Below are 52,757 nucleotides of genomic sequence, written 5' to 3'. Positions count from 1 at the left end.
AGGAGGAAAGGGAAAATATTTCAGTCTCTCGATGTGCAAAACTGATAGAGACATACCCCAAGCGACTTACAGCTGTAATCGCAGCAAAAGGTGGCGCTACAAAGTATTAACTTAAGGGGGCTGAATAATTTTGCACGCCCAATTTTTCAGTTTTTGATTTGTTAAAAAAGTTTGAAATATCCAATAAATGTCGTTCCACTTCATGATTGTGTCCCACTTGTTGTTGATTCTTCACAAAAAAATACAGTTTATATCTTCATGTTTGAAGCCTGAAATGTGGCAAAAGGTCGCAATGTTCAAAGGGGCCGAATACTTTCGCAAGCCACTGTAAGTTGGGGGCAGGTATGTTAGCCTCATGTTCTGGCTGCAAGTCATCTATCTGGTGACTGAGGTGGTGTGTTTCCTGATAGGTAGATCTGCATTGCAACTGTTCTCTATAAAGTCTGTCTTCTATTCCGTTGGTTACATTTCCATTGCCATCTCTTGTTTCTTTGTTCTCGCTTTGTAAGCTCAGAGATAGATTTCACTTCTCCCTTCTCTTTTTTCTTCCAGTATCTCTCCTTATCTTTTTGCAGATGTTCCTGGTATCGTATAGGATCAGTTTTCATTTTGTTTCTATATGTCTGTGACCTCTGTGCTGTTTTATGTGGCATCTTCTAAAAATAAACACAAATACTACTTCATTTTCAACTTGTGCACACCTTGGAGCATTTTCTAGATTCAATTAATTTAAAACATGATTAAATAAGCCTAAAGTAAAAAATAAATAAAAAAGTAAAGTAAAAACGAATAAGATAATGGGTTTGTGTCATTTCCACCACACTTAAGTTTGTGATGGAAATGACATTTCTACAGTTTCTGGAGAAAATTGACAGACAGCTTAGCATGCTTTGATTAGTATTACAGCAAGCATATTGTTTACACTAAATACATAAAATACAAAAAAATGATAAAGTTCTACCACAAATGAAAGAAATTATAACACGTTTCAAAATGAGTGACAATTAATATATTCTCTATACAAGCAACATTTACCTCGATTTTTCTTCAACTTCTGGACATCACATCTGGAACTGTCCACTGCAGCCATGTGCTTCAGTGTCACAATATGTTTCCATGGTAACTAAATTAACATTCTATTGAAAAAACTTTATTAATGAGGAATTTGTCCTCAGTGTTGGAAGGTATATTTTGTGTAAAAAAACATTATAAAGGTCATACTCACAATAAATATTGATATAGATTTTATTTAATTGACTCTTTCTGTTGTACATAACATTATATAATGTGTAATTTTTAGTAATCTTGATACTACCCATCCCGGATCCGGGAGCGTAATCATCGCCTGAAACTAATTAGCATAACACAGTGGACATAAATATCCCTAGAAAATGTTTCTATTCATGAAAATCACAAGTGAAATATATTGAGACACAGCTTAGCCTTTTGTTAATCACACTATCATCTCAGATTTTCAAAATATGCTTTACAGCCAACACTAGACATGCATTTGTGTAAGTTTATCATAGCCTAGCATAGCATTATGCCCTGCTAGCAGCAGGCAACATGTTCACGAAAATAAGAAAAGCAATCAAATTAAATCATTTACCTTTGAAGAACTTCAGATGTTTTCACTCACGAGACTCCCAGTTAGATAGTAAATGTTCCTTTTTTCCCAAAAATATTATTTTTGTAGGTGAAATAGCTCCGTTTGTTCTTCACGTTTGGCTGAGAAATCGACCGGAAAATGCGGTCACTACAAAGCCAAACTTTTTTTCAAAATTAGCTCCATAATAACGACAGAAACATGGCAAACGTTGTTTAGAATCAATCCTCAAGGTGTTTTTCACATATCTATTCAATAATATATCCATCGGGACAATTGGTTTCTCATTAGAAGCGATTGGAATAATGGCTACCTCTATACTTTACACAAGATTTTCTGCGGTAGCCATCATGTGACCACTTGCTCAATGTGGTCCCTTACAGCTATTCATCAACATAAATGCGTAAAAATACGTCACAATGCTGTAGACACCTTGGGGAATACGTAGAAAGCGTAAGCTCATTTGTAGCCCATTCACAGCCATATAAGGAGTCATTGGCATGCAGCGCTTTCAAAATATGGGGCACTTCCTGTTTGGATTTTTATCTGGGTTTCACCTGTAACATCAGTTCTGTTGCACTCACAGACAATATCTGTGCAGTTTTGGAAGAGTGTTAGAGTGTTTTCTATCCAAAGCTGTCAATTATATGCATAGTCGAGCATCTTGTCATGACAAATCAAAATATGGGGCACTTCCTGATTGGATTTTTATCTGGGTTTCACCTGTAACATCAGTTCTGTTGCACTCACAGACAATATCTTTGCAGTTTTGGAAGAGTGTTAGAGTGTTTTCTATCCAAAGCTGTCAATTATATGCATAGTCGAGCATCTTGTCATGACAAAATATCCTGTTTAAAACGGGAACGTTTTTTATCCAAAAATGAAATACCGCCCCCAGAGTTTCATAGAAAAACATGGTCGAAGCTTAAAAGTCAGGAACAAGGGCAAAATAGTGAAATTGAGGTATAAAATGCATCTGAACGTAGGTACAATATTTGATAGAGAGGTATTTAAAAAAGTATGGGGTGATTCCAGTGTGAACTTAACATACAAATATTTGTATTTGTTTTATTTTTTATAAAATCCCCAAAATTAATCCGAGGACACGGAAGTGCCCATAGTTGCAGACTCACTTTATAAAGTCAATCATCAAGGGCCGATTCAGACTCAGGAAATGTACACATATTCATTGCCTTTTCAACACAAATTGGTACTCACAAAACACACTCTGATCTTGTATATCATTTAAGGTTAGAAAAGTATTCATAAATAATAATTTAAAAAATGGTTTGGAGAGCTTTTACACACAAAATATATTGGTAAATAAACAATACAGTAATTTGATTAATACTGAAAGTTGCCATATTCAATAGTTCAATCCATAAAATATTGGAATGGGAGAAAGGTTTACAATCAGAATAGAACAGTAGTCCTATAAATCTACCCTAATAATCCTCACTAATCATAGAACTGTGATGATAACGGTCCAGTTGTGGTGAACCGTGCTCCAGGTTTAAACTGCTACTGTATGGTCTGCGTCCCATAATGATTCAAATAGGCTACATGTCCCAAATTATTGCCCAATTTGTAATACGTTAGCCAAATATGATCCACTATTGCTAGCAATGCTCAGGAACAACCACACAAACATGACAAAGTAAAGAAAGGTAAACTAACAATGTCATGGAATGATGCAAAATGTAAGGAAATGAACACCAAAGTCACTGTTATAAATGTCTGTGGTAGGTGACAGTGGCTACCGTGATATGTTGATATGCTTCAGCTTGCCTTCATATGACTAGTTTCACATTTGTCTCCAAGGTAAAATAGATTGTCATTTATACTTACAATTCCCTTATCCAACGGATTAGTTGTTTACCTAGCTCTTATCAATAGCTCTTGTCAGCTCAACGAGTAACCTGACTCTGGGGAATGAAATAAGGGCCTAATAAAGGGTATCCATGATGATAATCACCCCTCTCCTCCAAATCACACTGTCATCAGGAAGCACGCTGGTCCGGAAGATGAGCGTGGACAACCTGCAGTCTGAGAAGGGGACGTTCGAGAGCACTATGTCCTACTCCCAGAACAAAGTAAGAATATGGAGCGTCTTTACTACCCACTCATCACCCATGGTGCTGGAGATCAGAGGTGAGAGAAAGGCAGGTTGAGGTTGCCAGGATCAGAGTAGTGTAGAAGGTGTTGTTTGCTGAGGCAGTGAAGAGAGTAGTAGAGGAAGATGGGTCCAGGGTGATGGATCGTAAGAGGAGGTCAAGGTCAATAGAGAGCTATAGGAATAACGTACGGTAGGTTTTTTGGCGTTCATGGCCATGGTTGTCAGTTGTACCGCAGGAATGGAACATAAATCACAGAGGATAGATTTTGTAGTGGCAGCTGCAGAGAAGTACTTGGGGTATGAGATTTTACTGCAGAAGTTGCAAAGTGTTTTGAATGATAGTGCCCGTACTCCCAGGCTGTAGGCCTGGTGTAGGATCAGATAGGGCCAAAGTAGTGGAATAGGGAGGAGGTTTTGATGGGTGTAGGGTGAGTCGGTAGGGCAATTTGTTCATAAAGTGTAATTCATTTATTCAACAGAATAGAAGGCTAATACACAGCCAGTACAGTAGGTGGCGGCATGCACCTATAACTTTTGTTTGCAGACCGCCATTTTACCAAAGAAAAAGAAATTCCCAAACAATTAAATGTAAACTGATCAAAAGAATGAAAGCAACATGTAAAGTGTTGGTCCAATGTTTCTTGAGCTGAAATATAAGATCCCAGAAATTTTCCATATGCACCTCAAGCTTATTTCTCTCAAATATTTTGCACAAATTTGTTTACATCTCTGTAAGTGAGCATTTCTCCTTTGGGGTTATAGCTGTATGCTCGCCCACACAGCTATAACCCCATGGTGGGGTTCTGGTATAGGCAGACATAAGCTACGGACAATGAACGCAATTGCATTTTATCTATGATAATTTGAATGCACAGAGATACCGTGACGAGATCCTGAGGCCTATTGTCGTGCCATTGATTCGCTGCCATCACGTTATGTTTAGCTTTATAATGCACGGCCCCATGTCGCAAGGATCTGTACACCATTCCTGGAAGCTGAACATTTCCCAGTTCTTCCATGGCCTGCAAACTTTCCAGACATATCACCCATTGAGCATGTTTGGGATGATCTGGATTGATGTGTATGACAGCGTGTTCCAGTTCCCGCCAATATCCAGCAACTTAACACAGCAATTGAAGAGTAGTGGGAAAGCATTCCACAGGCCACAATCAACAGCCTGATCAACTATACGCAAAGGAGATATGTTGTGGTCACACCAGATACTGACTGGTTTTCTGATCCATGCCCCCTACCTTTTTTTAAAGGTATCTGTGACCAACAGTTGCATATCTGTGTTCCCAGTCTGTGAAATCCATAGATTAGGGCTTAATGAATTTATTCATATTCCTTATATGAACTGTAATTCAGTAAAATCTTTGAAATTGTTTTATGTGGCGCCATTTTTTTGTTCAGTGTATATAGAGGACAGATCAGAGTGGCAGCATGTTTCAAACCTTTAATGGTTGAGTGGCTAGCCATGTCCTTTCGATCTATTTCACCCTGTAGTCATTGCCAGTTTAGAAGCCTTTGTTGAGGCCTCTAAAAGTGCAAGTGAAATAAAATAGAAAAATATATGCTGTAATATACAAATACCTAGCAGCCAACCTGCTTGCACTAATTCCATGTAATTATAGTAAAATACCAATAGTAGCATATCCTTTCTTACAGTATAGTACAGTATAGTACGCTAATTTTACAGTATTGTAGTGTCATTACTCCACATTTTCCTGTAAATTATAGGAAGCTACTGGTAAGTTACTGTGAAAATTACAGTAATGCACTTTGCAGTAGCCAGAGATGGGTAAAGACACATCCACAAGTTATCTTGTTACAAATAGAGGATATTTTGAAGACCAATGTATCCTTAACTACACCAACATTCCCAGTAATAGTTACAGAAATGGTTTACTTGCTATGACTGTGATATAACTGTAACATAACAAAATGTGGAAAACGTCAAAGGGTCTGAATACTTTCCAAAGGCACAGTACATGTCCGTACCAATAGAGCAAATACTGGCACCCAGTGTAATTTTGAGCAAGCGTTTACCTTAGAACTTTTATTTGACATTGTACCTTCTGTTTTAGAACGTGCTCTTGGTGCATACTTTAGATTGATTGATGAAGAAATCATGTTTTACTAGATTCAGCAGTGTATACATTTTTACTGCATTTCAACAAAGGTCTTCATCAGAGTTTAACAATGGCCCATGTCCAAAAGGTACTGCTTGCTACATTGTGATTACAACTATTTTGAACTATAGAATATTTTGTAGGTACATAAAGATAAAGTTGAAGTCGGAAGTTTACATACACTTAAGTTGGAGTCATTAAAACTCATTTTTCAACCTCTCCACAAATTTCTAGTTTTAGCAAGTCAGTTGGGACATCTACTTTGTGCATGACACAAGTCATTTTTCCAACAATTGTTTACAGACATTATTTCATTATAATTCACTATCACAATTCCAGTGGGTCAGAAGTTAACAAACACTGTGCCTTTAAACAGCTTGGAAAATTCCAGAAAATTATGTCATGGCTTTAGAAGCTACTGATAGGCTAATTGACATTATTTGAGTCAATTGGAGGTGTACCTGTGGATGTATTTCAAGGCCAATGTTCAAGCTCAGTGCCTCTTTGCTTGACATCATGGGGAAATCTAAAGAAATCAGGCAAGACCTCAGGAAAATATTGTAGACCTCCACAAGTCTGGTTCATCATTGGGAGCAATTTCCAAACTCCTGAAGGTACCACATTCATCTGTACCAACAATAGTACGCAAGTATAAACACCATAGGACCACGCAGCTGTCATACCGCTCAGGAAGGAGACGCGTTCTGTCTCTTAGAGATAAAAGTATTTTGGTGCGAAAAGTGCAAATCAATCCCAGAACAACAGCAAAGGACCTTGTGAACATGCTGGAGGAAACTGGTACAAAATTAGCTATATCCACGGTAAAACGAGTCCTACATCGACATAACCTGAAAGGCCAGTCAGCAAGGAAGAAGCCACTGCTCCAAAACAGCCATAAAAAAGCCAGACTACGGTTTGCAACTGTACATGGGGACAAAGGTCGTACTTTTTGGAGAAATGTCTTCTGGTCTGATGAAACAAAAATGGAACTGCTTGGCCATAATGACCATCGTTATGTTGGGAAGAAAAAGGGGGAGACTTGCAAGCCGAAGAACATCATCCCAACCGTGAAGCAGCGGGTGGCAGCATCATGTTGTGGGGATGCTTTTCTGCAGGAGCGAGTGGTGCACTTCACAACAGATGGCATCATGAGGGGGAATATTATGTGGATATATTGAAGCAACATCTCAAGACATCAGTCAGGAAGTTAAAGCAAATGGGTTTTCCAAATGGACATTGACCCCAAGCATACTTCCAAAGTTGTGGCAAAATGGCTTAAGGACAACGAAGTCAAGGTATTGGAGTGGCCATCACAAAGCCCTGACGTCAATCCTATAGAAAATTTGGGGGCAGAACTGAAAATGCATGTGCAAACAAGGAGTCCTACAAACCTGACTCAGTTACAACAGCTCTGTCAGGAGGAATGGGCCAAAATTCACCCAACTTATTGTAGGAAGCTTGTGGAAGGCTACCCTAAACGTTTGACCCAAGTTACACAATTTAAAGGCAATGCTACCAAATACTAATTGAGTGTATGTAAATGTCTGACCCAGTGGGAATGTGATGAAAGAAATAAAAGCTGAAATAAATCATTCTCTCTACTATTATTCTGACATTTCACATTCCTAAAATAAAGTGGTGATCCTAAATGACCTAATACAGGGAATTTGTACTAGGATGAAATGTCAGGAATTGTGAAAAACTGAGTTTAAATGTATTTGGCTAATGTTTTTGTAAACTTTCGACTTCAACTGTACATGTCGACTATTTTTGTGTGTTGACACGTTTTATGGGGTTTAGCAGATTTTGAATTAACAAATTAGTTTAACATACTTTCACTTCATTTATTCAGTTCAACAATCTGTCAATTAAGTCAAACTGTTACCAGAAAAGTGTGAAATTGGTCAAGTGTCATGGAAATTCTCCACTAAGGACTCAAACTCAATGAATAAATCTGTATTATTACGGCTGAAGAGGTTCAAACTAAATCTTGATGAAAACTCTGAAAAGGGTGTTCCCTCTCAGTCCTTTTATACTGCGATACAAACAAGTCATATAAGCATTATTTACATCGTTCATTGTCAACGTTGGTTCCTGCATGTGACTGACGAGGCGAGGCGTCTTCTCTCAAAGCTGAGACCTTGAAACTGAGATAGTCCTTTGTGTTCACATAACAATGTTCTGGGTGTACTGCCAATTGGTCTGAGGAAGAGGTCAGTCACCTGCAGGAAACAAGATAGAGTGAGAGGAGATGCTGTGTACAATTCAATGCTATCTCTTCAGACAACAAAATGTTCCCTCACAGGTACACAAATAAAGCCAAGGGTAATTACAAATATCTCAATGTACACTCAAACCTAGCACATCTGGTGCAATAACAAAGGCACTCTATAGATAATAAAGGCACCGCACATGTTTCAATTACCATGTTTACATGCACACAGTATTCTGGATACTAGCTCATATCTTGAAGATCTTATTCGGGATATGCACCTTTGATATCCTGCTCAAGAGTATCCCTGTACCCATAATTGACCCCCATTTATCTTCAGAGTTTGTACTGTTAGGTGACATAAACTGGCGTATGCTTAACACCCCGGCCATCCTACAATCTAAACTAGATGCCCTCAATCTCACACAAATGATCATGGAACCTACCAGGTACAACATTACATTAATCGGTATAGGCTTTTTTTGGTCCTCCAACACGTGCACCCTCATAGATATCATCCTGACCAACCTGCCCTCTAAATTAGATGTCGACTTATTATGATTTTTCAACGCCGATAACGATTATTGGAGGACCAAAAAAAGCCTATACCGATTAATTGCACGATTTTTATATATATATATTTGTAATATTACAATTACAACAATACTGAATGAACACTTTTATTTTAACTTAATATAATACATAAATAAAATCAATATATAAATAATGAATAATATTATTTATAAATAAATAATGAAACATGTTCAATTTGGTTTAAATCATTCAAAAACACAGTGTTGGAGAAGAAAGTAAAAGTGCAATATGCGGCATGTAAAAAAGCTAACGTTTAAGTTCCTTACTCAGAACATGAGAACATATGAAAGCTGGCGGTTCCTTCAAAATTCCCCAGTTAAGACGTTTTAGGTTGTAGTTATTATAGGAATTATAGGACTATTTCTCTCTATACCATTTGTATTTCATATACCTTTGACTATTGGATGTTCTTATAGCAACTTTAGTATGGCCAGCCTAATCTCGGGAGTTGATAGGCTTGAAGTCATAAACAGCGTTGTGCTTCAAGCATTGCAAAAAGCTGCTGGCAAACGCAGGAAAGTGCTGTTTGAATGAATACATACGAGCCTGCTGCTACCTAACACCACTCAGTCAGACTGCTCTATCAAATATCAAATCATAGACTTAATTATAATATAATAAACATACAGAAGTACGAGCCTTAGGTCATTAATATGGTCAAATCCGGAAACTATAATTTCGGAAACAAAATGTTTATTCTTTCAGTGAAATACGGAACCGTTTCGTATATATTGCTGTTACATTGCACAACCTTCAATGTTATGTCATAATTATGTAAAATTCTGGCAAATTAATTACGGTCTTTGTTAGGAAGAAATGGTCTTCACACAATTCGAAATGAGCCAGTCTGCCCAAACTGCTGCATATACCCTGACTCTGCTTGCAATGAACGCAATAGAAGTGACACAATTTCCCTAGTTAATATTGCCTGCTCACATGAATTTCTTTAAACTAAATATGCAGGTTTCAGAATATATACTTGTGTATTGATTTTAAGAAAGGCATTGATGTTTATGGTTAGGTTCATTGGTGCAAAGATTGTGCTTTTTTCGCAAATATGCTTTTGTTAAATCATCACCCGTTTGGCGAAGTAGGCTGTGATTCGATGATAAATTAACAGGTACCGCATTGATTATATGCAACGCAGGACAAGCAAGTTAAACTAGTAATATCATCAATCATGTGTGGTTAACTAGTGATTATATTAAGATTGATTGTTTTTTATAAGATATGTTTAATGCTAGCTAGCAACTTACCTTGGCTCCTTGCTATACTCGCGTAACAGGTGGTCATTCTGCCACGCAGCCTCCTTGGCCATAATCGGCATCCAAAAATGCTGATTCCCGATTGTTATCGGCCATGCCGATTAATTGGTCAACCTCTACTCTAAATAAACCTCTGCTGTCTTCAAACAGGATCTCAGCAATCACTGCCTCATTACCTGCATCCGTAATGGGTCTGTGGTCAAACGACCAACCGTCATCACTGTTACAGACCTTTAACTATCCTACCGTGCCTTTCTAAGGTCTTCAAAAGCCAAGTTAACCAACAGATCACCGACCATTTCGAATCCCACCGTACCTTCTCAGCTTTGCAATCTGGTTTCCGAGCGGGTCATGGGTGCACCTCAGCCACGCTCAAGGTCCTAAACGATATCATAACCGCCATTGATAAAAGACAATAATCTGCAGCTGTATTCATTGACCTGGCCAAGGCTTTCGACTCTGTCAATCACCGTATTCTTATCGGCAGACTCAACAGCCTTGGTTTCTCAAATGACTGCCTCGCCTGGTTCACCAACTACTTCTCAGACAGAGTTCAGTGTGTCAAATTGGAGAGCCTGTTGTCCGGACCTCTGGCAGTCTCTATGGGGGTACCACAGGGTTAAATTCCCGGGCCGACTCTTTTCTCTGTATACATCAATGATGTAGCTCTTGCTGCTGGTGATTCTCTGATCCACCTCGACGCAGACGACACCATTCTGTATACTTCTGGCCCTTCTTTGGACACTGTGTTAACACACCTCCAGACGAGCTTCAATGCCATACAACTCTCCTTCCATGTCCTCCAACTGCTTTTAAATGCAAGTAAAACTAAATACATGCTCTTCAAACGATTGCTGCCCGCACCTGCCTGCCCGTCTAGCATCACTACTCTGGACAGTTTTGACTTAGAATATGTGGACAACTACAAATACCTAGGTTTCTAGTTAGACTGTAAACTCTCCTTCCAGACTCACATTTAGCATCTCTAATCCAACATTAAACCTAGAATCCACTTCCTATTTAACAACAAAGCATCCTACATTCCTGCTGCCAAACATACTATTCTACCGATCCTTGACTTCAGTGATGTAATTTACAAAATAGCCTCCAACACTCTACTCAGCAAATTGGATTCAGTCTATCTCAGTGCCATCCGTTTTGTCATCAAAGCCCCATATACTACCCACCACTGTGACCTGTATGCTCTCGTTGGTTGCCCTCGCTTTATATTCGTCGCCCAAACCACTGGCTCCAGGTCATCTATGTCTTTGCTAGGTAAAGCCCCGCCTTATCTCAGCTCACTGGTAACCATAGCAGCACCCACCCGTAGCACGCGCTCCAGCAGGTATATTTCACTGGTAACCCCCAAAGCTATCTCCTCCTTTGGCCGCGTTTCCTTCCAATTCTCTGGTGCCAATGACTGTAACAAATTGCAAAAATCACTGAAGCTGGAGACTCATATCTCCCTCACTAACTTTAGGCATCAGCTGTCAAAGCAGCTTACAGATCATTGCACCTGTACATAGCCCATCTGTAAATAGCCCACCCAACTACCTCATGCCCATATTGTTATTTGTATTTTTTTGCTCCTTTGCACCCCAGTGTCTCTACTTGCACATTAATCTTCAACACATCTATCACTCCAGTGTGTAATTGCTCAATTGTAATTATTTCTCCACTACGGCCTATTTATTGCCTTACCTTCCTAATCTTACTTCATTTGCACACACTGTATATAGACTTTTGTATTTTGTTATTGACTGTATGTTTGTTTATTCCATGTGCAACTCCGTGTTGTTTGTGTAGCACTGCTTTGCTTTATCTTAGCCAGGTTGCAGTTGTAAATGAGAGTTTGTTCTCAACTGGCCTACCTGGTTAAATAAAGGTTAAAAAATAAAAAATTAATTAATTAATAAACAGAATATTCCTCATTTAAATTCATATGGGTTAAATGGAATAGTAACTGAAAATCTGGACACTGACTCTAGGCCTATACCACTCACATGTAGTGTAATATAATATTAACACCTACTGAATTATACATTTCTTGCAGTAAAATTATACAATAAATGTTAGTTTTGTCTTGGGAACAGGTGGGGAGAAATATTTATTTCAGCATCTCTTGAGAAAATTTGAATGTGTTGTTCTGACATTGTTCTGCAACCAGACAGTATTTCAAACACATAAACACATAAATACAAACACCAATAGTTCCACTGTTTTGGAGTTATTGCGTTTTCTCCCTGGTTCCTAAACCAAACAGACAACTATACCGGTGTTAACTACATTAATTATGCATTCATGCTATCTATGTAAGACATTATGGTGAGCACTACAATATTTAGTCATGACAGACGAGAAGCTGCATGGATCTAACTATAGTTGACAAACAAATGGCCAACCAAATCTCAGAAATTATAGGCACAAACTTGTCTAAATTAGGGGTGAAAGTAGCTAGTAGGCTATACGGTCCGGTACGGAGTATCAGCAAAATAAACTATCATGGTGGATTGAATTGCACTGGTAGCCTACTTTTTAAAGTGATTTCTTTGACAATCAGATGAAAACATCATCACACAGCACCAATGACATGTGATATTGAGCCTGTGCAGACCGTGGAAAACAGTAAACGGAAGAGGATGTTTACATGCCACAGATTACCGTCTAAGATCAGCATATCCCAGGCATCTTATACGGGATTCTCATAACCGGGATACAAACTTTTTCAGGTTATTGTAAAGGGAATATGACTTTTATATGCATCAACTCAAAAACAGAATACTTGAGTATCTCGAATAATAACAGGATATTGGTGTGCATGTAAATGTCGTCAGTGTTAAAAAGACGTAGGCCTATTTGGTAATCGTAAAACAACTGAAAAACATTTTGAAGAGTGCTTTCTAAAAGTTCTACTTCATTATGATTAGGCATGCTAGTTACTTATTCAAATGACGTACAAAAAAACTAACATCAAATAAAACCTTGACTGAATGCTTAACTTAAATCCATGAATCAACGATCAATAAATACAGATTCAATCAATCCACGTCTATAAAAATAATAGCTCGTCATCCTCCTCGGGAACCTACATCAGAACCACTTAGACAGCCATTTCACAGCCATTCCTCCTACTTTGGGAAGTATTCCTGGAAGGAACAAGGCAGCTGCAGTACCAACAGTATCCAGAGCTGTGCTCATAAATGAGGGTTTTTTCTCTTCCTCTTGTGCCTTCGCACCCTTAAGGGCATCTATCTCTCTTTGCATTTGGTGAGCTCTGTCATCAAACCCTTGCTGGAGAAGGTCATTCTGCTCCTGAAATTACAAGGTTTGTTTTTACACATCACGGACTGTGTCATTAAAACAAAACACATACACACAGTTAATCTTACCGCAAGAGTTACTGTAGTTTTAAAGTGTACTTCTCAATGTTTGTGTTTTTTTTATTCCTACCTTGAGTCTGGCCTGTAGAACTCTATCGTGCTCTGCTATGGCATTTCTGCTGTCTCTCTCCATCCTCTCCATCAGCTGGTTCACATTCTCCTCATACGTCCTTTGCTGGTCCGCTCTCAACCTCTCCTGGACAACCAGCTGCTCCTCCATGGCTCGATTCTCCCGCTCAGATGCCTCCCTTTTCACTTGCTCCACTGCAGAGAAAGGTAGACAGGGTATGTGTGAGAGAGTGAGTGAGATAAATATCAAAGAGAACGAGAGGTAAGCCTCCATTTGGAAGTCATTAGAATGTTGTTGCCAGGTCATGGAGAGCATATTCATGGTGACCTATATCACCTTCTGCTCTCTGCTCAGCTTCAGTGAGGGACTGGTCTGCTGACAGGATGGCCTCACCAATGCTGGCCTTCCTTCCCAAGTACTCATTCAGTACCTCTTCAGCCTGGAACCACCACACATAATAATTAGCTTTCAAGATCACATCAGTGCATTCATAACTCCTTTGACCAGAATCCACAAAATATAATAATTACATAATATCCTAAAATAGCACCACCTCCCCAACATACCTTCACTCCTCTGCCTCCCTCAGATCTGTATTCGCTGGTGGCCAGTTTCAGGTCGTTGCAGTACTCTTTGTATCCTCCAGACATCATGTAGGAGCCATCCCTTATTTTCTCCTCCAGGGGAGCAAAGATGCATTGGATTTTGGACTCGCATGACTTCTGGGACTCCTTGTAGTTTCTCTCACAGATCTTCTCATACTCCTCTTGAAGCACTTTCTATTTTTGTGTTTGAGAGGTTGGTTCAGAATGTACCAGAACAAACCAGAATGTTTTGGTTCAGTTGAGGTAATAAATGGTGAATAATCTGTCAATGTGCCCTTGAGTAAGGCACTTAACCCTAATTGCTGCTGTAAGTTGCTCTGGATAAGTGTGTCTGCTAAAGGACTAAAATGTACATGTAAATGTAGCATAAAGGGGTAGCTTACCCAAATGACAGATTATCCTCATCTTGTAAATCCATACATCACTGAATTGAATATTGAATATAGAATCTACATTCCAATACCATGAGCTCCAACTGGTACTTCTGGTCCTCGTCTTTGAAGGAGTTGTTGATGAATATGGCCACAGCCTCCTTCTCCATGACAGCATGCACTTCAGAAAGCTCCTCTTGGGTCTCTGTGGGGAAGGCCACCCAGTCAGCCATGCCCTTCTGGTAGTGGGCCCTGGCCCTCTCGATGGCACTGGAGTTCTCAATTTGGGCCAGCGCCAACACAGCATTGTCCAGGCAGGGGATCTGCCCACTCCGGATGGCAGACACATATGTCTCTGCCAGGTTCCCCAGCACTGCAGGAGAGGGCAGGAAATCAGCATATCTGGTAGATGTGGTAGTGATGGTGGTAGTACTGTGGTGGTAAGTGGTGCTTGTATAGAAGTAAAGTAAGTAGTAGAATTAGTAGTAATTTAAGTACTGATGGTGTTGTTAGTTGTACTGGTCATGGTACTTGTAGTAATCGTAATTATAATAATAGAGGAAGTGGTAATAGTAGCAGCAGTAGTTTAGTTGTAACATCAAACATCATGACCCACTTTCATAACTGCTTTCCATCCTCAATATCAGTGTTGTAATACTCACGTCTGCCGGTAACTTTCAGGCCCTGTTTCAGGGTCTTGGTCTTGGCCTCATTGAAGACGTGGTCACAGAACTCCTTGGCTTGCTCCACAAAGGCAGGCTCCAGGTCAGCGTCGGTCAGCTCCTCCATACGTCTCATTTTGTCTCTGCTGGCTGGCCTCTCAAACACAAAGCACCAGCGAGGAGAGAAGTAGTTCCGCAGGCAGCTACGTGGCAGATTATATGCCTGATCTTTCTTACTATGACCTTTGTAAATGAAAGGAAAAGTACATCAATCATTAATTAACTAATTAAATGTTTAACCGTGACATTTTTTGTGGAAGAAAAGCATTTCATATTTTTATATCCAATGTGTCTTTTGTAAAAGTATTGTCAACATTGGTAAAGTCAATCTAACCATAGTTTATATTCAGAGATTAAGTTAGCTGTGCTAGTTGGAGTTCCCTTCACCTGTTCTCAGTTTAAGAGCGTTCTCCAGGTACTCATTGGCTGTGATGGGTCTCCCATCAACCTCCAAGGTCAGGGTGAAATCTCTGACTGTCCACACAAAGGAAGGAAAGTAACGCAGGTACTCTGAAGATTCCTCCCCGTCTCGCTGGTTGGACTTCACCTTGATGTGCTCTGTCAGTTCTGTCACATAGCTATAGCAGGCGGTGTTGAGGACAAAAGGAACCCATATTTAATAACATACAATATAGTGCTGAGCGATTAGTGCTTTTTGAGGTCAGTTCGGTTGTTGGGGATGAAATGAACCCAGACATACAACACTACACTATATTTCTTTATAGCCCTGCTGAAGGATACTGTAGTTTCTCCAGGGCGTTGTTGTCGATGGTTCCCAGGCTGTTGTACACCAGAGTACTGCTGAGCAGGACAGCCAGGGAAAAGATCCAGTTGTCATTCTTCTCATCACCCTGCAGACACAACAGAAGGAACACATTGGTACTCTGTTCATACCAGAGTGAAATTAAGTCAGTAACTAAATGTCTACTCCATACGCCGTTTTATGGGCTCCCTACCTAAATAAAGGTCAAAGCTGGAATATTTAATTGAAACAATAACAAAGCTGCACCCTAACTCGGTTTTGGTAAAAAAAATACAAATAAATTAGGGACGGGCCTGGAGAAATGTAACCACTCAAATTCATAGAGCTATGGGTGCAATGACTCACTATCTGTGACGTCATAATTGTAGTTAACGATGTAGTTAATTACATTTACAAACATTGTAGTAAAACAAGCTTATAACTAAGCTCATGGGCCATTATTTATTTGTTATACTCTTTAGAATCAATTGGTATATATCATATATTTATAAGTCAGACATTATATACAGATGATGACATCAGCTATCAGTACTAGACACAGTTCATTGAGATAACATGGGATTTTACCCATATCAATGTTATATTCTGTCATCTAAACAATCTGAGCCATAAAAGGTTTTTGACAGAGAGTGAACTTTGACCTCTCACCTTCTCCACATCCCCCAGCCCCTCTGTATCCAGCAGCACCAGGGTGTGGTCTCTTTTTTCAGGGTGAGGCACACACCACATCCAGATGCCCTTAGTTTTGGACTGGATGGTGGCTCCCAGGGCAAAACCTTGAGGACAGAGGATAAAAACGGTTCTTAGGATGGAATCTGTAAAGAGGCAGCAGGATGTAAAGTGTTAACTCAAGGCTGCTGGTTTTCAGATGACTTTGTTTGTCTAGTTACACTGTATATCATACTGACAGACTGAAAGTGAAACTAACAGCCAGTGCAAAACGGCACCCTGATCTACACAACCCACCTAGAACAAATGTGGTCGGAACAAAATGTTTTTTTGATGTTTGCTCTGCTGTCTGGTTGTACGTTATGGTGTAAAACAAAGAGAAACTGTAGTTTCCACAATGCAATAACAGGATGTTTCGAATTTCCAATTTTGGAGAGAAAAAAACATCAAAGCATAATGTGTTCAGAACAGGACAAATCTGTACTTTGGTGCAGCATATCTGTCTCTAACTCTGAATGACAAATGCAGTACATAAGTTAACACTTTCTGTTTCACATTTCTATTACCCTATCTTTATGAGAAATAATGATCTTATACATAATCATTCCTTATCCATATAACAGTGTTGAGGTCATGCATATTGTTATGTACATTGAACAAAAATACATTAAACAATTTCAAAGATTTTACTGAGTTACAGTCCAAAGAAGGAAATCAGAAAATATAACATAAAAAATAGGGGGGTGGATCAGAAAACCAGTCAGTATCTGGTGTGACCATCATTTGCCTCATGCAACGTGACATATCTCCTTCGTATAGACTTGATCAGGCTGTTGATTGTGGTCTGAGGAATGTTGTCCCACTCCTCTTCAATGGCTGTGCGAAGTTAATGGATATTGGTGGGAACTGGAACATGATGTCGAACACGTCGATCCAGAGCATCGCAAAAATTCTCAATGAGTGACATGTCTGGTGACTATGCAGAACTGGGACATTTTCAGGAATTGTGTACAGATCCTTGAGTATGCAGAACTGGGACATTTCCAGGAGTTGTCTACAGATCCTTGAGTATGCAGAACTGGGACATTTCCAGGAGTTGTCTACAGATCCTTGAGTATGCAGAACTGGGACATATCCAGGAGTTGTCTACAGATCCTTGAGTATGCAGAACTGGGACATATCCAGGAGTTGTCTACAGATCCTTGAGTATGCAGAACTGGGACATATCCAGGAGTTGTCTACAGATCCTTGAGTATGCAGAACTGGGACATATCCAGGAGTTGTCTACAGATCCTTGAGTATGCAGAACTGGGACATATCCAGGAGTTGTCTACAGATCCTTGAGTATGCAGAACTGGGACATATCCAGGAGTTGTCTACAGATCCTTGAGTATGCAGAACTGGGACATTTCCAGGAGTTGTCTACAGATCCTTGTGACATGGGGCCCTGCATTATAATGTGGAAACATGAGGTGATGGTGGCGGATGAATGGCACTACAATGGACCTCAGGATCTCGTCACGGTATCGTTGTCAGTAGCTTATGCCTGGCCATACCGTAACGCCATTGAAGGTGAGCATTTGCCCACTGTCGTCGGTTAAGACATCAAACTGCAGTCAGGACAAGATCATGGCGAGGACGACGAGCACGCAGATGAGCTTCCTTGAGACGGTTTCTGACTAACAGGGATACTCACTAACAGGGATGTAAGCAAATTTGTGCACAGCATTTCAGAGAAATAAGCTTTTTGTGTATGTTGAAATTGTCTAGGATCTTTTATTGTAGGCTCATGAAACGTGATCGGAACATAGATCAAAAAAATGCTTTAGTGGATGTGCTTACCTTTCCTCTCCCCAGCCAGCTTGTTCATGAGGTAGGACTTGCCAGTGCGGTACAGACCGACCACCGACACCACTACCACATGCTGGTCAATCTGGTCCAGGATGCCCAGTGCACTGCGGACCACACGCAGCTTCCCATCATTGTCGTTCTCTATCAGACATACTGGTTCCTTCATGGATACTGTCTGGCCTGCCATGATGCTGTCCTATAGAAACACTGGCAAGGACACGTATAATCACTTTTGATTGAGTAGGACACTGTGTGCGTGTGCGTGTGTGTGTGTGTGTGTGTGTGTGTGTGTATGTGTGTGTGTGTGTGTGTGTGTGTGTGTGTGTGATTGTGTGTTTGTGTACAGTACCAGTCAAAGGTTTGGACATACCTACTCATTCAAGGGTTTTTCTTTATTTTTCCTATTTTCTACATTGTATTTAAAATAGTGAAGACATCAACACTTTGAAATAACACACATGGAATCATGAAGTAACCAAAAAAGTGTTAAACAATTTATTTATTTTATATTTGAGATTCTTCAAAGTAGCCACACTGCCTTGATGACAGCTTTGCACACTCTTGGCATTCTCTCAACCAGCTTAAACTGAAAGGACGGAATCTATACTGTTACACCTATAAGAACATCCAATAGTCAAAGGTTAATGAAATACAAATGGTATAGAGGGAAATAGTCCTATAATTCCTATAATAACTACAACCTAAAACTTCTTAACTGGGAATATTGAAGACTCATGTTAAAAGGAACCACCAGCTTTCATATGTTCTCATGTTCTGAGCAAGGAACTGAAACGTTAGCTTTCTTACATAGCACATATTGCACTTTTACTTTCTTCTCCAATACTTTGTTCTTGCATTATTTAAACCAAATTGAACATGTTTAATTATTTACTTGAGGTTAAATTGGTTTTATTGATGTATTATATTAAGTTAAAATAAGTGTTTATTCAGTATTGTTGTAATTGTTATTATTACAAACAAAAAAATAATCGGTATCGGCTTTTTTGGTCCTCCAATAATCGGTATTGGTGTTGAAAAATCATAATCGGCCGACCTCTAGTAGAGAGGTGAACATTCAATTCCCAACATCCACTAGAGCATTGGGGTCGTAACCAAAAGGTTGCTGGACTGAGCTGACAAGGTAAAAATCTGTTGTTCTGCCCCTGAACAAGGCAGTTAACCCACTGTTCCCCGGTAGGCCATCATTGTAAATGAGAACGTGTTCTTAACTGACTTGCCCAGTTAAATAAAGGTTACATTTAAACATATACACTGCTCAAAAAAATAAAGGGAACACTTAAACAACACAATGTAACTCCAAGTCAATCACACTTCTGTGAAATCAAACTGTCCACTTCGGTAGCAACACTGATTGACAATAAATTTCACATGCTGTTGTGCAAATGGAATAGACAACAGGTGGACATTATAGGCAATTAGCAAGACACCCCCAATAAAGGAGTGGTTCTGCAGGTGGTGACCACAGACCACTTCTCAGTTCCTATGCTTCCTGGCTGATGTTTTGGTCACTTTTGAATGCTGGCGGTGCTTTCACTCTAGTAGTAGCATGAGACAGAGTCTACAACCCACACAAGTGGCTCAGCTAGTGCAACTCATCCAGGATGGCACATCAATGCGAGCTGTGGCAAGGTTTGCTGTGTCTGTCACCGTAGTGTCCAGAGCATGGAGGCACTACCAGGAGACAGGCCAGTACATCAGGAGACGTGGAGGAGGCCGTAGGAGGGCAACAACCCAGCAGCAGGACCGCTACCTCCACCTTTGTGCAAGGAGGAGCAGGAGGAGCACTGCCCGAGCCCTGTAAAGTGACCTCCAGCAGGCCACAAATGTGCATGTGCCTGCTCAAACAGTCAGAAACAGACTCCACGAGGGTGGTATGAGGGCCCGACGTCCACAGGTGGGGGTTGTGCTTACAGCCCAACACCGTGCAGGACGTTTGGCATTTGCCAGAGAACACCAAGATTGGAAAATTTGCCACTGGCGCCCTGTGCTCTTCACAGATGAAAGCAGGTTCACACTGAGCACACGTGACAGACGTGACAGAGTCTGGAGACGCCGTGGAGAACGTTGTGCTGCCTGCAACATCCTCCAGCATGACCGGTTTGGCGGTGAGTCAGTCATGGTTTGGTGTGGCATCTCTTTTGGGGGCCGCACAGCCCTCCATGTGCTCGCCAGAGGTAGCCTGACTGCCATTAGGTACCGAGATGAGATCCTCAGACCCCTTGTGAGAGCATATGCTGGTGCGGTTGGCCCTGGGTTCCTCCTAATGCAAGACAATGCTAGACCTCATGTGGCTGGAGTGTGTCAGCAGTTCCTGCAAGAGGAAGGCATTGATGCTATGGACTGGCCCGCCCGTTCCCCAGACCTGAATCCAATTGAGCACATCTGGGACATCATGTCTCGCTCCATCCACCAATGCCACGTTGCACCACAGACTGTCCAGGAGTTGGCAGATGCTTTAGTCCAGGTCTGGGAGGAGATCCCTTAGGAGACCATCCGCCACCTCATCAGGAGCATTCCCAGGCGTTGTAGGGAGGTCATACAGGCACGTGGAGGCCACACACACTACTGAGCCTCATTTTGACTTGTTTTAAGGACATTACATCAAAGTTGGATCAGCCTGTAGTGTGCTTTTCCACTTTAATTTAAGGTGTGACTCCAAATCCAGACCTCCATGGGTTGTTAAATTTGATTTCCATTGATAATTTTTGTGTGATTTTGTTGTCAGCACATTCAACTATGTAAAGAAAAACGTTTTTAATAAGAATATTCCATTCATTCAGATCTAGGATGTGTTATTTTAGCGTTCCCTTTATTTGAGTGGCATCACAAAATATACAAAATATATATTTATATATTTTTTAAATACACCGTCTGAAGGTGTGATGGGTCATTGTCCTGTTAGAAAACAAATTATTGCTAGTCCCGCTAAGTGCAAAGCAGATGGGATGGTGTATCGCTACAGAATGCTGTGGTAGCCATGCTGGTTATTGTGCCTTGGAATTCTAAATAAATCACTGACAGTGTTACCAGCAAAGCACCCCCACACCATCACACCTCCTGCTCCAAGCTTCACGGTGGGACCTACACATGCAGAGATTGTCTGTTCACCTACTCTGCGTCTCACAAAGACACGGCGGTTGGAACAAAAAATCTCACATTTGGACTCATCAGACCAAATTACAGATTTCCACCAGTCTAATGTCCATTGCTCGTGTTTTTTGGCTCAAGCAAGTCTCTTCTTCTTATTGGTGTCCTTTAGTAGTGGTTTCTTTGCAGCAATTCGACCATGAAGCCCCAATTCACGCAGTCTCTTCTGAACAGTTGATGTTGAGATGTGTCTGTCACTTGATTTCTGTGAAACATTTATTTAGTCTACAATTTCAGAGGCTGGTAACTCCAATGAATGTATCATCTTTTGCAGAGGTAACTCTGGGTCTTCCTTTCCTGTGGCGGTCCTCATGAGAGCCAGTTTCATCATAGCGCTTGATGGTTTTTGAGACTGCACTTGAAGAAAATGTAAAAGTTCTTGAAATTTTCCATACTGACTGACCTTTATGTCTTAACGTAATGATGGACCGTCATTTCTCTTTTCTTATTTGAGCTGTTCTTGCCATAATATGGAATTTGTCTTTTTACCAAATAGTGCTATATTCTGCATACCACCCCAACCTTGTCACAACACAACTGATTGGCTCAAATGCATTAAGGAAAGAAATTCCACAAATTAACTTTTAACAAGGCACACCTGTTTATTGAAATGCATTCCAGGTGACTACCTCATGAAGCTGGTTGAGAGAATGCCAAGAGTGCAAAGCTGTCGTCAAGGCAAAGGGTGGCTACTTTGAAGAATCTCAAATATAAAATATATTTAGATTTGTTTAACACTTTTTTGGTTACTACATGATTTCATATGTGTTATTTTATAGTTTTGATGTCTTCACTATTATTCTACCATGTAGAAAATAGTCAAATTAAAGAAAAACCTTGGAATGAGTAGGTGTGTCCAAACTCTTAACTGGTACTGTATGTGTGTCATAAAAATAATAACAGCAGACAACATGAAAAGTACGTTCAAATTCAAAGACATGAGAGGAGTCTTCCACTCTCTGATTCGTTGAGGCTACTCCATGAATAGTTTCGAATGTGCTTGGATGTACAGGCGTGGTTATCCAATCAATTAATTGACCGCAAATGTTTTGTTGTAAAAAATATTTTTTTCACCAGCCAACATTAAATAAGTCATTTTGCAAATCAATAGCTATATATCACATAGTAAAAAAGCCCACATTTAGAAGTGAAAGAGAGTTTAGGCTTACCTCGGCAACACTGTACCGTACAGTGAGGTTGTTGTTCAGTCTGTTGTCCGCGTTTGCACGGCAAAAGAGATCGGTTGTGATATTGAAACTGAAACTCTTAACTCTTACGTTAACAGTTAAGCTTCTGGGAAAGAACGAAGTCCAGAAGTCTTTCACTTTCTGTATCTGCAGACAAATAGGTACCACTAGTTACTACAGCCACAACGTCGTAGACCTAGCCTATTTCTACTAATTTCCCTTCTTAAAATGTGATTTTAAACCTAACCTTGACACTGCTAACATTATGTCTACCTCTAACCTTAAATTAAGACCAAAAAGCTATTTGTTTTGTTTTCATTCATTTTTATGATTACAGACCATTTTTACTTTGTGGCTGTGGTAACTAGTTGAAACCCCCTTGAAATCGATCCTCGAGATTGCGACATCCTCTGCAATTTTACAGTTGGTTTGGAGCAGGCTTTTGGAGAGGTCGTTTATGTGAGTAGGCTAGTATCGACTAATGCTTTTCCATAGCATGAAAACAGTTACATGTTTGAAGACAAATTTTGTAATGCAATTGAAGCTAAAATTGGACAATATTTTAACTTCACTTTTAATTTTGTATGCATATGGCTCAGCTGTTCAATTATGCAGATCTTAATAATATTTTTTACATAACCTTCACAGTAGTCCTAGTCTATATAATATTCACACAATTAATCTGAACTATATTTAATTCATAATTGTATTATAGATTGACTATTTCTGGGAGCTGTTGGCTAATCATCCTGTGAAGCCACTTGACCATGGATTCCCCAATGTGCCTGGTCGAAAACGCCGACGGCGAGCTTCATGTAGTTCCTGGTGCCATCAAGTACCTGATGGGACTGAACCAGCAAGTCGTAGTGGTGGCGGTTGTCGGGCTGTACCGCACCGGCAAGTCCTACCTCATGAACAAGCTGGCTGGAAAGAGACAAGGTGAGACAGAGACTGACTGATGCTGAGAGACATATCTGAATTCACAAACTGGTTTGGGTTTAATCTGTGCTTCAATAGACAATTCCTATTTTTTTGCATCTGTACATTTATTTCAGAAGAAAAAGTCTATTAAATTTTTTCATCTGAAAACGGTCTTTGAGATATTGATTTAGGTTTTGCCCTGGGAGCCACCATCCAGTCCAAAACTAAGGGAATCTGGATGTGGTGTGTGCCTCACCCTGAAAAAAGACACCACACCCTGGTGCTACTGGATACAGAGGGGCTGGGGGACGTGGAGAAGGTGAGAGGTCAAAGTTCAGTCTCTTTACAATTCACATTAGTAATCCCACACAGTGAACAAATATCGAAACACATAAGCACTACATGACCAAAAGTATGTAGCCACCTGTTCGCCTAACATCTCATTCCAAAATCATGGACAAACTGGACCTTCCCCAAACTGTTACCACAAAGTTGGAAGCACAGAATTGTTTAGATTGTCACTGTATGCTGTAGCGTTAAGATTTCCCTTCACTGGAATTAAGGGGCCTAGCCCAAACGATAAAATACAGCACCAGACCATTCCTACACCTCCACCAAACTCTACAGTTGGCACAATGCATTTGGGCAGGTAGCGTTCTCCTGGCATCCACCAAACCCAGATTCGTCCGTCGGACTGCCAGATGGTAAAACGTGACACATTCCTCCAGAGAATGTGTTTCCAATGCTGCAGAGTCCAATCTTTACACCCCTCCAGCCGACGCTTGGCATTGCACATGGTGATCTTAGGCTTTTGTGCTACTGCTTGGCCATGGAAACCCATTTCATGAAGCTCCCAATGAACAGTACTTGTGCTGACGTTGCTTCCAGAGGCAGTTTGGAACTCGGTAGTGAGTTCATTTCCACTCCACAATAACAGCACTAACAGTTCACCGGAGCAGCCCTAGCAGGGCAGAAATTAGATGAACTGACTTGTTGGAAAGGTGGCATCCTATGATGGTGCCACATTGAAAGTCGCTGAGCTTTTCAGTAAGGCCATTCTCTTGCCAATGTTTGTCTATGGAGATTGCATGGCTTGGTGCTCGATGTTATACACCTGTCAGCAACAGGTTTGATTAAATAGCCGAACCCACTAATTTGAAGGGGTGTCCACATACTTTTGTATATATAGTGTATTTGAAATTATTTAATTTCATTTAGCCGTATCACCAGTAGGCATGTTGCTGTTGTCATACTTGTTTCAGGGAGATTCTAAGAATGATGCCTGGATCTTCTCCTTGGCCATTCTGTTAAGCAGTACTCTGGTCTACAATAGTCGAGGGACCATTGACAATCAAGCCGTGGAGAACCTCCAGTATCCTTTAAACCAATATCTATTTCCCCATGGCAAACCTCCCCTGTTTCCTCTCCTGTTGACTTTAACAGGTGTACATATCACATGGTTAGGGGATATTTCCCCCAACCGGGCCATTTCTTGGAAGTCCCTTTCATATTGAAAGTGAAAGTGCTGTACATTTGTATATCTATTGGATGCTGAACAAAATGTCCTTATTGACCCGGAGCATTATATTGTGTTACTGATAGCGTTAATTACGTGTTTGCAGAATGTTCAACACACTATACTTTGTTGGATCAATTCCCTTAGGGGTTACTCAGTGCATGCAGACACAGTCCATTCAATAAAGACCTGAAACAGCTCATATGCTGTATCTGTTTTATAGCAAGCCCTTGTACAACTGTAGCAGGCACATGTCAATGCAGACGCACATGATTTTTCAAACTTTGGTAGCTTTTATCAGCCAATCCTCAACTGGCCTTATAGATATGTGAGTGAGCTGACAGAGCGGATCAAGGTGAATTCTTCCAGTGCAGCTTCATCCTCTCACGATGACGAGGAAGGAGGGGACACCCAGTTTGTGCAGTTCTTTCCGAATTTTGTGTGGGCCGTCAGAGATTTCACTCTACTACTCGAGATCGACGGCAGAAACGTCACTGAAGATGAGTATCTGGAGCATTCCCTGGAACTCAGAAAAGGTGACATTAGCACTAGCCACCACCCCAATGATCAACTGTGCACAATGTCTCTACATAGAATAGTGCACCATTAACAATTATACAGCTGGAATAATCATTATCTCACAAAGAGCATAGGGGTTGTGAAACAAGATGATTGATATTGGCTCTGCCTGTCAAAATGACCTATTATAAAATCATTCCTATGAAAATGTAATGTAGGATTACACTCATAATCAAACAGACGCATACACCAAATGATTTTATCCAGTTGTTTTATTGGACATAAGGTATTCTGCCTCATGTTAATTTAAGCATATCTCTGTATATGCTTGTCTGTTAATGACTGTGTGTTTCGATGGTGAACTCTAAGGGCCGGAACCAGAGACACAGATTAGGCCTCTAGACGAGATTCTCCACTGAACACACGTTTGTGTGCAGGACAAGGCCTAGTCTGTGTCTGGGAAACCAGCCCAAAAAATAGATTAATGTCAACTGTAATGGTGAATGCTGACTATCATTCAGGTGGGGGTAAAAAGAACCTGATGTACAACCTACCACGAGAGTGCATCCGGAACTACTTCCCCTCGCGCAAGTGCTTTGTTTTCCCCACTCCTACAACTCCTGCCAACATGCCCCATCTGGATTCCATGGACGAGGCTGACCTCTGTGGAAGCTTCCAAAAGGTTGCAGACACTTTCTGCCGCTTTATTTTCCAGGAGAGCCGCACAAAAACTGTCAAAGGGGGACACAAAGTAACCGGGAGAAGTAAGTCAAAAATCAGCAGATTTTGCACATATGCATTGAATGTAGCCTATGTTATTGTACCACCAAATGTATACACTTATATTTTTCTTCCCGCCTCTATCTGATTGCAGTGCTCGGTCACTTGGTTAAAACCTATGTGGAGACCATAGCCAAAGGCTCTGTGCCCTGTCTGGAGAATGCGGTGCTGGCCATGGCTCAAATTGAGAACCAGGCTGCTGTGGATGAGGGCCAGGCGGTATACCAGAGCGGCATGGAGGAGGTGAAGGCCTTATTCCCTGTGGCCATGGGTCAGATTTCAGCTCATCACCTCCGCTCAGACCACCAGGCCACGCAGGCTTTCATGAAACGATCCTTCAAAGACGAAAATGGGGATTTCTTGAAAGCGTTGGCGGTAAGGGTCATCATTTCAGATCTGTGCCTGATACAAACACTGCCTTAGTTCTTAACTCTGTCAAGGACCACTTTTTACAAATGCTTCCCTAAAACAGTCTTGACTCCTGCAGGTGGCCATTGCAAAGCACTACGCTGACCTTCTCATCCAGAACGAGGATGCCTCAGAGAAGAAGTGTGCGGCTCTTCTGGAGAAGCTGTCTGTTCCGATGGCCCAGAAGATTAAGGAGGGGATCTATGCCACACCTGGAGGATATGAGCTTTACTGCAGTCACCATGACAACATGGTGGCACAGTACCGGGCCGAGCCTGATAAAGGAGTTAGGGTAAGAATCCTTGCTCGGGCTGAAACATTCATCAAAAAATCCATATTAAACACTGGAGCTGTTCTCATCTTTCAGGCCGATCCACTTAGTTTCAATTCCGTAGATGGATTGCTGTTTCTATCAACTTCTTATGATTAGCTTCCATGTTAGCTTCCATCTGCAGCGTCATACCAGAAACAGATTGCCATCAACCAATGATAAAACATGTAGCCTTTGGGGGTGTTTTCTACAGGCTGAGGAGATTCTTGAGCAGTTCCTGAGGGAGAAGAGTCTAGAGAAGAATTCCATCCTGCAAGCTGACAAGAAATTGACCGAAAATGAGAAAAAGATCCACGGTAAGTCCAAAATATAGCATCGGGATGTTATTATCTGGTTGCATTCAGTTTTCTGGTTGGAGTGACTTCTCACAATAAATTGGTGATAATCTTGCACGAAGTCAACATAGATCTGGGATGTTTGAAAGAGTAATCTAAAAGTTATGGCCTACTCCAGAACATGGAAAAGATCAGGGGCTGTCTGTTGACTCCATATGAGAGAGAACATAAGTAGTCCAGAAGCTAGAGTGTTTTCCTACCTCAACTCTTCCTTTGGACCATGCAGAGGAGAAGGAGAGATCAGCTGTGCTGGAGCAAGAGAAGAAGGCTGCTGAAGAGAAACGGTTGGAGATGGAGCACACCATGGAGGACGATCGCAGAAGCAAAGATGAGAAGTTGAAGCAGATGGAAGAGAAGATGAAGGAGGAGATGAAGCAACAGGAACGGGACTTCCACAGGGCCTTGGAGTGCAAGATGCAGGAGCAGAAGGATCTGCTGGAGAAGGGCCACAAGGAGAAGGCTGACTTAATGAGACAGGAGATAGAGGAGTTCAAGAAGAGCAACAAACCTGAGAAGGAAGGAGGTGGTTTCCTTGTGTCTACAGTCATGCCTGTTCTTCGACTTGGATTGGACGCTGCCAACATTTTATTTCAATATAAGCTCATGAAGGTAGCTTTTATGAAGTAAAAACCTTGTGTATTACTTGAGCAGGTACACAGAGAGACACATTTCTTAATTTTCCCCCTTCCACTTTCCTCTTCCATGTTAGCGGTAGTGCTGCAATTAGTTGGTTGTAGTTTTGGGTAGGGCAGACATTTCCATATGTTTTTGTTAGCTGCATGTGTGACATAACTCCACTAGTCTTATTTATGATATCTTTTGCGAAGATGATACTTTTTTATTTTTGATCAATTAGTATATTTGAGGGTAACCACAATTTGTTGTATTATTTGTTCTGTCTTTTCTGGTGGATTAAATATACATTGCAACCAACTTTCTATGGCTTGTTTTAAAAATAGTTATATTTGGGAGATGATCTCCTTTTCAAATAACTGAAAGTGAGAGGTTGTAATCTGAATAAAGGAAAGAAGGCCATTCTTGAACATAGGGTGAGACATTCTTCCTAATATGCAATATAAATAGGCCCGTTTAATTTTGTCTGGCTTGCGGTTCCAAATAAAATATAATATTTTTTTCTGAAATAATAAAAAATACTTTTCGCTAGGTGTAGACAAGACCCTAAGCAAATAGGTAAACTGGGACCATATCTACAGTTGCTTTATTTTTTATAATATATACACTTGATCTTTCTTGAATAAGTTCCTCCATTTCTTTTTGTTTTTCCTCTACATCATTCTGAGCCTCCATTGTAGAGTTTTTATCCTTTTGTTCTGTTAGACCTTTCTGGTGGTTAATTTCTGTATTATCAAATGAGGGGCGACAAACTTATCACACAAGTCAGAGTTATAGTTAAACTTTTTATAGCCAAGATACACCCCTTTCAACCTTCATGACGAACAACAGATATGTATAATGGATCACAAGGTTAAGATTTGTATGAAAGATACCTATAATACACAGCAGACAATATCTGCTGTGTTAACAGTTTTCATTGCATAGAGACCAGTGCCTGGCCCTCCGACTCCAAACTGGAACCATCTCTCCCTGGTACCATATATAATAGAAACATTAACTCATGCTCTTTAGGTTTTTTCACCCAAAATACATAATAAATCTCTCCTTTCAGTGTTATCTCCCAGAGGCCCATCCTCAGTAGAACACACACACAATAGTTAACAGAATACTCTATTCTGTTGTATAAAACAACCATTTGATGTGATAAAATTATTATTATAACATAATCTTGCAATACCTTCTATTTCCTTTGTTAGTATGGGCTCTTTTGACCTAAATTGCTTTTGTTTTAGAGATGAGTACTGAATTTCATGGCCTCTAAAGGCCGCACATTTAAAATTGTCCCATACAATAAGGGGATTTGCTGTGCCTGTGTTATGTCTGAAAATTTTTGTTATAAATTCCTCTGTCCTAGTTTTTTTAAAAGTTAGCATCCAATAGGTTTTGATTAAATGTTAAATATCCTCGTCCATGTGGAAATTCAGTAAGAGTAATGTATATGCCAATTATCTGATGGTCCGACCGCATTCTATCCCCTATCAACACTTTTTAAACTTTTGGTGCCAATGAGAAAGACATAAGAAAAAGTCGAGACGACTATCTTGATTAAGCCTCCGCCATGTCCTCTACAGTTGAAGTCGGAAGTTTACATACACCTCAGCCAAATACATTTAAACTCAGTTTTTCACAATTCCTGACATTTAATCCTAGTAAACATTCCCTGTCTTAGGTCAGTTAGGATCACCATCTTATTTTAAGAATGTGAAATGTCACAATAATAGTAGAGAGAATTATTTATTTCAGCTTTTATTTCTTTCATCACATTCCCAGTTGGCCAGAAGTTTACATACACTCAATTAGTATTTGGTAGCATTCCCTTTAAATTGTTTAACTTGGGTCAAACGTTTCCGGTAGCCTTCCACAAGCTTCCCACAGTAAGTTGGGTGAATTTTGGCCCATTCCTCCTGACAGAGCTGGTGTAATTGAGTCAGGTTTGTAGGACTCCTTGTTCGCACATGCATTTTCAGTTCTCCCCACAAATTTTCTATAGGATTCACGTCAGGGCTTTGTGATGGCCACTCCAATACCTTGACTTTGTTGTCCTTAAGCCATTTTGCCACAACTTTGGAAGTATGCTTGGGATCAATGTCCATTTGGAAAACCCATTTGCTTTAACTTCCTGACTGATGTCTTGAGATGTTGCTTCAATATATCCACATAATATTCCCTCCTCATGATGCCATCTATTTTGTGAAGTGCACCAGTCCCTCCTGCAGCAAAGCACCCCCACAACATGATGCTGCCACCCCCGTGCTTCACGGTTGGGATGGTGTTCTTCGGCTTGCAAGCCTCCCCCTTTTCCTCCAAACATAACGATGGTCATTATGGCCAAATAGTTCTATTTTTGTTTCATCAAACCAGAGGACATTTCTCCAAAAAGTATGATATTTGTCCCAAAGTGCAGTTGCAAACCGTAGTCTGTTTTTTTTATGGCTGTTTTAGAGCAGTGGCTTCTTCCTTGCTGAGCGGCCTTTCAGGTTATGTCAATATAGGACTCATTTTACTGTGGATATAGATAATTTTGTACCTGTTTCCTCCAGCATCTTCACAAGGTCCTTTGCTGTTGTTCTGGGATTGATTTGCACTTTTCCGCACCAAAGTACGTTCATTTCTAGGAGACAGAACGCGTATCCTTCCTGAGCGGTATAACGGCTGCATGGTCCCATGGTGTTTATACTTGCGTACTATTGTTTGTACAGATGAATGTGGTACCCTCAGGCATTTAGAAATTGCTCCAAAGAATGAACCAGACTTGTGGAGGTCTACAATTTATTTTCTGAGGTCTTGGCTGATTTCTTTTGATTTTCCCATGATGTCAAGCAAAGAGGCACTGAGTTTGAAGGTAGGCCTCAAAATACATCCACAGGTACACCTCCAATTGACTCAAATTATGTCAATTAACTTATCAGAAGTTTTGAAAGCCATCAAATAATTTTCTGGAATTTTCCAAGCTGTTTAAAAAGGCACAGTCAACTTCGTGTATGTAAACTTCTGACCCACTGGAATTGTAATACAGTGAATTATAAGTGAAATGATCTGTCTTTAAACAATTTTTGGAAAAATGATTTGCTTCATGCACAAAGTAGATGTCTTAATCAACTTGCCAAAACTATAGTTTGTTAACAAGAAATTTGAGGAATGGTTGAAAAAACTAGTTTTAATGACTCCAACCTAAGTGTATGTACACTACTGACTTCAACTGTATATCTTACTAGGTCCAGAGATTTAAGCCTCCATATATCCACTAATTCTAATATATCCATGCCATTCACATTTCCTGAAGAGTTTGAAGGTGATAGTTTGCAGTGTGGTTTCCTTTCTGGTCCATTGAGGTATTTAAAACAGTATTTTAATCTCCCACCATAATAATATAATATTGTATTGCTTGTAGGTTTGATCATTTATTATCTATCTTTTCAAAGAAGTGTGGATCATAATTATTTGGTCCGTAAAGGTTAATGAGCCATATCAGTTTATGGTCCAATAAGGTATTTAAAATCATCCATCTACCTTGCGGACCTGTTTGGACAATTTGCACATTCAGATCAAAATTACTGTTATTTATAATCATCACCCCTTTCGAGTTTCTTTGCCCATAGGAGAATTATACCCCCCCCCCCTTTTTTCCACACAACTTCACCTAAAATTGTTGAATGAGTTTCCTGTAAACAATAGATATGATATTCCTTCTCTTTGAGCCAGGTAAATATTTTTCAGATTTTCTTCTTATCTGGCTATACTTATTTCACCATTCACCATAATCAGACACACGTTTCAATTCTATTCATGTTTGTAGATTTACCATTAAAATGTACCATAGGGATTGAGTGTCCATACAGCTGTATCATGATATTTGCATTGCTACTAAGTAACCCTCCAATTGTTCTCCACTATTCCACCCACTAAAGCCCATCCCTAGTTGGGTTGTCATCCCAGTGACCGGCAGACCACCCCAGTCCCCCCAGATCCCTAGGCCCCCCGAGAGGCCAGGACCCATCCTTTGAAAAGACCACACAGTGCCACCCACTGAACAGAAGCAGATCAACCGGTAAAAGCATTTCCAATGCTCTCACCTCAATCTGCTTTATATTTAGCCATTAAAAATATATATATTCAAAAATCTTGCATATCTTAATTTCCATCATTAACAATTCACATGTGTAATAATGTCGTCAGTTCATGCAAAGGATTGTTACCCATGACCAGGATTGCCATTGAATTACATTACATTTTTGTCAAGCACTTATTATTTTGGCAAACAAATATTGTGATTCATCCTATATTGTCCCTAACATCCTTACACCCTTGCAACAGATGTGGGATACACACACACACACACACACACACACACACACCCTTCCCCCACAATGCTCAACGGTTGTTACATCCCAGAGCCCAACTCAAGAAAGGAGCTGATTTACGAATGCACATACAGTTACAGTTGTTTGAGAAAGCATGCAAGATTGAGCAGAAATTTGCACAAATTTGAGATTTGACTAACCAGAAAAATTGTGTATGACTTGAGCATGTACACATTTGTTTGCTTTATCTATCAATGTAACGTGGAAAGTCAAGTTGATAGCCATGCTTAGTATCAGTATAAGCTTTATATGCAAGAGCAATGTATTATGTTTCTCATACAGTATATGTATTTACAGGTTTTGGTGAAATTATCACTGTACTAGTATAGCGCTTAAATCTAGAGGCTTTAATGAAAACATTTCTAGACTATAACTAAGACTTTTCTTTAATCATAATATACACTGAACAAAATTATAAACGCAACATGCAAACATTTCTACGATTTTACTGAGTTATAGTTTATATAAGTCAATCAATCAACTGAAATAAATTCATTAAGCCCTAATCTATGGATTTAACGTGACTGGGAATACAGATATGCATCTGTTGGTCACAGATACCTTTTTAAAAAGTTAGGCTGTGGACCAGAAAACCAGTCAGTATCTGGTGTGATCACCATTTACCTCATGCAGTGGAACACATCTCCTTCTCATAGAGTTAATCAGGCCGTTGATTGTGGCCTGCGGAATGTTGTCTCACTCCTCTTCAATGGCTGTGTGAAGTTGCTGGATATTGGTGGGAACTGGAACACAGTGTCATACTTGTCGATCCAGAGCATACCAAACGTGCTTAATGGGTTACATGTCTGGTGAGTTTGCAGGCCATGGAAGAACTGGGACAATTTCAGCTTCCAAGAATTGTGTACAAATCCTTGTGACATGGGGCCATGCAATATCATGCTGAAACATGAGGTGATGACGGCAGATGAATGGCACAACAATGGGCCTCAGGATCTCGTCACGGTGTCTCTGTGCATTCAACTTTCCATCAATAAAATGCAATTGTGTTTGTTGTCTGTAGCTTGGGCCCGCCCATACCATAACCCCACCGCCACAATAGGGCACTGTTCACAATGTTGGCATCAGCAAACCCCTCACCGACACAATGCCATAAATGCTGTCTGCCATCTGCCCTGTACAGTTGAAACTGGGATTAATCCGTGAAGAGAACACTTTTCCAGCGTACCCACGGCCATTGAAGGTGAGCATTTTCCCACTGAAGTCGGTTACGAGACCAAACTGCAGTCAGGCCAAGGACCTGTTAAGGACGACGAGGTCGTAGATGAGCTTCCCTGAGACAGTTTGTGCAGAAAGTCTTTGGTTGTGCAAACCCACAGTTTCGTCACCTGCCCGGTAGGCTGTTCTTAGACAATCCCGCAGGTGGAGAAGCCAGATGTTGAGGTCCTGGGCTGGTGTGGTTACGCAAGGTCTGTGGTGTTGAGGCCAGTTAGACGTACTGCCAAATTCTCTAAAATGACATTGGAGGAGGCTTAAGGTAGGGAAATTAACATTAAATGATCTGGAAACAGCTCAGCATGCCAATTGCACACTCCCTCAAAACTTCAGACATCTGTGGCATTGTGTTGTGACAAAACTGCACGTTTGAGTGGCCCATTATTGTCCACAGCATAAGGTACTCTGTAATGATCATGATGTTTAATCAGCTTCTTGATATGCCACACCTGTCAGGTGGATGGATTATCTTGGCAAAGGAGAAATGCTCACTAACAGGGATGTAAACAAATTTGTGCACAAAAGTTGAGAGAAATAAGCTTTTTGCATATGGAAAATGTCTGGTGTCTTATATTTCAGCTCATGAAATATGGGACTAACACTTTACATGTTGCATTTCTATTTTTGTTCAGTATATTTTTCATGGTCTTATACTCTTTGAGAACATTGTCTATTGAAGCTAAATATAATTCATTTGGATATTATATAATGTGAAAAATTCATCTCTGAAGTTGCACTGTGTAAAAAATGCATATCTGTTTATAAAGAAATATATTGATTTGAATCCACTTTGAATCTTTTTGTGTGTAAGTAAGTAGTAATCGTCTGTTACTGACTTGCATCTGGAAAACCCCATTTATGCCTTCGTGGCCTGATGCACCTGTAAGGCGTCTAGGTGTAGCAGGTAAGGCGGAGTCAGGCGCAGGACACGGAGATGAGTAATTCATGTAACTTTACTCAAAACAACAAATATTCCAAGAAGGAAAATAATCAATACAGACCAACTTACAACGAACAAACACGCACAAAACACAAAACCATGGGGGAACCAGAGGGTTAAATAAGGAACATATAATTATGGGAATGGAAACCAGGTGTTGTGTACAATGAAGACAAAACTAATGGAAAATGAAAAGTGGATCGGTGGCGGCTAGAAAACCGGTGACGCCGACCGCCGAACGAACAAGGAGAGGGACGAACTTCAGCGGAAGTCGTGACAGCATCTCTTTTTATTTGTATTTTTTAAATGTTTTTTTTAAATTCAATATTAAAACATACAATCTACCTGCAGTGAAGCCGCTCAACATTTACATTACATTCAGTCATCTAACAGACTCCCTTCCACAGCGACCCACAAAATCAACCAGGGTCAACGCTCTGCCCAAGGTCACGTCGACAGATCTTCCACCAAGTCAAAACGGGTATGCAAACCAGCGACATATTGGCCACCGGCTCAAGCTCCCAACTGCCAGGCAACCAACCCTCAAAGATTTCCCCATTCCCTGATAGCTGCCCCTCAAGCATCCGATACCCCACCAAAAAAAAACTTGCCCTCCATTTTATATTTTATATTTTTTAACTATATCCTCTCTAACTACTAGATTGTAGTAACTGAGGGAGGTGAACACAGTAGTCTTTGAGAAGATACAGCTTGCAGTGACTCAACCCACTCAAGTGGGGACTGCATGGAAGAGCACTAGTAAGCTAGTAACTCAGGCCTCATAATAGGGTCAAAGGCAGAGAATCCCAGTGGAGAGAGGAGAACCGGCCAGGCAGAGACAACAAGGGCGGTTCTTCGCTCCAGTGCCTTTCCGTTCATCCTCGCACCCCTGGGCCAGACGACACTCAATCATAGGACCAAGTGAAGAGATGAGTTTTCAGTAAAGACTTAAAGGTCGAGCCTGAGTCTCCATCTCTCACATGGATAGGCAGACCATTCCATAAAAATTGAGCTCTATAGGAGAAAGCCCTGCCTCCAGCCATTTGCAAGCCTGCATTATGTGACCGTAGCATACGTGTAGGTATGTACGGCAGGATCAAATCGGAGAGATTAGGTAGGAGCAGGCCCATGTAATGCTTTGTAGGTTAGCAGAAAAACCTTGAAATCAGCCATAGCCTTAAGAGGAAGCCAGTGTAGAGAGGCTAGCACTGGTGATATGATCACATTTTTTGGTTCTAGTAAAGATTCTAGCAGCCGTGTTTAGCACTAACCAAAGTTTATTTAGTGCCTTATCTAGGTAGCCGGAAAGTCGAGCACAGCAGTAGTCTAATCGTGAAGTGACAAAAAGCATGGATTAGCTTTTTCAGATAAGTTTCAGATATTTGCAATGTTACGAAGATGGAAAAAAGCTGTCTTTGAAATATTCTTGATATGTTCCTCAAAAGAGAGATCAGTGTAATGCCAAGGTCCTTCACACTTTTATTTGAGACAACTGTACAATCATCAAGATTATTTGTCAGATCCAACAGAAGATCTCTTGGTTTCTTGGGACCTAGAAGTAGCATATCTGTTTTGTCTTTGTTTAAAAGTAAAACATTTGCCGCCATCCACTTCCTTATGTCTGAAACACAGGCTTTCAGGGAGGGCAATTTTGGGGCTTCACCATGTTTCATCAAAATGTACAGCTGTGTATCATCCAAACAGCAGTGAAAGTTAACATTATGTTTCCTAATAACATCACCAAGAGGTAAAATATTTAGTGAAAACAATAGTGGTCCTAAAACCGAACCTTGAGGAAACTTACAATTGATTTGTCAGATGACAAACCATCCACAGAGACAAACTGATATCTTTCCGACAGATAAGATCTAAACCAGGCAAGAACTTGTCCATGTAGACCACTTAGAGTTTCCAATCTCTCCAAAAGAATGTGGTTATCGATGGTGCCAAAAGGTCTAGCTGCACGAGAACAGATACAGAGCCTTGGTTTGACGCCATTAAAAGGTAATTTACCACCTTCACAAGTGCAGTCTCAGTGCTATGATGGGGTCTAAAACCAGACTTAAGTGTTTCATATACATTATTTGTCTTCAGGAAGGCAGTGAGTTGCTGCGCAACAGCTTTTTCTAATAAAATGAGAATTAACGGGAGGTTCGTTTTAGGACAATCATTTTTTTTTTCATTTTCTGAGTCATGGTTTGGCTTTTTCAAGAGGTTTTATTACTGCCACTTTTAGTGAGTTTGGTAAACATCCGGTGGATAGAGAGCCGTTTATTATGTTCAACATAGGAGGGCCAAGCACACGAAGCAGCTCTTTCAGTAGTTTAGTTGGAATAGGGTCCAATATGCAGCTTTGAAGGTTTAGAGGCCACGACTATTTTCATGAATGCGTAAAGATAGGATTTTTAAAATGTAGTGTCTCCATTGATCCTAGGTCCTGGCAGTGTTGTACAGACTTAGGACATCTGAGCTTTAGAGAAATACGCAACTTCAAAGAGGAGTCCGTGATTTGCTTTCTAATGATCATGATCTTTTCTTCGAAGAAGTTCATGAATTCATTACTGCTGAAGTGAAAGCCATCCTCACTTGGGGAATGCTGCTTTTTAGTTAGTTTGCGACGGTATCAAAAATACATTTTGGAAAAATAGGATGATCGAGCATCAGTGAGGCTTCTTAGATATTGCAAGGTACTGTCTTTCCAAGCTAATCAGAAGAGTTCCAGTTTGGTGGAGCACCATTTCCACTCCAATATTCTGGAAGCTTGCTTCAGGGCTTGGGTATTTTCTGTATACCAGGGAGCTAGATTCTTGTGACAATGTTTTTTTTTAGGAGTGCGACTGCATCAAGGGTATTACGCAAGTTTATATTTAGTTCCTCAGTTAGGTGGTTAAACGATTTTGTACTCCGACGTCCTTGGGTAGGTAGAGGGAGTCTGGAAGGGCATCTAGGAATCTTTGGGTTGTCCGATAATTCATAGCACAGCTTTTGATGATCCTTGGTTGGGGTATAAGCAGATTATTTGTTGCGATTGCAAACATAATGAGATGGTGATCCACTGAGTCGATGATGGCATGAAAGGCTTTTGGAGTGGGTCTGTAGAGTTTTCCATGTGAAAATTAAAGTCACTATGCTAGTGACAGACTCCACTAAGCTGGCAGGCTGGATAACAGCCTGCTGCCCAGCCTGTACCCTATGTCATTGTGGCTAGAGGAGTTAGAGCCCTGTCTGATCAGCAGCTACACCTTTCTCCAGTCTCAACATTAACCAGAAGAGCCCAGTAAAACTACTAGGAAATAGTGCAACAGAAAGACTGCTGTGCAACAATGGTACAATGGGGCCAAACCAGCTGTCACTTCATAGAAGTCAGTTCCTTAGTCAGTTCCTTAGTTTATAACCAGGGAGAACTGATGAGCTGGGATTTTCGGCCTCTAACCCTATAACGGAGGCTGAGTCACTGGCTTACTGGTGCTCTTCCATGCCGTCCCTATGAGGGGTGCGTCACTTGAGTGGGTTGAGTCACTGACGTGGTCTTCCTGTCTGGGTTGCCCCCCCCCCTCGTTTCGTGGGGGAGATCTTCGTGGGTTATACTCGGCCTTGTCTCAGGACAGTAAGTTGGTGGTTGAAGATATCCCTCTAGTGGCCGGTCACTGGGATGACAACCCAACGAGGGACGGGCTTTAGTGGGTGGAATAGTGGGGAACAATTGGAGGGTTACTTAGTAGCAATGCAAATATCTGGAGTATTTCTCCTGTCTTATCTGGTGTCCTGTGGGAATTTAAGTATGCTTTCTCTAAATCTCTCTCTCTTTCTTTCTCACCCTCTCTTTCTCTCGGAGGACCTAAGCCCCAGGACCATGCCTCAGGACTACCTGGCCTGATGACTCCTTGCTGTGCCTTTCTGATGAGTTTTTCCTAGCCACTGTGCTTCTATCAGCTTTTGATCCAGGATGAGACATGCAGTAATGATACTCCTATAGGACTAATGATCTTCATTAATCTGCTGCTTGGACACACCACGCACATCAAGACCTGAGGGGAATGCCACAAAGCAGGATCAAGGAGTTATCCACCTTACTTTGACAAACATATATACTGTGATGTAACCTTCTGAATAAAACCCGGCATTGACCACATAGGCTACCAGCCTTCATTGTGTTTTCTCTGGTGGCCAGCATGTTTTTTTGTGGTTTTGCCGGTGACCAGCCTTCATTGTGTTTTGGCCAGCATTATCTTACTTTATGCTGGTTTGCAATATGATGTCTAACTAGAATCCAGACTGTGTGGCTAGCCAACAATTGGGACTTTTATTCAACCCCAATTTAAATTTGGAATGACTGTCAGGATTAGAAAAATGATGAATTAACTCCAGACATCATCTCATACAATTCAAGGTATTACACAGATTACACTATTCCAAAACCAAACTGCATAGAATATTTCCTGATACATCCCCTGTGTGATAAATGTCAGGCTAGAATAGTGGGGAATAAGGGGGAGGAATAAGTGGGGGGGGGGGGGTGACATCTACCCTCTTTCTTTCTACCAGTCCTTGTTCTGTATGTCGTGTTCTGTATTATTTGTTTTGTACCCAGAACTCTGGGTCTTGTTGTTTCTGTCTGCTCTTTTATGTTTAGATAAGAATGGTATACTTGTATTTTATACCTATACACCATTCTTGTTGTGTTCAATAAAAAAATAGAATAATGATGGGTGTGGTTTTGTCGACCAGATTGACCAGATAGATCAACCAAACTCAAATCGCGGTCCGGGTCTGGACCCAGAGAAGGGTCAATACGGACAGGGCAACATCGCATTCAGTCATATCAAAATGAATACATTATTTGTAGGACAGCTTTCAGAAATCAACTGGGCGTGGCGTTATTTCTAACTCAGCAACTCTCTCTCTCTTGACGCAACCCTCACCTCTACTAGTTCCCCGTCTAATTCAACCCCTCGTTTTACCCAACCACATAAATGCAAATATCCTCTGTGGAACCCCGGGACAAACAGGCAGAAAGATACAACGATTTGACAACTGTTCAAGTGTTAATATCACAGATAGAAGAAAGAGCTTAGTTAGCAGTATCTTTGTTAATATGACATGTTAAAAAAAATACTCAAAGACGAGTGGATGGAAAAGTATGCATACAAAATCAATGTGCCTGACATGCAGCAAGTCCGTCTTCCTCATGAAAAGTGGCAACATTAAGCTCTATTATGACACCAATCACATCCCAGATCCACCAAAGTCCTTGTCAATTCCCTGACAGCCAAACAACGTGCAAGGGAGTGTTCAGTGCGGATAACTTTGGTTTTTGGGAAAATACAAAACTTTTACTGACGATGAGATGGTAAAATAATGCTTGTGTGGAGTGACTGACACCTTGCTTGAATGGAAAATATAAAACTGATCCCACTGTCAGATTCCACAGCAATGAGAACTGAAATATTTGCTGAAGTTTTGACTTAACAACTTGATGAGGCCACTCAAAATGCACCATGTACTTAATTAGATGTGGATGATTCAATGCCCAGCTTCATGACTTCACTGTTGGAAGAGAACTGCTGCTAATCCAGAACCTTCTTGGTCATAAATGTGACAAAATTGTCAGAGGAAGAAAAACAGATTTTCAGATGGGTAGATGTCACATCACTGCAAATGGAGTTGATTGGGCTGCAAGAAAATGTGGCTTTGAAGTAGCAGGCTTATGATTGTGACCAAATAGCGATGGTGCTTGCAGCTGATGTCCCAGTTCTCAAGTAACTGGCACTACACATCCTGACCATGTTCGGCTCCACATACAGCTGTACATCAGCCTTCTCCATATATATATATATATATATATAAAAAAAATATAGTACTTTTTACCCCTTTTTTGTGATATCCAATTGGTAGTTACAGTCTTGTCCCGTCACTGCAACATCCTCTGAAACACAAAGCCACCAAGCCACACTGCTTGCTTAACCCGGAAGCCAGCCGCACCAATGTGTCGGAGGAAACGCCGTACAGCTGTCACCCGAAATCAGCGTGCATGTGCTCAGCTGCCACAAGGAGTTGCAAGAGCACTATGGGACAAGCACATCCCAGCCGGCCAAAGCCTCCACTAACATGGATGATGCAGGGCCAATTGTGCACCGCCTCATGGGTCTCCCAGTCACGAAACAGCCCGGGATCGAACCCAGATCTGTAGCGACACCTCTAACACTGTGAAGCAGTGCCTTAGACCGCTGCGCCACTCAGGAGGCCCTCCACAATTAACTTCATTAAAAACAAATACCGCACCAGGCTCACCAGTGTCTCCGAGTTGCGCGCATTGCACACAATTTGTGCTAAATTTCAAAGCATTGGCAGGAGACAAAAAGTGGAATTTCCCTCATCAAATCAAATTTATTTGTCACATACACATGGGTAGCAGATGGTATTGCAAGTGTAGCGAAATGCTTGTGCTTCTAGTTCCGACCATGCAGTAATATCTAAGAAGTAATATAACCTAACAATTCCACAACTACCTTATACACACAAGTGTAAAGGAATGAATATGAATATGTACATAAAAATATATAAATGAGTGATGGCCGAATGGCATAGGCAAGATGCAGTAGATGGTATACAGTATATACATATGAGATGAGTAATGTAGGGTATGGAAACATATAAAGCGGCATTGTTTAAAGTGATGCAGTAGATGGTATAGCGTACAGTATATACATATGAGATGGGTAATGTAGGGTATGAGAACATTATATAAAGTGACATTGTTTAAAGTTGTCACGCCCTGACTTTAGAGATCCTTTTTATGTCTCTATTTTGGTTTGGTCAGGGCGTGAGTTGGGGTGGGCAGTCTGTTTTGTGTTCTATGTTTTCTATTTCTGTGTGTTTGGCCGGGTGTGGTTCGCAATCAGAGGCAGCTGTCTATCGTTGTCTCTGATTGAGAACCATACTTAGGTAGCCTTTTCCCACCTGTGTTTTGTGGGTAGATGTTTTCTGTTTTTGTGTCTGCAGCAGACATAACTGTTTCGGTTGTTCTTTGTTTTGTTAGTCAGTGTTCAATTAAATAATCATTAACACTTACCACGTTGTGCTTCGGTCCACTTCTTCAAACAGCCGTTACAAAAGTGGCTAGTGATACATTTAATTACATCAAGATGGCAAGATGCAGTAGATGGTATAGCGTACAGTATATACATATGAGATGAGTAATGTAGGGTATGTAAACATTATATAAAGTGGCCAGTGATAAATTGATTACATAAATTTTTCCATTATTAAAGTGGCTAGAGATTTGAGTCAGTATGTTGGCAGCAGCCACTCAATGTTAGTGATGGCTGTTTAACAGTCTGATGTTCTTGAGATAGAATAGGTTTTTCAGTCTCTCTGTCCCCACTTTGATGCACCTGTACTGACCTCGCTTTCTGGATGATAGCGGGGTGAACAGGCAGTGGCTCAGGTGGTTGTTGTCCTTGATGATCTTTTTGGCCTTCCTGTGACATCGGGTGGTGTAGGTGTCCTGGAGGGCATGTAGTTTGTACCTGGTGATGCTTTGTGCAGACCTCACTACCCTCTGAAGAGCCTTCCGGTTATGAGCGGAGCAGTTGCCGTACCAGGCGGTGATGCTCTCGATTGTGCATCTGTAAAAGTTTGTGAGTGTTTTTGTTGACAAGCCAAATTTCTTCAGCCTCCTTGAAGAATAGCAGTTGCGCCTTCTTCACCACGCTATCTGTGTGGGTGGACCATTTCAGTTTGTCCGTGATGTGTACGCCGAGGAACTTAACTCTCCACTACTGTCCCGTCAATGTAGATGGGGGACTGCTCCCTCTGCTGTTTCCTGAAGTCCACGATCATCTCCTTTGTTTTGTTGACATTGAGTGTGAGGATGATTTTCCTGACACCACACTCCGAGGGTCCTCACCTCCCTGTAGGCCGTCTCATCATTGTTGGTAATCAAGCCAACCACTGTAGTGTCGTCTGCCAACTTGATGATTGAGTTGGAGGCGTGCATGGCCACGCAGCCGTGGGTGAACAGGGAGTACAGGAGAGGGCTGAGAACGCACCCTTGTGGGGACCCAGTGTTGAGGATTAGTGGGGTGGAGATGTTGTTACCTACCCTCACCACCCGGGGAGACCCATCAGGAAGTCCAGTACCCAATTGCACAGGACGGGGTCGAGACCCAGGGTCTCGAGCTTGATGACGATTTTGGTGGGTACTATGGTGTTGAATGCTGATCTGTAGTCGATGAACAGCATTCTTACATAGGTATTCCTCTTATCGAGATGGGTTAGGGCAGTGTGCAGTGTGATGGCGATTGCGTTGACAGTGGACCTATTGGGGTGGTAAGCAAATTGGAGTGGGTCTAGGGTGTCAGGTAGGGTGGAGGTGATATGGTCCTTGACTAGTCTCCCAAAGCACTTCATGATGACGGAAGTGAGTGCTACAGGGTGGTAGTCATTTAGCTCAGTTACCATAGCTTTCTTGCGAACAGGAACAATGGTGGCCCTCTTGAAGCATGTGGGGACAGCAGACTGGGATAAGGATTGATTGAATATGTCTGTAAACACCAGCCAGCTGGTATGCACATGCTCTGAGGACGCGGCCGGGGATGCCGTCTGGGCCTGCAACCTTGCGAGGGTTAACACGTTTAAATGTTTTACTCACGTTGACTACAGTGAAGGAGAGCCCGCAGGTTTTGGTAGAAGGCCGTGTCAGTGACACTGTATTGTCCTCAAAGCAAGCAAAAAAAGTTGTTTTGTCTGTCTGGGAGCAAGGCATCGTGGTCCGCGACGGGGCTGGTTTTTCTTTTGTAGTCCGTGATTGACTGTAGACCCTGCCACATACCTCTCGTGTCTGAGCCGTTGAATTGCGACTCCACTTTGTTTCTGTACTGACACTTAGCTTGTTTGATTGCCTTGCGGAGGGAATAGCTACACTGTTTGTATTCGGTCATGTTTCTGGTCACCTTGCCCTGATTAAAAGCAGTGGTTCGTGTGGTCAGTTTTGCACGAATGCTACCATCAATCCACAGTTTCTGGTTGGGGAATGTTTTAATAGATGCTGTAGGTACAACATCACCGATACACTTAATAAACTCGCACACCGAATCGGCGTATTCGTCAATGTTGTTCGCAGCAATGCGGAACATATCCCAGTCTACGTGATCGAAGCAATCTTGAAGCGTGGAATCCGATTGGTAGGACCAGCGTTGAACAGACTTGAGCGTGGGTGCTTCCTGCTTTAGTTTCTGTCTATAGGCTGGGAGCTACAAAATGGGTGGGGGAGGGCCGTATATGCGTCGCGGAAGTTAGAATCAATGGTCTTGGGTTTTGCCAGCCCTGGTAGCACAATCGATATGCTGATAGAATTTGGGGAGCCTTGTTTTCAGATTTGCCTTGTTAAAATCCACGGCTACAATGAATGCAGCCTCAGGATATGTGGTTTCCAAATATTCCACTGGACATTGGCGAGTAGTATGCTCGGGAGCGATGTGCCCGTCTACGGAGCCTGACCAGAAAACCGCTCCGTCGGCCCCTTCTACGGCGCCGTTGTTTTGGGTCGCCAGCTGGGATCCGATCCATTGTCCTGGGTGGTGGACCAAACAGAGGATCCGCTTCGGGAAAGTCATATTCCTTGTCGTAATGTTGGTGAGTTGACGTTGTTCTTATATCCAATAGTTCCTCCCGACTGTATGTAATAAAACCTAAGAAATAAAATACTGCATAGTTTCCTAGGAACGCAAAGCGAGGCGGCCAGCTCTGTCGGCGCCGGATTCAAAGGCAAGGCCCAGACTAAATTATACGTGAATATAGCATGGCCCACAGTGACTTTATGTGCATTTCGCCCACAAAAATTCAACTCCTTTATTCTCCAGAAAACATACTTTATTTTATAAAACTATTATTTAATAATTCAAGGCCCATGTACAATGGTCTCATTTGTCTCATTTAATGTATTTACCAGTATTCTTTGAAACATTTTCTATAACATGTTTCCTAAGTCATAGACGACTATGTTTGTTACAACGCTGTACCACAGCGCCAATAAATGATGATATCCATTTGGACTTTTGCCATGTAGGAAATGTGTGCCACTGGACCTTCTCAAATAATTGTTGAGTACCCCTGAGTTAGACCATGCTGGACCAGCATACACTCTTATAAAACGCTTCTTGAGGGGTTCTTTCTCAGGGGTGAGGGTGATGTGTGTAACCATTGTACATTCTGTTTGCATATCAGGAAGGGTTCTTTACTGCTGTGAATGTTGTGAATAACCATCCTGTGTCCTTTCCCTCTCCACCATGTTTTCCTTTTATGCCATGAAATGCTACACTACAGGCTACTGGTTGCAGTAAAAGTAAGGTAAACAACAACGTTACTGACTATTTACAACTGAATGAAAGTGTTATTGCTGTAAAATGACAGTATGCTGCTGATTACTTGAGACGATACCTCACTTGTGAGTTGAACTCACAATCTTTTGGTTGCTAATGACCTGAATTTCCTGCTTTGCCACCAGGTCTGTGGGTATCATAGAGGTTGGCCACAGATTTAATGGCAAGAATACATATATCCACACTCAAAATTAGGGTAAGGTTAGGGCACATGGTTGTTCCCTGGTGTACAAAAAGGTCAGAAGTACACATAAGGAACCTTTCGAGGTACACATAGGAACTCACATGGTACTGGTCGGATCCTTTTAGGGTACGTGTGTATTATCTATTCACATTAAACAATTATTTAAATAGTGTGTTTTCAACAGGAGTTGACTTCATACCCCTGAATGGTCAATAGCTCCCTACTCTACCTGCTAAGCAACTAGTCAGAAGAAAAGTTTTGTACAAAAACCTAAATATATTTGTAAGGATGATGTCCGGTAGAGGTCGGTGTTTGAAAGCAGCTTTGAATTGAAGAAAGCACTGGAACCAGAGTGAAATCAGTTGGATCTCACATTTTGCATTACACAATTTGAAAAAGCTGGTGATCAAACAAAGCATTGATGGCATACTTCTGATTAAGTGGTAAACGCATCAGCACACTGCTTCAAAGTTATCAGCGCAAACCAAATGAATGTTGATCTGTCAGCCAAGACAACCCCCCCCCAAGATCATTAGCCCCTCTGCTGTTCATCCTCTGTTGCCCTGTACCCTCTGTATTTTTTCCAACCTTTTCTGTGTCGAGTCAAAACCATGTTTGACGACCCCTTGTCTCCTATTTCCAACCCCCCCCCATGTAGGACGCCTCTGCCCCCACCACCTGGTGCCCAAGTAGGACGGTAGGACGTAGGACACCAGATGGTGTCCATGGAGGGGGTAGTTCTGTCACGCCCTGATTTGTTTCACCTGTCTTTGTGCTCGTCTCCATCCCCCCCAGGTGTCACCCATTATCCCCTGTGTACTTATACCGGTGTTCTGTCTTTGTTGCCAGTTCATCTTGTTTGTAAAGCTATTAGCGTTCATCCTGTAAGCTCTTTTCCCTGCATTTCTTTTTCTCTTCCTGCAACATTTGCTCCTACTCTGGATTTTCGACCCCTGCCTGACTTGACCTACCTGGTGTAACAATAAACATTGTTACTTTGATACGGTCTGGGTCTTACCTTATCCTGACAGCATAACGCTTCCTTGCATAGGTTGTTTGCTCACAATGTTCTTCCTCATCATTAGTCTTCACTTGGTTAGGTACATTCATCCTGCTAGCAGTTGATGTTATTCTTCAATAACACAGACCCCACAGAAAATCAGGGGGAGAAAAATAGGTTTATTCAAAGAGAACAAATCATAGTTGTTATGCTGGGAAGTAGATGGTCATTCTTCACTATCCTTAGTGATTCTCCCCACAGAACAAAGTGACAGGATGTAATTTATAACTCAAACTTAGCCTGTAGTTGACCAGTTAGAATTCCTTGCCATAAAACTGGGCCAATGGCCAAGTAACAAGTATCCCATTTCAGGCTCAATGTATAGACAATTTGGACCAATGAGAACTTGCCACATGTCGCTATGAGTCCCGGACTGAAATTCCTCTCGTGTCTCTGACCCATTAATCATTAGTTCCCTATTACAGAAAAACAACTACTTCCGTTGATCGTTAATTCCCTCTTGACCTTAAGTCCTCTGCGTTGTGTATTTATCTTAAAATATTCTTAAAATCCTTACCAGTGATACCAACCCTGAAGCAGGCACAAGACCCACGAGAAATGTCATGCCTAATACAAATTACATTGGCCAAATACTGAACATCGTCACATCAATGAAAAGCCTTGGAAATTAAAGTTAAAAGTTATTGTTTGGCCTTTCGCCCATTAGTTCTGTGTTATTGTGCTTGTATTAACACCTAATTCACCAGCAGATGAACTAGTGTCTGAACAACTGCATCGAAAGAATCTATTAGATATTACAAAAAAACATAAATGACATATTCCGTCTGCCTATAAGTCTAAAAGCACAAATTGTCATAGTTCATCTGACTCTGGGGAAGTAGATAAAAGGTCTAATTCCCAAAATCCTGAAGTATCACTTTAAGTTCAAGGTCAGAATATGCATAGAGAGAAGTGCATGAAAAGGGAATTATGTTCCATTCATGCGCTTAACTCGGGTCGGAATTCCCCCCCAGGTGAACCATGCCTTTGAGACATATTGTGTTGTGAAGGGTGACATATTGTCTTATTTCTCTGGATTAGGTCTCTTATGATGCTGTACCATTGGCATGACAGCACTCATTCTGCTTTATCATTGGAGCCCTAGATCGAATCGCTCTGGCAACACACCCAGATGACCCAATACTATTATAGGATTTTAACGAGCCGAACACCACATCCTCACCTTATTTTAGAGGTGCACATGGTCAACGCATAGCCCTCTGTAATAGTTTAGTGTAAATGGTTGATTCAGTCAATACAGGTTCGTCTCTACATTTCGGATATAATTTATTATTCTGTTTGACTGGCTCTAGTTATTGACACAAAGAGGGAAATAGCCCACAAAGGTGTATGTTCAGAGGAGCTAGTGCCTCTTAAAACAGAAACTGCAGTCCGGCCCCCGAAATGACTCTTAACAACTGTACTCAAGAGTTTTATTTTATTGTAGGGAGGCAGGTAGCATAGCGGTTAGAGAAGCGAGCCAGAAACTGGAAGTTTGCAAGTTTGAATCCTGTGTCTGAGACAATAAATCTGGTGAGAAGTGAGCTGGCAACCAGAGGGTTACTGGTATCAATGCCATTGCTTGCTTTTGTGCCCTTGAGCAGGGCACTTAACCCCCCCCCCCCACAACAACTGTTCCACCGGTGCCCGGTGTGGCAACTCCAATCCTTTCCAGAGGGGTTGGGATAAAAGCTTGTCTTTCTCAGGAATTCTGCCAAATCTCCATTGTGACATTCACTGACACCTCTCTGGAAAGTATAGGTATTGTGTTCACATTCTGTAGGTCTGGTCACCTTTTAGAGGATGCTATTGGCCAACAACAAATAGGTCCTACTCTCCTTCGGTAAGGTACACACTCTCTCCCTCTTCTCCCCTTTGCTTAGGCCATGGATTCTCTCTCACGTATTGTGTGTTTCTGTATAACAAATGACACACCTGAAGTTCCCTTGGGAAAATGCAGTGCATTCAATCAACTGTTGCCCCACCAACATTTCTCCTATTTACCGAGTCAACTTGTAATAGCAGTGTGACAATTATAGTGTGACAATTCATTCAAACAGGTTGCTGAAAATGTTATGATGGCAATTTCTACAGTAGCTATTCCTTCAGGTCCTAGAATATATACTTTGGTCTTTGATGTTCATTTGGATGTAAAACTGGACTTACAGTGTAAGCAGCCACAGGAAGAAACTTCCAGAATAACGTAACTCTCTTTAATCGCTCTCTCCCTTAAACCCATGTCACTCCTACACCCATTCCCTCTCTCCAGCGCTCAAAGTCGCTGGTCGCTGGTCTACCAACCACCGGTATTGGCAACCCACATTAAGCACACAATGGCAACCATCATTACGCACACCTTCTCCCCATCGTTATGCACACCTGGACTTCATTATTACTTTGATTACTTCCCCTTTCTTTTGCCATCAGTAGCATCAGTCTTCAGGCAGTATTGGTTGTCTTTATCTGCTCATTCTCATGATTAAACTCATCTTCTGCACCTGCTTCCTGACTCCTACTAGCGTATACGCAGTGATGTAAAAATACTTGAAAGTACTACCTAAGTAGTTTTTTGGGGTATATGTACTTTACTATTTATAGTTTTACTTCACTACATTCCTAAAGATAATATACTTTTTACACCATACATTTTCCCTGACAACCAAAAGTACTCATTACATTTGGAATGCTTAGCAGGACAGGAAAATGGTCTAATTCACACACTTATCAAGAGGTCATCCCTACTGCCTCTGATCTGGCAGACTCATGAAAAACACATGCTTTGTTTGTAAATTATGTCTGTGGGTTGGAGAGTGCCCCTGGCTATCCATAAATAAAACGGTGTCATCTGGTTTGCTTAATATAAAGGAATTTGAAATAATTCATACTTTCAATACTTAAGTATATTTAAAACCAAATACTTTTATACTTTTACTCTTGTAGGATTTTACTGGGTGACTTTTACTTGAGTCATTTTCTATTCAGGTATCTTTACTTCTACAAATAAAACTGTTTGCTGGCGTTTATTCACACTTTCCTGAATGAAGCTGAACCTTATGGGCTAGTTTCTTAGCCACAGATTAAGCAAAACGGACGTTCGACGGCACTATAGCCAACTCCTAGAACAATATAAGGATATGACTCATTTCTACTTCCCACTCATCACCCCTGAGTGAATGCATTACCTAGCCCATGACTGTGCTGACATACTGTAGGATACAACGTTTTGTCTCAGTTAACACTTTGGACCACAAAATAATTCTGTAAAAAAATGTTATATTCTCTGTGAAATATATTTGCTGTGTGTTTTGTTGACAGGGACAACAGACATACTTACAAAGAGACGTGGGTCGCAGCATAAAGAAATACACTACTCCTCAATGCACCCTGGCTGGGCAGACACTCCAGGTACTAACACTTATCTTACTGTAACAAATTGCTGTACCATCGTGGACAAAAGTTTTGAGAATGACACAAATATGAATTTTCACAAAGTCTGCTGCCTCAGTTTGTATGATGGAAATTTACATATACTCCAGAATTTTATGAAGAATGATCAGATGAATTGCAAGTAATTGCAAAGTCACTCTTTGCCATGGAAATTAACTGAACCCCCCCAAAAAAAATTCCACAGCATTTCAGCCATGCCACAAAAGGACCAGCTGACATGTAAGTGATTCTCTTGTTAACACAGGTGTGAGTGTTGACTAGGACAAGGCTAGAGATCACTCTGTCATGCTGAATGAGTTTGAAAAACAGACTGGAAGCTTCAAAAGAAGGGTGGTGCATGGTATTGTTGTGGCTCATTAACAGATTTTAAGACGTACCTTGCAAGAGGCTATACCTGTTGCCCTACCAATTGAAATTATATGTGGTAGTAGTTCCCTAACAAGAAATTAGTGATAACTGGAGTGGGGTTAAGGAGAATCAACTGAAGTTGAAGGTTGCCGGTGTCTGTGACGCCCACCGTTTGGTGAGATGCAGGCCTGGTGGAGAGAGTGCTGAAACACAGAAGACACTGTCTGTACTACTGAGTTTTGATGCAGAGTCTTAACCAGATAAAGTCAAGTGATGTGTCAGTTATCACGTGAGAGATTTTGTCCCGAACGCATTTCGGTGTGTGGTCATGTGGCAGCAGTGTGGATAGAGATTCCTAGATGTGAGAAGTGTGCAGGTGGACATGAGAAAGGAATGTGTAGTATTTCAAACAGGATGTACCCGTGACTCGAACCATTCAACGCTGGTCTGACCAATCAGAATCCATGCTTCAAGATTGTTTTGTTCACACGGACTGGGAAATGTTCCGGGCAGCCTCCGAGAATAACATCGATTGATACACTGACTCGGTGAGTGGGTTTATAAGGAAGTGCATTGGAGATGTTGTACCCACTGTGACTATTAAAACCTACTTTAACTACCGTGGATAGATGGCGGCATTAGCACAAACCTGAAAGCGTGATCCACCGCATTTAACCATGGAAAGAGGACTGGGAATATGGCCGAATATAAACAGTGTAGTTATTCCCTCCACAAGGCAATCAAACAAGAGAAATTTCGGTATAGGGACAAAGTGGAGTCGCAATTCAATGGCTCAGACATGAGACATATGTGTCAGGGTCTACAGGCAATTACGGACTGCAAAACGAAAACCAGCCACGTCACGGACACCAACGTACTGCTTCCAGACAAACTAAACACCTTCTTTGCCCGCTTTGAGGATAATACCGACGTGGCCCCCTAACAAGGACAGCGGGCCCCCCTTTCCTTCACCGTGGCTGACATGACCAAGACATTTAAAAGTGTTAACCTTCGCAAGGCTGTTAGCCCTAGCCGCGTCCTCGGAGCATACGGACATATTCAATCACTCCATATCCCAGACTGCTGTCCCCACATGCTTCAAGATGGCCACAATTGTTCCTGTACCCAAGAAGGCAAAGGTAACTGAACTTAATGACGATCGTCCCGTAGCACTCACCTCTGTCATCATGAAGTGCTTTGAGAGACTAGTCAAGGATCACATCACCTCTACCTTACCTGCCACCCTAGACCCACTTCAATTTGCTTAACGCCCCAATGGATCCACAGACGTTGCATTTACCATCACACTGCACACTGCCCTATCCCATCTGGATAAGAGGAATACCCATGTAAGAATCCTGTTCATTGACTACAGCTCAGCATTCAACACCATAGTACCCTCCAAGCTCGTCATTAAGCTGGAGGCCCTGGGTCTCAACCCCGCCCTGTCAATTGGGTTCTGGACTGGATAATGCACAACCCCATGTCACAAGGATCTGTACACAATTCCTGTATGCTGAAAATGTTCCAGTTCTTCCATGGCTTGAATACTCACCAGACATGTCACCCATTGAGCATGTTTGGAATGCTCTGGATTGATGTGTATGACAGCGTGTTCCAGTTCCCGCCAATATCCAGCAACTTAACACAGCAATTGAAGAGTAGTGGGAAAGCATTCCACAGGCCACAATCAACAGCCTGATCAACTATACGCAAAGGAGATATGTTGTGCTGCATGAGGCAAATTGTGGTCACACCAGATACTGACTGGTTTTCTGATCCACGCCCCCTACCTTTTTTTAAAGGTATCTGTGACCAACAGTTGCATATCTGTGTTCCCAGTCCTGTGAAATCCATAGACTAGGGCCTAATGCATTTATTACAATGGGCTGATTTCCTCATATGAACTGTAATTCAGTAAAATCGTTGAAATTGTTTTATGCTGCTTCTATTTTTGTTCAGTGTATATAGAGGACAGATCAGAGTGGCAGCAAGTCTCAAACCTTTAATGGTTGAGTGTTTAGCCATGTCCTTTTGATCTGTTTCACCCTGTAGTCACTGCCAGTTTAGAAGCCTTTTTTAAGGCCTCTACAAGCACACGTGATATAAAACACCAAATATTAATTGGCATGCCGTAATATAAAATTATATATACACTGTTAGCAATTGCTGTATTATTACTACCATACAATCTACCAATAAAGTATGTTTTTCTGTATATTTATTGCAGCATCCTGTAATCACAGCCAGTTTGGAAGCCTTTGTTTAGGCCTCTAGAAGTGCAGTGATATAAAACACAAATATTCATAAATATATATACAAATACCTAGCAAACAACATGCTTGCACAATCCCATGTAATTACAGTAAAATACTAACATGATTACAGTAGCATTTCCTTTCTTACAGTATAGTATGCTAATTGTACAGTATTGTACTGTCATTGCTCTGAATTTTCCTGTAAATTACAGGAAGCTCGTGGCAAGTTACTGTGAAAATTACAGTAACACACTTTGCACTAGACAGAGATGAGCAAAGATGCATCCAAAAGTTGTGGTTCAAATAGAGGATATTATGAAGACCAATGTTTCCTTAACTACAACAACATTCCCAGTAATGGTTACAGAAACATTTTACTTGCTATGA

General features: G+C 41.3%; 2 protein-coding genes across 3 annotated transcripts; one reads left to right on the top strand and one right to left on the bottom strand.

The window, feature by feature from the left end:
* Nucleotides 1–12,013: 12,013 nt before the first annotated feature.
* On the bottom strand, nt 12,014–22,801 carry LOC135547516 (guanylate-binding protein 1-like). The gene is made up of 11 exons (XM_064976588.1): nt 22,694–22,801; nt 18,348–18,563; nt 16,485–16,612; nt 15,815–15,924; nt 15,461–15,651; nt 15,014–15,256; nt 14,444–14,724; nt 13,942–14,154; nt 13,712–13,814; nt 13,376–13,569; nt 12,014–13,237 (listed from the first exon to the last, which is right to left on the bottom strand). Exons 2-11 carry the CDS (start codon nt 18,541–18,543, stop codon nt 13,016–13,018), a joined length of 1,881 nt encoding a protein of 626 aa, XP_064832660.1. The 5' UTR covers nt 18,544–18,563; nt 22,694–22,801; the 3' UTR covers nt 12,014–13,015.
* A 323-nt stretch (nt 22,802–23,124) lies between these two features.
* Nucleotides 23,125–28,454, top strand: LOC135547519 (guanylate-binding protein 1-like). Of its 2 annotated transcripts, none has more exons than XM_064976596.1 (10): nt 23,125–23,170; nt 23,427–23,650; nt 23,824–23,951; nt 24,895–25,004; nt 25,473–25,684; nt 26,189–26,431; nt 26,542–26,822; nt 26,935–27,147; nt 27,380–27,482; nt 27,748–28,454. In XM_064976596.1, exons 2-10 carry the CDS (start codon nt 23,479–23,481, stop codon nt 28,146–28,148), a joined length of 1,863 nt encoding a protein of 620 aa, XP_064832668.1. In that variant the 5' UTR covers nt 23,125–23,170; nt 23,427–23,478; the 3' UTR covers nt 28,149–28,454. The 2 variants fall into 2 exon arrangements, with proteins under 2 accessions (XP_064832668.1, XP_064832667.1); XM_064976595.1 differs by having other exon boundaries at nt 23,812–23,951.
* The last annotated feature ends 24,303 nt before the right edge of the window (nt 28,455–52,757 follow it).

This window comes from Oncorhynchus masou, chromosome 10, assembly GCF_036934945.1.
Source record: "Oncorhynchus masou masou isolate Uvic2021 chromosome 10, UVic_Omas_1.1, whole genome shotgun sequence".
Taxonomy (NCBI): domain Eukaryota; kingdom Metazoa; phylum Chordata; class Actinopteri; order Salmoniformes; family Salmonidae; genus Oncorhynchus; species Oncorhynchus masou.
The sequence above is the reverse complement of the archived record's forward strand: the minus strand, read 5'-3'. Positions and strand labels throughout refer to the sequence as shown.

Excerpts from the sequence above, each read along its gene's own strand:
- LOC135547519 (XM_064976595.1), top strand. The coding sequence starts at position 23,479 with ATGGATTCCCCAATGTGCCTGGTCGAAAACGCCGACGGCGAGCTTCAT. Across the intron at positions 23,952-24,894 it reads GGCTGGGGGACGTGGAGAAG|GGAGATTCTAAGAATGATGC; the intron begins GTGAGAGGTCAA and ends TACTTGTTTCAG. Across the intron at positions 26,432-26,541 it reads ACACAAAGTAACCGGGAGAA|TGCTCGGTCACTTGGTTAAA; the intron begins GTAAGTCAAAAA and ends ATCTGATTGCAG.
- LOC135547516 (XM_064976588.1), bottom strand. The coding sequence starts at position 18,543 with ATGGCAGGCCAGACAGTATCCATGAAGGAACCAGTATGTCTGATAGAG. Across the intron at positions 15,652-15,814 it reads AACGCCCTGGAGAAACTACA|CTATGTGACAGAACTGACAG; the intron begins GTATCCTTCAGC and ends CGCCTGCTATAG. Across the intron at positions 14,155-14,443 it reads AGTACCAGTTGGAGCTCATG|AAAGTGCTTCAAGAGGAGTA; the intron begins GTATTGGAATGT and ends ACACAAAAATAG.